This window comes from Puccinia triticina, chromosome 4A (assembly GCF_026914185.1).
Source record: "Puccinia triticina chromosome 4A, complete sequence".
In the NCBI taxonomy this organism is placed as follows: domain Eukaryota; kingdom Fungi; phylum Basidiomycota; class Pucciniomycetes; order Pucciniales; family Pucciniaceae; genus Puccinia; species Puccinia triticina.
The window spans coordinates 5,165,747-5,236,306 of NC_070561.1; the positions used below are offsets into that span (position 1 = coordinate 5,165,747).

Genomic DNA, 70,560 nt, shown 5'->3' on the forward strand with positions numbered 1-70,560 from the left:
GATTTTGAGCTATATACTTGCAGCTTTGATTTAATTTTTAATTTTAACTTTCCTAATGCAAAAATTGTGTAAAAAAAGATTTTCTAGATTTAGTGGTAGCTTTAGCAATTGTTGTGGCAGCTAAAATTAAATAGGAGGGTTCAAAGGTCTATTTCATGGATTTTTCATGGATTTTTTGACTGCTCATGCACCTTGAAGTAAGATTTATTCAAGGAAGCTTCCAACAACAATGTAACCATTACAATACATGTATTTTAGCGGCATATAGATTGTATTGTGAATGGGGCCCGTTACACACTAATTGAAAAGTAATTTAGCACATTGGCGCACCTATGCTGTAAGACTCAAAAGTTGTAATGAAACCCTTTTTCTGAATTTCAAAGGGTATGATGGAGTTGCAAGCTCCGCCCTTCTTTTATCAGTCAACAAGACCCACCAAGCTCAGCTTGGAAAGTTTTATTAAGTGATAGGTCTGGTCTGTTCCAGATGAAATCTGTTTGACTTGCAACATGTAAGTGTTTTAATTACTTTGTTATAAGGGTTGAATTCCTTGATTATAAGGGTTGAATTTCTGTTATAAGGGCTTTAGGGCCCTGTTTGGCACCAATATAATTAGGGTCAGCCTAAATGCACTCCAAAAGTGAGTTGATGGAGCATGCACTCCAAGAAAGTTGGAGTGTGGGCCCCAGCAAGCCAAAGAAATTGGAGTAAGCCACCATGCACTCCATTTGCCACCAAATTTAATGAGTGTCCCAATAGTTCCCTCCATACAATTGGAGTGCATGGACCCAGCACTCCCTTTCTGATATTTTACTCCCTGAAAAAGGAGTGCCCCCTGCACACTCCAGCATCCAGTGGAGTACACTTGATGCCAGCCATCAATTGTGTATGTACACACCCCAATCAATGACCAACCATCCATTGGAGCACACCCCTCCGCTTGACCAGTCATCTCGTCATGTGAGGTACACACACCACTCTATGGTTAGTCGTGGAGTGGGATGTGCACTCCTAGAGTGACCATACTGCTCAATGGCTGGCCATCAACAGACACATTCCACTCAATGGCCGGTCATTGGGCAGAGCACACGCTTGATGACCAGTCATTGAGTGGGATGTGTACCCCAATGACCGGTCATCAAGCGGAGTACACACCTTGTTTGCTGACCGGCCATTGAGTGATGTTCACACTTGATGGCCGGTCATCGAGCAAGATGTGTATTCCGCTCAATTGCCGGTCATTGAGCCAAGAACACACCTCACTCTCACCAACCTCAATTGATGATCGCCAATCAAGTGCACATCACACTTGCCGGTCAACCAGCGGGGTGTGCTCCGCTCGATGACCGGTCAACCAGCGGGATGGGTACCCCACTCGATGGCCGGTCATTGAGCGGAGCACACACCCTGCTGGTTGACCGGTCATTGACTGGGATGGGTTGACCGGTCATTGAGTGGGATGTGCACTTGATGACCGGCCATTGAGAGGAGTGCACACCTTGCTCAATGACCAGCCATCTAGTGGGGTACACATCCCGCTGGTTGACCGGTCATCAGATTCGAGTGGGATGTGCACTTGATGGGCGGTCATCGAGCAAGGCGTGCACTCCGCTCAATGGCCGGTCATCGAGTGGGGTAAACATCCCGCTGGTTGACTGGTCATTGAGTGGGATGTGCACTTGATGGCCGGTCATCAAGCAAGGCGTGCACTCCGCTTGATGGCCGGTCATCAAGCGGAGCACACACCCGGCTGGTTGACCGGTCATCAAGTGGGATGTGCACTTGATGGCCAGTCATTGAGGGATGTGTACCCCACCCAATGACCGGTCAACCAGCAGGATGTGTCCTCCGCTTGATGACTGGTCATCAAGTGGGGTCTCTAGTACTACTCCTCTTGATGGCCAGTCTGGGGCCAGGTGGGCACTCCAAAAAAGAGTGGAATGGAGTGTACTCCAATGCACTCCAGTTGAAATTGTGCCAACTGGAGTGCAGAGCCAAAACCCTTTGCTCAAAAAGTGAGTGCTTGGGTGTATACTCCATTTTTTTTGGAGTGTATCTAGCTGCACTCCCTTATTTTGGTAAGTTTTGGCTTACCCTGGCCTGTAATTCAACATAAATGGAGTGCCCATATGGAGACTCCATGAATTTGGAGTGCAAAATCACAGCACTCCAATATTTTTGGAGTACCCATTCCCCAAAGCCAAAAATGTGGAGTGCATGAAGTAAATTTTTGGAGTGCATTTAGGCTGACCCTATAATTATAGGTAATATAATCAACCAATATGAAGTGATATAATGGTATTATGGTGCTGAAGATGGCTGAATCAGTTGAATATGATTTCAAAGTTGAATAGAGCAGCACTGTAGGTTTCCTACAAGAAAGATTTGGAGGCTTCATGTTGAATTTTGTACATTTTATTGAATTAATCAGTGATTATATTACCTATACTTATATCGGTGCCAAACAGGGCCTAGGATTAGAGTGTGGATGAGTGTTGGGTGACTTGTGAGTTCTGGGTGAGGAACTGGGGAGCAGGCCACTGGGGGTGGAGAGAGCTCCTTTTATAGACAAAAGGGGAGCCCCAGAGGGGGCTTGTGGGTTAGGTTTCAGCTAATCTAGACAACAGGGTGAGGGATTTTAGCTGGTGGGAGTAGATACAAATGATGTCATAACCCCCCAGGGGTGCATGAATGGTGTCAGAATATACAACAGAACATTCTAAACATGCCAGGGGTGCAAACGTGATGTCAGAATATACAACAGAACATTCTAACACATGCATAAGGTGACAGTAGACTGCATGAGCTTTCATACAGGGGTAATTAGTGTATACACAAAGTCTGAGGCTGCAGAAACAGTGTAAATGATGTCATACTATGTATATAGAGGAGTGTATTTAGCTAATATGTAATGAGTGTAGCCTGACAGGGAGATGCATTTTTTTATCCTGTGATATGTATGGTGAGGAACTCTGGCCGGTGCTAGGCCGGCAGCAGTTCGTGGAGGGGAAAAGGAAAATGAAAGTCTGAGATATGTATGCCCTCCGGTTATGATTGGCCGTAAAAGAGCGCGGTGAGTCGTGTAGCGTTGAGTAGGGATTGATTTTACGACGGCTGGAGTTGCGCGTCGGCGGTGTTTGTGTTGAGAAGGGGGCCGGGGATACTGCCGGCGGGATGAGGGATGTGATCTAAACCAGTAATGTGGAGGAGATCGGCGTTTTGCGGGGTAAAGAACTTAAAGACGTGAGATTCGGGCAGACAAGTGCCAAGACGTGAACTTTGAATTTTGATGGTTAACTGAGAATTTTATGGTTCAGAGTGGGTCCATGCCGCTCCAAAGCCTGAGTTCAAACTGAACTCAAACCTTGGAGTTGGTGACATGTAGCAGACATCTCATCACAACCTAGCGCGCACGCGCGCGCTACAACAAACAAAACAGCAGACACAAAACAAAACAAAAGGAAACAAGACAAAAACCAACCCTCCTCATCCAAACCCTATCCAACGCGCGCAGAATGAAAGAGGAAAATAACAAAACATGATGAAAGTGAAATAGAAAGGGAACAAAGACATAAAAACAGAAACAAAAAGAAAGAAGGAAAAGAAAACCTGAAACGTCTTGAGGATGCGCGCCACGCCGCGCCATTGAATCTTGAGGAAGCCTTGAGGGCCGGAAAATTGAAGTCTTGATGTCTTGAATCCTGACGTCCTCTGGCGCGCGCCATGCGCGGAAAAAAGCTTGATCCTACGCGTGTACCAGATTGTCCACCACATCCACCCACGACTTGCAGTCTGTCCCTAGACTGCTTGTCCAATGCCCGTGCCTAAAGAAAATCCAAGCCCTGAAAAGGAAAGAGAAAGAAACCAGGCGCGCCCGCGGTGCTCACGAGCGTGGCAAGAAGTAGAGTTTTCAAGAATTGCGGTAGTAACTACCCAGGAGATGCATACTTGGAGGGGAACTTACTTCTGGTCAAGAATGTCCCCGCGAGAAAAGAACCTCTTCATCTGATCCGCCGTGAAACCAACAACTAAGAACAGCGCCGTCGCTCTCTTGAAGCATGTAGAGATTGTCCAAAGCTTGATGATCGATGTTATTGATATTCTGGAGACTCTTTGGGTTAAGAACGAAATGACTGCTAGCGTTGGTCTGAGCGATTCGACGGACAGGAAGCTTGATTTCTACTTTCTCAAACTCCGCAAGGACAAAGAATTCCAACCAGATCGGATGACAATCAACAGCATAAAAAGTCGAGAAGCTCCACCCGTCGTTCCTTTGACCGCACGCCAACTGGAAAGAATCTAGTTTACCCTCGTTGCGGAGACGATGGTGAAATGAAAGATCTTGAATGAATTGAGCAGCTGAGGAGAGACGTGTTTGATGAAATAGACCCTTGTTCTGAAATTTGGTCCAATCTGATGAGAGAGATTGTTCCAGAAGAATAGAGCTGAATAGTCCAAGTAGGTTGTCACCGATAACGCGTGGATGAGATCCCAAAAGGAGAGATTGTGATTGGGAACCGGGCACAAAGCCTGCAGTGTTGAATCCTTCGCCTAGACCACCGGACGGCTCCTTCAACACTTCCAGCTTGTTTCCAACTCGCCGATGAGAAAACCGCGCCCTCCTTCGACCAATGACAAAAGGAATGGCTGCCAATGCATCCAAGCCACTCTCCCAAAACGAATTCGCAACCTTCTGTAGATGATACAACGGTCCTTGTATCTCGCTATGACAATCAAGAACGGTCGGCCGTAATAGAGCCAAACTAAACAAAAAGAAGGGCGACCAGGCGTCGCTCACAAAAGTGGCAGAACGTAGGGTTTTGACAAGATGATGGGTATCTACCCAGAGGTGCATACTAAGGAGGGGACTTACTTCTAGTCTTTCCACCTCCGCAAGAAAACAGGATTCTGACCTGATCAGATAAAAACCAGCAGCTAAGAGAGGCGCTGTCGAGATCCTAGAGTCCGTGAGATCCGCGCTGAATTTGACGATTGATCCAATAGATCCGGAGATTTTCCTGCAGTTTCCTCGCCCTAGCTCCAATTGAATACATAGTAGTTTACCCTCATTGCGGAGACGACCTTTGGATGTGAGAAGTCGATCGGGGCCTACTCCTGTTCGCCTCTGCGCATAACTTAGATTCACCTTGCCGGTTGTGATCAAAAAGCAAAACGATTTGCTGGTATTGATGTGCGGGACCGAACCCTCACAAGTGTTGATAAAGTCGTAAGAAGAGAGAAGGTCGAGGGGGATTAAAGCCCTGTTTCCGCCTCGAGTGACATTCAAAAGCTTTGGATGGTTGGGCAGTTGAACGAAAACCGTTGTAAGACGTTGCGGAACCTCAATTAGGGGCTCGGAAAGATCCAGGCGGAGGACTTTCTCTCCTACATCAGCAGGGCGACTTTCCTTCTTGACCAAAGGCGCCATCGTCGACGGCTTGAAATCTAACATCTGAGTGATTTCGAGTTCCATGCTAGATCGAAGGCCTCCATCCAAAGAATCCATCTGATTATTTGGGGCCTGTCCTGCTAAGCAAGATTCCAAAGGAAAAGAGGAAGGACTGGACGACGACGTCGATTCTGACTGGACGACTTCTGGATGACTGAACTCTTCAGTCAATTGCTTGAAGATCTCGGAATTAGCGCTCCTATCTTCCTCCATATCAGGGATTGTACACGCGGACACCTCAACAAAACCAAGGCCTGGAGGAAAGGCCAAAGGAAGAAATTCCATATAATGCAGCTTCTTAGCTGATTCGGTAGCCATACGCGTAAACTCCTTTAAGGGACCGAGACCTGGAGGGAAGGACGCAGAGAGAACCTTGGATGACTTGAAATTTTCATATTGTTCTCGAGCGGGATTGTGTTGATTGACTCGAGCAAAAGGATCGAATGCGACTACGGCGGGAGGATCAATGACAAAGGGTTGCCAGCTTCCGCAACTCACATTCAACCTGACCGGCGGCTGTGAGAGCTGGGAGAAAGTGTGATTTGACTCTGCATGTGCCTGATCAGAAGGCTCCGATTCGACGTCCCAATCTTCTTTATTTAATTCAAGAAATTCTTCGGGTAAGACGTCCCCAAACCGAGTTGCAGATGGCTCCAAACGAGTAGTAATAGTCGCTGGTGGTGGTCGATCGGTCTCTTCCAACGAACTAGATGAGCTGAGCAATGAACATCGATAAGCCAGACAGAACGCTTTGTGTGCAAGGGTTTGAATTCCTTCTTCATCAATGTTTTCATCCTTGAGCAAATAGCAGGCAATTGATTCGAACGATTGACAAAAACTTGGGTAATCTTCAACGGGAGAGATCCCTTCCCTCGCCGACCAGTGCAAAAGCAAGTCTTCCAAGTCCTGAACCGTGAACTGAGCAACATCCTCTCGTCCCCAGTACAAAAGCATTGAGGCCTTGAGCCTCTCCCAATCATGATCCTCGAATCCATCCAGCGCCTCGACAACGTCCATCAACTCGTCCGTACGCATGAAGAAACAAATTTGATGGGCCATGTCGTAGTCGGACGCTCCATCCAGCTCTGCTGCGAGCTGATAGGAATCCAAGAACCGTTCAACATTCGTGCCATCGAAACCAAAGTCCTGATCCTGTGGTTGGATCTTGACCATCACGTGCCGTCGAACAAGCTCCTAAAAAAAACCACGATTCCGAGAGGCTCACAGCAGTGGCAACGTAATGCTTTCGACTATGTAGTAGGAGCCCTCGGAGGTGCACGATTGGAGGAACTTACTTTTATCCTCTTCTGCCTCCGCTGCTGAACACAAAAAGAAACTTTAAATGAAGACAAAGACCGCCAAGCGTCTCGAAACCGTTCAAATCGGCGAGACTGTAAATCTTGAGGTCGCTGGTTCGATCCCGGCTCGGGGGACCAAATGAGGAACTCTGGCCGGTGCTAGGCCGGCAGCAGTTCGTGGAGGGGAAAAGGAAAATGAAAGTCTGAGATATGTATGCCCTCCGGTTATGATTGGCCGTAAAAGAGCGCAGTGAGTCGTGTAGCGTTGAGTAGGGATTGATTTTACGAGGCTGGAGTTGCGCGTCGGCGGTGTTTGTGTTGAGAAGGGGGCCGGGGATACTGCCGGCGGGATGAGGGATGTGATCTAAACCAGTAATGTGGAGGAGATCGGCGTTTTGCGGGGTAAAGAACTTAAAGACGTGAGATTCGGGCAGACAAGTGCCAAGACGTGAACTTTGAATTTTGATGGTTAACTGAGAATTTTATGGTTCAGAGTGGGTCCATGCCGCTCCAAAGCCTGAGTTCAAACTGAACTCAAACCTTGGAGTTGGTGACATGTAGCAGACATCTCATCACAACCTAGCGCGCACGCGCGCGCTACAACAAACAAAACAGCAGACACAAAACAAAACAAAAGGAAACAAGACAAAAACCAACCCTCCTCATCCAAACCCTATCCAACGCGCGCAGAATGAAAGAGGAAAATAACAAAACATGATGAAAGTGAAATAGAAAGGGAACAAAGACATAAAAACAGAAACAAAAAGAAAGAAGGAAAAGAAAACCTGAAACGTCTTGAGGATGCGCGCCACACCGCGCCATTGAATCTTGAGGAAGCCTTGAGGGCCGGAAAATTGAAGTCTTGATGTCTTGAATCCTGACGTCCTCTGGCGCGCGCCATGCGCGGAAAAAAGCTTGATCCTACGCGTGTACCAGATTGTCCACCACAATGGGTGTACTACGGTGAAACTTGGGTTGAGGCAGGTGACAGCTGGGTTACTGGGGCTGGCCGTGTGATAGGTGTCCATGAGGTGTAACTTCCACACCAGAGGGGGCCCAGGGGTGCTTCCAGTGGTGTCTAGGGGTGAGATTGGCCGTAGAATCCATTTCTGGGGTCCATTTGGTGGTATCTTGAGGCCTAGTATGTATGAGTAATTATGTGGCATAGAAAAAATGTTTTATTTTTCCACTTTTCCGTCTACCACAATGCACTACCAATACAATGTATCAAAGGCACCAATACATCATTTCAAAGCTCAATGTAGCACATTGGCCCCTCAATAAATAAATTCCAAAAAAAACTGTAGTGCATTGGCGTGCTGTTATACAAAACAAAACTTCCTGTGTAACGGAGCGGGTGCATGTTACAATACTGTTACAGTGTAGCTTTGATACATTAAGATACACTACACACCGCTACAAATAAATTTAATTGTAATGGTTAAATCATTGCTTCCCAAGAGGAGCCTCCCACCAAGCCTAAATGTTCTTTCAGCATAAGGAAACAATAGTTTTAGGAAGGTATCACAACCCATTTTGAAATGGGTTGGCCTAAAGGCACGCCAAAAAATTACTCAAAGCACGCCATGTTTTTGGCGTGCGGGGTTGGGTGCGCCAAGAAAATTGGTGTGAACTTCCAAAAAAAGCCAATTTATTGGCGCTCTGGGCCGTGTACGCCAACATTTGTGGCGTTTGGGTCCCAGCTCAGGGTGTAAATGGGTCGGGCTGACCCAAAACCAACCCAAGACCCGTCGGGTTTTGGGTCGGGTTCAGGCACGTTCTTAAAGAAAATGGCATGACCCAAACCCAACCCGACCCGTCTTGTAAAATCATCGGGTTGGGTCCGGGCAGCCTATTTCCTAATTGGGTCAGCCTGCAACCCAAATATAGCGCCTCCAACAGTCAAGTTGGGGGGTTTTGGCGCCTAATAGGTTGGGTTGACCCAAGACCCAAGCAGACCCAACCCAAAAAAGTATGACATCGGGTTGGGTTTGGGCAGCATATTTTAAAATCTGCCCCGGCCCAACCCAACCCGCGCTAAACGTTGGGTTGGGTTTGGGTGCTGTTTTTTGAACCGAACCCGACCATTTTACACCCTGAGTCCCAGCACACCAATTGTGCAGGTAAAATTGGTGTGCTGGCCTCAGGACGCCAAGAATTGGGGCATAGAAAATTGGCACGCCCACCCTTTTGGTGTGTGACCAATCTACAAGCCCAATAAAATGGGGTGCTCACAACATTTTGCGAAGAGGGAAGTTCCTCCCTGCGAGCTGGTATGTGTATACCAACTCACCAAGAGGGACTCTCCTTCTGGCGAGCTGGTATGCGTATACCAGCTCGCCAAGAGGAAATCCCCTCCCGGCGAGCTGGTATGCACATACCAGCTCTCCAAGAGGGGAATCTCCTCCCGGTGAACTCCTCTCTTGGTGAGCTGTTTGTGTATACCAGCTCTCCTAGAGGGACTCTCCCCCCGGCAAGCTGGTATACATATACCAGCTTTCCGGGATGGGATAGTTCTTGGAGGGACTCTCCTCCCAAAGATTTCTCTTGGAGAGCTGGTAAAAATCCATCTCCAGGCGATCTAGCAAACTAGAAGAACACCCTTCCTTTGGGCTGGCTCTCCGGGAGGAATATGTACCTCTTGGCAAGCTAGACCTTTGAACGGCCCACCAAGGGTGTTAATCCCAGCGAGCTGGTCAAAGTTCAGCTCTCCATGAGGTAAGTATTCCTCTTGAAGAGCTGGATTTGTACCAGCTCTCCAGGAGTTTATGTACCTCTCCAGCTTGCCAAGAGCTCTCCAGGCAAGGAAAAATTACCTCCACCTCACTGAGAGCTCTTGACAATCTGGAATTTTAATGGAGTGCCAGAATTGGTGTGCTAAGCCTGGGGACGCCAAAAATGCTGGCGTGCCCAGCTGGTATACGCCAACATTTTTTGGGGGATTGGCGTCTCCAGTCCCGTATGCCTGCAGACTTGGCGTATGAGAGTTCTCACACCATTCTTTTTGGCGTAGTTGAGCCACACACCATTCAAATATGGTGTGGCTTCCCTGAGCATGCCTTTTTGGCGTGCTCCAAGTAAAGTTTTGGTGTGCCTTCAGGCTGACCCTTTTGAAATCCACATAACATGAAACCCTCTAATAGGTTAATTAGGTTAATCTTGGCTATACTCATTTTGAGTCCTAGTTTGGGAGCTGCAGCACCTTTTAGCAAGGGATCCTACAGGATGCTTTGCCTCTCCAGTAGGCCTGCACAAAAACAGTTTGATGAAATGGACATCTTAAAACCAGGCAAACTCTGGTTGAGGTTTCTCAGCTTGGCCTGTATTTTATGACTTTCAATATACTATTATACATGTGAATAATTTGTCAATTTTGGCCAATCCACCAAACCCTGAACACTAATGATCAATGAAATAATGGTGTTTGGAGATATTAGGATTGACAGATTTAGAAATTGGGAAATCCAAAACAAAACTGCAGAAAAAAACTAGAGATCGCCAAGTGGACCCGTGCTCGGGTACCCGGGACCCGCGGGTGGGTACCCGCCACATGGCGTTGGGTACCTGCGCGCGGGTGCCGTGTACGGGTCCGGGTGCGGGATTTTGGGCAAAAAAGCACCAGGTACCCAGATACCCGCCAAAAATACCCGCGGCAGGCGGGTCTTCCAGGTACCCGGGTACCTGCTGTTACAGTCACCGAGGGGGTTGATTCCTCAAGATGACCGGGACAGATCCTGGTCATCAAGGGGAATCAGCCCTCTCGATGACCGGGCCAGATCCCGGTCATCGAGAGGAAACAACCCTCTCGATGACCGGGACAGAACCTGGTCATCGAGAGAAAACAATACTCTCAATGACCGGGACAGGACCCGGTCATCAAGAGGAAACAACCCTCCCAATGACTGGGACAGAGCCCGGTCATTGAGAGGAACCATCACTCCTGATGAACAGTCTGTAGCTGTCATTGAGTGAGGGTGTTGGATAAAAAAAAGCACAAGTACCCGCGGTACCCGCAAAAAGTACCGCCGGTACCCGCCCGCGGGTGCCATGTACGGGTACGGGTGTCTGAATATCACGAAAAACACCGCGGGTACCCGGGTCCACTTGGCAATCTCCAAAAAAAACAGTCACACTGTGTCTGGGGAGGGTAAATATCTCCCAAAGTTCCCCAATAAAAGAGTTGAATTTTATATTCTTGATAGTTTGGGCTGAAGCTTGAGCTAAAAGGATGAATGTCAGCCTCAGAGTCAGCACAGCTGACCTAAAGTCTGCCTTTTCTACACTCTTACATATGAATCACTTCATTTTTTTTAATCTTAAGAGTTACACTTATTTTGACTTCATATTCTGTTTTTGCTTGCAATTTTAACCCTAGTTACAATGTCAGGGTGCGTCTCTTATGTGATGGTACCCTGAATGAAATCGGCTACTCAGTTGATGAGACTTGCGCTGGCGAGGCAAACTAAACTTAAACTTCAGACCGGATTCTGTCTCAATTCTACCGTCGATGCGGGAAGAGGAGCCACACCTCTATAAGAGGGGCCCAGTAGAGCGGACTCTTACTGGAATCTAGAGGATTCTGGCGCCGAGGATAACAGAGAGAAGGAGAGGAGGAAACCTTTCTGGCTTACCTTGTCAGTGACTTACACAGACCAAGTGGTAGGCTAGAAAGGATGAACGCAAGGAGGTTGGGAGGAAAAGTGGGATAGAGATATGAGGGGAGGTTGTAGGAAGCAGATAAGTAGGATTTGAAGTGGTAGTTTAGTTGGAAAGGCCCCAATCGTTGGCAAACAACAATGTCGGCGGGCTTGGTACCAAATGAACTCTGGGGAAAACTCTCCTTGACTGAGAGCCCCGTACTATATGTGAGAAGTGATGGTTGGTTCTTCGACCTCCACTTCTCCAATCTTCTTGCCCGCTGTTAAGCGGGCATAATTCAACTCAACTAGACAACAGTTTCTGGGTGAGTCACCGCAGTGATCACTGCTTTATGGCTGACTTGCCCAGCCTTTGTAATCTAATTTCCGCGCTTCTTGCCGGAGGGCTGCCTGCGCGGCTTCTTTGTTGGCTCTCCATGCCGTCTGAACTAGCGGAGGGCTGACATACCACTTACCAATTTTTTGTAACTCCATTCCTTCCCTCAGTTCTTGAGTTGTGGCGCGCATGCGCAGTTGTGATGTGTAAGCGCTATCAGGCGCGCCAAATTACATGTACATATGTAATTACATAAGCAAACTGTGAAAATTTTTGGAGTCAGGATCCCCCCTTACCTGAGGAGGATCTACAGACTTCAGACACCCAGAACCACACCCCCAGATAACCCAGGATCACCACCAAAGAGGATACCACACTCCCAGTACACCTACCGTCACAGGCACCTAGGATATTGACAGTAAGTATCACTCTTTCACTGAATCTCAGAGGTACAACTCTGTGTCTCTTTGATTGCTCTCTATTTTTCTTGCTTCTGCCCAATCTTTGATCACAGGTCTTCTTAAATCTTGACCTCATAACCAAATGATTCTGCTGCTTCACATCCTTCTTTTTCTGTGGTTTTTGTAAGAAACAAACCACATAGGTTTCACTTTAAAGAACCTTGGCTATCCAGAGAGAAGTCCAAAAACTTGTGGCTGGATTAAACTTGTCTAATCCAGGAGCCCTCCACATTTCTTTGGTGAGAGGAGCAACAGTGGGCCAGCTACGCTAACCGTAGCGTTAGCGTGGCGTAGCGTAGCGGAATTCCGCTAAATTTTAGTGTAGCATTAGCGGATTGCGCCTTCTCTGCGCTAACGCTACGCGCAAAGGGTGCGTAGCTAATTTAGCTGTTAGCGTAGCGTTAGCGCAGATGCGCGCAATTGCGCTAACGCTACACACGCAGGGCGCAAAAGAGCGCGCGCTACGGTGCACCACAGTGTTTTTAGCTGAAAAAAGGCCTTTTTTCTCCGCTAAAAGCGCTGTAGCGTAGCGTAGCGTAGTGACTGTAGCGGCGCGCTAACACTAAAAAACAATTGGCGCCCTGTTAGCGCCGCTGAAACATAGCGCAGCGTAGCGGCGCTAACAGCGCGCTAACACTACTCAAAATGGGCGGGCGCTTTTTGCCGCTACGCTAACACCAAGTGGCCCTGTGGCGTAGTGTAGTGTAGCGGCCCACCGTTGAGAGGAGGCTGTTGCACTCTCTAGCACAGCTTGGCAGCACTCCCTTAAGGAGGTAGCATTGCCAGTGGAAGTTAGTACCCACCAGAATAATCTTGAATATCTTCTCATCTTGAATCTGTTCAGTTTCTCTCTCTCTCTAATATTTGTATTTTATTCATCCAAAGAAATCCAAACATTGCCCCCCATTTTCTTGTGTCCTGCTGTCACTATAGAGACTCAGGCTCACAAATACATGTCTCCTGGAGAGCTGGACTTTGACCAGCTTCCAAGAGGGATAATTGGACTCCAGAATTGTTCTGGAGTGGATGTGCCAAACAAACAAATGATAAATTTGATGGTGGCATAATTAGTTGTATGACACTCAAAATTCATTTTGAGTGTTATGTAATTTATTATGCAATTTACAATATCATACCAGGCGCCCAAGCAGGGCCTTATTAGAGATGGCCACTTTGAACTCACTGCAAGTATCCACTATCCGCTGGTGGGTATCCCCTCAGGCAAGCAGGTATCTGCCAGCGGATGTGAACGTCTGAAATTGTGGGAAAATCAAGTTGGTATCTGGATATTGGTCAGCCACATCTGCTTGCTTCCGCAGGTTCTTTGTGACCACCAGCTGTGCAGCACACAATTCCCGGCTGGTACATATCCTTTGAAAGGCATCACATATCCTCCAACAGCCACCACATATCCCCCAACAGCCACCCCATATCCTCATAGCTACATCACGAACCAACATACAAGGCTCTGCCAACAGCTCTCAGAAGAAAAATCTGAAAGGCAGCTGTGGAATCAAACAATGAACAGGACAATGACAACTCAACAACCCCAAGCCCTACAACTGGGGGAACTGATTTGACCAATTAGCAGTGTCTTGGTCAGTTTTGAATAAATTTATCTTACATCCCTGAATGTAGAAAATGCAGAGAGACTCACACATAATCAAGTCAGTTCAGAGTAATCTTATAATTATCATCTGCCAGAGCTTTCCAACCAACAGGATAAATTCAGATGTTATATGATCCCTTGGAAATTTAATGTGTAAGGCCCCGTTTGGCACCAATACAAATACAGGTGATATAATTGCTGATTAATTCAATAAAAAATACAAAATTCATATGAAGCAATATAATGGTATTATGGTGCTCAAGATGGCTGAATCAGTTGAATCCAAGTTATCATTTGAAGAGACCAGCAATGTAGGTTGCCTACAAAAAGAATTGGAGGCTTTATGTTGAATTTTGTATTTTTTATTGAATTAATCAGCAATTATATCACCTATATTTATATGGGTGCCAAACGGGGCCTAAAAGTGTTTCTTCTTTTAATTTCAGAGAAGTAAAAAATCTAAGGAGGTGAATCTCAGGTGTGGTAGAACTATTAATTAACCCAATTGTGCAGTAATTTCCTTGCTCATGCTGGCCAATGTCTGAGGAAGAAGCAAATACCCTTTCATAACAAGACACTTGCACTGCAGAGGTTGGGTTGTCTGGCACAGGGGTGTAAATGTTCAATGAAGTGAAAAGAATTGTGTGTTATGGGATTTGAACCCATGACCTTCTACATTCATGAGAGCTGCTCTAATACCACTGAGCTAAACACACATTGGTCTTACAGGTAACTGTTGGATGATACAATGATAAGGCTCAGCCACAAATATTGGGCATGAAGCACATATTCCATCAATTCCAACAGGGGGAAATTGAACCGGGGGAGGTAGCTGTTATTTTTGTTTGATTTTTCTTACTCATCTGACCAGTTGTGTCTCCTTAGGTTTTGCAACAATGTGCTATTTGGTGTGCCAAGGAAGTAAAACTGTTTTCAGCCTTGGAAGAACCCAGCTTGATTAATATACTTCATCCAACAATCCTCCAGCATCTCCCCAATTGAAAGATGGTTTCACAGGACATTCACATGTTATACTTGTCCGTTCAGGATGAATTATACCGCAAATTAAAGGTGTGCCTATTTCTTTTTCTAAGGATTACCAAGTGAACCCGGGTGCGGGTACTGCCTGGTTTTTTTGCCCAAAACAGATGTGCCTTCTCAATGACCGGTGTGTTCCGGTCATTGAGAGGGAGGTGTGCCTTCTTGATGACTGGTGTGGGCCGGTCATCAAGAGGGATGTGTGCTGGTCATCGAGGGGGTTGTGTACATACCCTCTGGATGACCAGCACGGACCATCAAGAGGGGTGCTGCGGCACCTTTGTTATCTTACCCCCGCAGATGTTGGTTTAGACCCAAAAAGTCTAGATTTTTGCAGGGAAATCTAGCTTTTTTGGGCTCTTGAATGAGCCTCCCAGAAGGGATCAAGACTTGATCCCTTCTGGGAGGCTCGCAGATCTTGACGGAAATTCATCCAATGGCTAGCAGGAGATCTAGGATGCTTCAGACCTTTGAATATTTCTAGAGCTCGGGTTCCCCCGTGGACCTACCAAAAATCTGAAATCTGGGGGGTCAGATCTGACTTTCCAGATCAACAGGAGGTCCTCCAGATAATTAAAATTTTATCTTTGCGTGCTTCAACTGGCTTCAAGGGGGATGTATTTATTAACGGAATTCTGAAGGTTCTCAAGTCACAGCAAATCGATAGAAATTATTGCTTGATACCAGTCAATTTGTTAAGGAAAGTCTGGGGGACATAATCCAAGCGTTACTGGTCAAGAGATATCACCTATACATCGGTCCAACTTCCAAGGCTCACCTCAACGCTGTGCATATGTAACTACCGGAAGGAAAACCTGACGAACTGGAGGATGTGCGAGGTAAAGCGCTGTGTCATTGTCGTTTTCGCGGCAATAAGTCTCACTTATATGCTTGTGCTGATTTGATCTTGGCAAAAGGGTTTCCGGTGAGGTGCAGTGTAGAACACCTGACATCCACCAAGCTCCTCTAGGGGCTCATGAGTCATATCCACGGCCCGTTTTAAATTTCCTGCTGTGTGCATATGAACAGAAGTTTTTTACACCGGTGGTGGTCGAATTTGAAGGTCAGGTTGGCTGGGAATGCACAGGCTTGGCTTTCATCATGGAATCTGTGTCTGTGGAATATGAAGCATGGCTCACAATTCCGCTGGAATGGTTCGTGTCCCGTTCCGCTGGCAGGCATTTGGGATAAATAGCAGCTGGTTCTTGCTATCATCCACCTCACTCTTCATCCGCCTTCAGTGAGCTGAAAAACAATTGACACTTCAGAAAAAAAGCTTCTTACTTCACCGACTCAATTTTTATCCAACTCTACAATGAAGCAAGCTTTTGTGTTCATCGCTCAGCTGTTCTTAGCTTCCAGTATCGCCGCAAGAACATTCACCATAAAAAATAACTGCCCTTTCACCATTTGTTGAGTCCCCTTTCAAGGTATCCTTGATTTGATCCGCGTCTCAATCTTATGATATCTTAAATTGCTCTCACATGAATGCATAATAGGGCCAGCTCATTTTACCAACCCGGACTCGCCTGGTGAGTTTTGCTGGCAAGATTTGTCAATGGCAGCATCGAAGTTTTTCCTGATTTTTTTTTTGTATTCTCTCATCGAACAGCCAGACTTACCAGTCAACCCGCCGGTTGGGAAGCTCAACAGTCCAGCCAAAAGAGCTTTCAAGTCCCCGATGGTTGGGCCGGAAGATTCTGGGGAAGAAGAAACTGTGACTTCTCCAAACCCGGTCCCACCTCTTGTGCGGTAAGATATCGCGCTTCAACCCACACGTTGATGTAGATGTCTAATGGGTTTCTGATTCTTTTGTCGATTTTCTACTTAAGACTGGAGGTTGTAACGGAGGACTGGTGTGCGATTCAAACACTGGTTCGGGAGTTCGTAAGTGATAGTTATAGGCTCAGCGGCGTCTTGAAGATTACGTTGGTACTCAAATTTGTTTTTCTTCAGCCCCGGCAACTCTTGCGGAGTTCAAGTTGAATGGTGATGGCGGAAAAGACTACTATGATGTTTCGAACGTCGATGGCAGCAACCTTCCAGTGCTCATCAGCAACAACAAGGGTTGTCCGAGCCCCTCCTGTGGAAAGGACTTGAATCCTGGCTGTCCCGATGATCGATTGAAAGTGAGAGATGGTAACGGGGTGACCATCGGCTGTCTTTCAGCGTGTCAGGTTTGTCAAATGAACATCGCCACATCAACCGCTTGCCTCTTCGAAAGACAAATATATAACTGTTTGTTGAATTTTCTGAGGAAACAGGCAAACTTGGATGGAAACCACGGTGATTCAGCAAACTGCTGCACTGGCAGTCACAACACACCGGCCACCTGTCCCAAGGATGGAGTCCAATACTACAACTTTTTTAAGGGGTCAGTAGCATTTTTTTCCCTTTGGGCCGAGTGGAAGCTGATCAACTTTGACAATGGCACTTACAGCAACTGCCCAGACGCTTATGCTTATGCCTACGATGTACGGATCACATTTTCTCAACAAAAATACTTGATGTGAGGAGCTCACGCAAAGACAATACTTCCATTTCGTTTTCCAAACTTCACTAAAACAGGAAAGCAGCCAAAGTGCGCTCTGGACTTGCAATCAACCTGCAGACGTAAGTGTTTAAATTGATTAAGTTACCCTTTGATTTGTACATTAACTGATGATTTGCTATTTTCTATAAATCCAGTACACCGTCACATTCTGCCCCTAAATGGAGCCGTACTCACGTACCAGAGCCAATCGCCTCCGTCAAACCCAAAAGGGGGTAGTGTTACTTTTGGTGCATGTTTCTCAAAGAGTAGCCTTTTCCTTTTCCTATCTGTCTCGAATCGCCTCCAAGGACGCCGAAAATATGTTATAGCTGTGTACTATTATTAGTCTCCTCGACTCAAGTGAAATGCAAATGGTACTTTCTTTCGAAAACAGTGGCCTTAAGATTGAGGATGCCGGGAGCCCAATAACATGAGAGTCAAAAGACGCCCAATCCCAATTGTGTTTCTTGGTACGTGCCACGAGTCGAAGGGACTTTTAAATCTCCAAGCCGTGTCATGCTTTCAGAGTATAAGACACTCAGGGGAGTGAATGCAGATCTGACGGAAAGAAATGTGTCACGGGTAAGCTCATGTACGCTCGGTATCGGTCCAATCTCGGTGATTGATTACGCTTACCTGACGGAAAGAAATGCGTCACGGGTAAGCTCATGTACGCTCGGTATCGGTCCAATCTCGGTGATTGATTACGCTTACCTGACGGAAAGAAATGCGTCACGGGTAAGCTCATGTACGCTCGGTATCGGTCCAATCTCGGTGAGGAAAAGAGAGGACCGGTACCGGGTGCAATGATTAGACTAAGTACAAGAGCTGCACAGCCGCAGTTATGCATGTATGTACAATGGTTGATATATGCATAACTCTAGCCTAAGATGATTAAAGTTTACCACCTTGGTCATCCCGGCCTCCAACACAGAGCATCTCCAACGGACTCGCTAAAGCGGGACTCGCGACCCCAATTTAGCGAGTCGGGCGAGTTTTCGGGGTCCAACGGACTCGCTACACGACTCGCCAAACGCCTCCCGAGTCGCCTCAACTCGCCACAGCCCTCCACTTGTGGCGAGTCTGCTCCAACCCGACACTCGGCCCTCGTGGGCCGCACCTCGCACCAGCTCGCACCCCACGCACACTATACCGCACGCTACCTCACCTACCGGCCGATCCTCTTTTCATTCAATTGGATCTCGCTGCCGATGACCGATCATCAATAGGATGACCGGGCATCGATGCCCATGACCGGTCATCAATAGGATGACCGGTCATCAAGACCGATGACCGAGCATCAAGACTGATGACCGGTCATCGAAACCGATGCCCGGGCATCAAGACTGATGGCCGGTCATCAAGACCGGAGACCGGGAATCGAGACTGATGACCGGTCATCAAGACCGATGACCGGGCATCGAGAATGATGACCATGACTGGATATCCTATCGATGACCGGGCATGATGCACATGGCCGGTCATTGAAAGGATGACCGGCGGGTGTTCGAGAATCGGAAGGATGACCAGAAGGTGGTCATCTGTCTGTGTGGCTCGACGGGCGAGTTGTGGTATTGCCGACGATAAGTTGGTCCCGAGCTTAACAAAGCCTCACTGTGAGAGCCCCGAAGGGGCAGCCCCGCAGGGTCTCCGTCTCACAGAGACGGGAGGTCGCACTTCGTGCGAGGCGCTTCGCGCCCCTGCCCCCCGGCAGGCGAGGGACTTGTGCTAAGTTCGAGTTGGTCCAGCCTCTTGTCGGGTCTCTATTGCTGGCGAGTCCGCTGTGGACCAAGCCTGGGATACCCCGTTTACATGTGGTCCAGGGCCGCGACCCAGGGTCTGCGCGATCCAGGGACCGTTGGAGATGCTCTCAGACATCAGTGCAGCCTTCACAAGTAGCAAGTTCCGGGACATTTGAGGCGAGTCAAGGGTATACCATACCCTCACCGCCACGCACTCACGGCTGACAAGGACCTCTCAAGTAGAGAAAATTTTGCAGCTGTCCTTCACCTTCCACCTCTCAGTGGCTCTTGGCCACAAAACCTCTGCAACCCTATCTGCACACGAAGAATTCTACTACGTGAGAGACCGTGGATTTCAGATCTTTTGGACTACAAAGGAACGTTACCAAACGGTATTTTTGAAGGTTATTTCCGCAACCTTCTTTTTGATACAAAGAACCGAAACTGTATCTTGAGGGTCTCACGACATCCCAGCTCCCTGGTAGTTCATCCACGCCGCAAGGATGTTGTACAGAAAGACTTTGGCACTTTTCCATCCCGCGGATGGGGCTGTGCCCTTTTCCGAGTTCTTCTTACAGCATTGGGTATAGTGAGAAAAGCTGATGGATGATTGCGGCTAGATGATGATAGTGTACAACAAGCAGGAAAAAAAGAATGATCCGAGAGGTTGAAGGTTTGGAGTGACTAGGAAGAGGTAGATGATTAAGATGGAGTGACGGCTCATCCTAGCCCTGCTAATGATTGAATGCGGGTAGCTTCTTCGTCGCTGAGCAGGCATTGGAGGTAGGTTTTGTGGATGTTCTTGGCCAAGGCACTGTACAGTTGCTTTTGACGTTTCTGCCATGCGTTGATCTGCTCTTGTACGACATAACATTTCACGACGATTAACGTTAAAGGACTGCCACCACGTTCGGTTTCGCAAGTACAGGCAATCCGCTCGCGAGTGATTTGTTTCTCCAAGTGGGTTCGTTTTGCTTGGACTTTCCGGAAACGACCCACACGTTGGGAATTCGTTCGCAGGAATTTGTTGAGCTCGCCACAGTCTGGACATCCACAATGCACTTGAGGGTTTTGGGCCAATACACTTCCTGGTCCGCAAGGGATTGCTCCGACAGTTTTATCATCCAAGTGTTTGATAAAGTGACGTGTCAGCTGCTGATAAACCGGTGCGTTGAGCGAGACGGAGCGAGAGACTAGAGCGGGGATGAGTTGATAGAGAAAGGGCATCCAAAAGTCGCGCATGTGTTCCGTGGAGTAAGTTTTACATTGCGCAATGATTGCTTGAATAAATGAACTCGCTCCATCGGTTCCCATCTCAAAGAGATCGCAGGCGAACTGCACCAGATCCTGCGGAGTGATCAAGAGGCCGGTGCAATGTGACCAAGTAGATCCGTTCGGGGTAATGATCTCGGAGAGCTTCCTCTGGCGGTTGAAAACATGCAAGCTAAGGTTTCGGTAGAGTTCCACGGTGTTCGGGTTTGGGCGATATGTCCCTATCCCTTGAGTTTTGAGCCGAGAAAGCAATCCGAGTAGGAATGCGATAGAATGGGCATGTGTAAAGTGCTCGAATATGGAGGTAAGACTGGGTAGGTCGGAGAAAAATAGACGTCTCAGACATTTCAGATCATCAAAGATATGAGTATCATGGATTGAATACTTACAGCACAGGTGCGGATGCTTCATTGACATGAAAGAGGGCAGACATAACCAAGTCTACATCGCTTCTCTCGGGTCTCTGGGTGGTCTTGAGGAAGGTTTGGATGCAGCGATGTATCTGGTCTTGCGCCCAGCTAGAGCTTGCGAGTGTTGCGGCGTCGCCCGCTGAATTTATTGAAAGCTTCGCAATAATGTCGATCCGATCCGCCACCGATGGGTAGCCCTCAATAACTGATGGTAACCTACGAGACATCCAAACAAGACACGCGTTAGCTGCTGATTTGATCAATGATGATGACCCAGTTAGGTTTCATAGCTACTTACCATCCCTGGTACTTCTCAATGCGCTCTGATTCTGGAAGTGTGGCGAACCATTCCTGGACCCAGTCAAAAAAATCAATTGGCAGGGCGCCATTGTGGCGGGATCCGACCGCCCGAAATAGTTTGAGGTGATTGCATTGAAGGGCAGTCTTCAGGATATCGGTTGGTGTACCTCGACAGATGGCACCGTCGGGCGCCGATTCGTAGAGTGCGGACATTGCATCAAGCAGTGCGTTGCGATCTGAAGGGTGGGAAAGAACTTTTTGGATGTAGTCTAAGGCTGCGTCCAAGTTGTTTCTGGATTTGGACGATGTGCTTTGGGCTAGAAACTCTCCTAGTTTTGCACGTGGAACAATAAGCAACGCTGAGCGGCGATACCAATGGGTGGCAGAGGGACCCTGGAAGAGTGAGTGGGCTTTCGATTAGTTGCTCTCTTTCTTGAAGGTTAGCCAGAAAGACAACTCTTAAGGAAGGTAGACATACCGAATTTCCCATGTAAGGTTCGTATTCCTCCTGGTCAATCTTCGCTGACTCGAAAGGATCGGCGACTAGACAGCAGCCGGTATCAAAGGGGAACTCGCTGGCGAGGGTGGCGCCATCGAGCGTACAAAGTGACAGCACAGTGTATTCAGTATCGAATATATCGGTCATTTTGTGATGGCCGGTCTCCTCTCGCTCATCCTCCTCGTCCGTGTCATTAGAGTCGGAGTAGTAATCTTCTTCGACGCATCCCCAGCCGCGGTAGCCGCGGCGATGTTCGGGCCCGGTGAACTCAACACCTCCATTTAGTTCTTTCTCCAATAACACCAGGAAGATTTCGAAGGGAAGTTCGCGTGTCAATTGTTGTAAGGCGTGTACGCGCGCCGAGTCCTTGGCCTTGAGCGCGTTGAGAGACACGGAAGCTTCGGTGTATTCGTGATCGAGAGTATGATAGAGGTGACTTGGCGCGTTGTTGTTAGACAAGTCTCGCAGCCAGCGTTGGAGTGCGTTTTTGAGTGGTTCCTTTTGCAAGCCAAGTGCACCAGCTGCTGGGCGGGTTTGATCGGGCCAGGTGGCGAGGTTGTAAGTCAAGACGCACCGATAGCCGGACTGAACTGGCAAAACCTCATGGGACACATCCGAATACCAGCACGCGAATGACTGAGGTGCGTCTGATGTGCTCAAAACCATCACTTCGCCGTTATGTCTCGCGACGACTTCACCGCCGGTATGCGCTGATGGCAAACAGATTATCATCGTCCCAAACATGCCCGGAGTCTTTTCAGTGCTATGCATTCCCGTTATAACTAAAACCTGTGTGTGTCAGTTGCCGGGTTGACAATCAGGTATGCAGCAGAATGAGTTTATTTTTTTTATTTGTAAAAAGTGCCTCTTACTCGGTATGGGGCTTGAACATGGCCCCCGTTTGTAGTCGGGCAGGCTACAAGGCTATGAAAATGGGCCTGCGGCGGAGCAAAGCTACACGCGGCTAAATGACAAAGAAGAGGTGTCTGGATTTCCAACGACAGGGGATGCATGCGGGAAACAGACATACAAGAGAGGCCCTTTTATAAGGGCCGACAATGGAAAAGAGAACCAAACAACAAGAAGAAAACGATGAATGATAATTCAACGGTACAGACAATATGGGCGTGTACAGGTCACGCCTTGTCTGAGAAAAGAAAGAAGAAACGAAACCAACAACCCCTTGCGTGCAGTACGCAGGGGCTTCGGCACCTCTAACTCCTGGCTCGTGCGGAGCCGGAGCCGGAGCCGGAAAAACCTAACACGCGTACAGCGCGCCCCTAGTATGGGCGCCTGTCGCGTAGCCAATTGTAGCACGGCTACACGTTTCATATATAAGCATCTTGTATAGTTCGACTCGAATTGGCCCGTTGATGCCTAGTTTGCTTGCGACGACCTTACTCAAGTCGAGCAGATAACCTTGCCATGTGGGGTCGAGGAAGAACAGCTGATCACCGTTGATTTCCCATGTGTTACGGACGGATAAGTCAACGAGTGTCTCGCTTCTGCGGCCGTATGGAGCCTGGTGTGCTTTCTTGATAAGGTTCCGAATCTGCCCTTCGCCGAGAGGCATGGTGATCTGCCCGACTCCATCAACAAATAGGCCGGCAGGTGGGGTTGTCGGAAGCGCCTCCCATGCCGCAAACGATCCAGGAGCGGTGATGGCTTCGAAAGACTGGAGCAAGCGAGCTTTTAAATCGACGTGCTGAGGTGGTTGGGGGGCTCTTCCATGGACGAAGAAGGAATAATCGACCATGCTGGGTAATGAAGGTAGAGTGAAGGAAGCTTAAAATAAAAGTGCTTGCCGCCATCTGGAGACAGCCGAGCTGGGCTTGTGGGTCACTTCAGCATGCCCAGCGGGGGCTCTAAACTGCGGCTGTATCAAAACTTGACCCCCACCCGGGGGGCTAAAATTGGGCGCTATTAAAGCTGGTCGCAATCACTGCAAAAAAACGGTGTCAACTGTGAGCAGTTGACATGCGGAAACGCCAAGGAAGCTTGTGGTGTTACTCCAACCTTCCTCAAAGTTCAACTCAACCCAAGCTTCAATGCCCAGTCACTGTGCACATTGCACGGTGACTGTGCTTCTGTAATCAGCCAGAGTTACAATGGCAGCATGGCTGGAGTATCCTGCATGTCAACTGTGAGCAGTTGACCCAGCTTCTTTTGCAGTGAATCACATTGCGTTGACTGGAGGGAGGGACTTGACCAACTCAACGGACGTACAGGCTGACAGCATTTTGTTTTTTGGTGGGGATTTTTTTTAAAACTGCTCTCACCCACCCATCCTTTTCTGGACCAATTTCATTCTTGTTTGGATTTCTTCTTCACAAATTTTACACATTTTCCAGGTTCTCTCTTGACTCCAAGTTTCCCAAAAGCTTAATGAGAAAACAAAAAAGCAATAAAAATACAGGGCTTTGGCGGGGTGCGCTTGATGGACTTTTCCTTTGTGATCCACTCTATTTCTTCAAAGATGCAACTTTTCAAAAAATAAAAGAGGGATGGAGATGGAGGCCAGGGGGTCTGAAATTATAGCAGAGAACTGATACTCATTGTCTCTGAGTCAGGGAAGCTCCTTTCCTTTTATTCCTGCTGTCTTTCCTCTGCTTCTTCTCTCAGACAGAACAGATACTCATTCTCTCTGAGCCAGCCTTGCAATCCAAAGTCCCCCTGTTTGGTCCTAGAAGCTCTTTCCTGGCCTTGCCGCTCCGTCTCCGTCTCCGTCTCCAGTGACTGCAAACATTCTTACGCCGTAGCGTGTCCCACCCCATGCTTATCCTTGTTTTTGTTCTGATGCGTATAAGTATGTATGTATATTATAAATTTTACAATGGTGAAAACAACAGCTTACAAGACCCAAGATCTTAAGTTTCGCAGAAAAAAAAACGGAGTTGAGGACTGGTATCTATATATAAACAAATCGTTCAGGACGTCTATCTTTATCTTTCGACCGACTCCACTAGGGCAAGAGATGGACGCCCAATGCGAGGGAGATTTTGGCGAATTGGATGAGGTTCAGTTGCTCTTTGATCGCCGAGAGTTCGTTGGAGATCTCGCGGTTGAAGAGGGCGAATTTCTCGAACTTGAGTGCAGAAGGCGGAGGCTGTTGGTCGTTGGAAGCGGCGAGAGTGGAGGGGCGAGGGGCAGAAGACGCCGAGAGGCGGGCACAGTCGTCCTGCAGCGTGGCCACTCTAGTGCGCGATTCGGCGGCCTCGAAGCGGGCCGAATCGAGGGCGTTTTCGAGCTCGATGTTGGTCTCTTTGAGGTCGTCGAGCTCGGCCTCCAACCTGCGGATCTCGTCGACGAGCGCCGCTTCGCGCTCGGCGTCTGCGAGCGTCTTCTTTCCCCCCGGGTCCTGGGGGTCCGAGAGCGCGGCGAGTTGGGTCTGCAGGTCGCGTTCGCGTTGGTGGGATTGTTCGAGCGAGGCGGAGAGCATTGCGAGCTGCGATTCGTGTGCAACTAGTTGGCCCATTTGGGTCGTTGAGGTGCTGGTGGACAGCCGGGACCTTGAGAGAGGAGTCGCGGGGGGGAGGAAGCCGAAGGAGGGCCGCTTCTTGACCCTGGTCACCGTCTTGGGCATGTGGGAGTCCATATTGTTGTCGTTGTTCTGCGCTTCGTTTTCCTGGACGATGTTGAGGAAGTTCGCGCGGGCAGAGGCGAGGGCGATCGCGGCGTTCTGGACGGCGGGCTTGAGCGGGGTGAGCTTGCTCATGGAGATGTCGGCGACCATAGCCTCCGTCGAGTCCGGGTCCGTCAACAGCCCCTCCTCCCCGTCTGCCCCGTCCTCCCAATGCAGTCCGCCCAGGGAAGACATGGTCGAGTAGCGTAACATGTCCGTCACTGACGAGCGCGCCCGACTCAGTCTGTCCCGTTGCACGTTTTGCTTGCTCAGCGAGGCCGCCAGGGCGGAGATGTTGGGCGAGTTGCCGATGAAAGAGCCCGCGGGGGAGACGAGCGAGGTGTTGGAGGCACTGCTCGGACGGCGTTGCGGGGTGACCCCGAGCATGTTGTTCTTGCTGCTGGAGTGGCTGTCGCTCAGCAGAGCGTCCTGTTGGAACGCTTGTGCGAGCTGCATCACCCGCGACGGCCGCCGCTTGATCTGGGGGATCCCGCTGGGGTCCGGCGGCGAGACGCCGAGCGAGGAGGTGGAGCGGTCGAGGATCTGCTTCGAGCGTGCTCGGGTCATCGGCCGGCGGGGCGTTTGGTCCTCAACGATCGACGGGAACGCGATGCTGGTCTGTTTCTGGGTGGCCCGGGGGATAGGCGGAGGCACAGGGAGCTTGGAGCTGAGCGGATTGGCCGCGGCGCTGGTCAGTTGTCCGGGCGCTTGGGACGGCTTCTTTCGCGGGGTCGTGTCCGGATCGATGTGCCCACTGGAGGAGCTCGGTTTGGATCCTGCTGGAGGGATCGAAGATCCGGGCGTGCGCGCAAGACTGGAGGAGGATGACAAAGGAGGGGCTGGGGTAGAGGCAGTCTGAGCCTGCAGGGTCAAGACTTTCTTCGCTCGTAATCTCTTGGTGCCCGCATTGGAGATCCCGGGCGTTGGGGCTGTGGGGGTGGGTGCGGCTCTAGGCAGACGACTCTTGCCATCACGCTTGACGGTCAGAAGGGGCGTTTGGGCGGGGGAGTTGAGGCCGGAGACGAGGTTGATGGTCGGATTGCCGCCCCGACGCATCAAGGTGGCTGGCGTGCGTGGCTCGGCGGGTAGGTTCTTGGTTTGGGCTGGCAGCCTTGAGCGTGATGGTTTGAGCTGTGAGAGGGATGCGTTGGTTTTCAGCAGGATGGATCGTGAGGGGTCATGAGGAGTGGCGGCTGGGGTTTGGGTGGGCCTCCGTCCGAGTGTCTGTGCATTCGAGCGAGAAGTGTTGAGGGTGGTGGTTGATCGGCTCATCTTGTCTGAGAATCTACTGTCCAGCTGCGCTATCCCACAGAGTTTACGACCAGCAAGCGCAAAGCGTGAGGCGTACGAGAGTTGTATGTCCTGGATTGGGGAGAATATGGTTAGTGAACACTGGGCATGGATGAGGAAGATAGGGAAGTGCATACTTTACTGGCGAGTCAGACCATCGTCTTTCTTGGATGTTCGGTGGATTTGTGCTGCTGGTGATCACCCTTGATGACCTCGGTTGGCAGTGGGACTGATTATGTCATCATCCCCCGCACACAGCGCGCAGAGCACAAAACCAAAAACAAAACTACCCAAAACAAACACCGTCAGTTTAAGCCCATACTCCTCTCGATCACCAGAAAAAACTGGTCATCAAGGGGAGTGACTACACACTGCAAAGAACGGGTCATCAAGGGGAGTGCTCCTCTCGACAACCGAAACGGAACCGGTCATCGAGGGGAGTGTTTACTCCTCCCGATGACCGGAACGGACTCGGTCATCGGAGGAATCTCCGCTTGATAACCGCCCGGTGCCGGCCACCAGCATGGCGTCTTGCCGCCGGAGCTTCCGCCCCTCGAGCTTTGTTTTCGAGGGGCTGTGCACCCGACCAGTTGACGTTTGGCAGGTTAAAAATACCCGGGGGAGCCCGAGCGTCATTCAGCTCAGAGTATTATTATTTTTTGCCCTGAGTCGTGTCTCAAACAAAGGTTCCAAAAATTCCGAGAAATCAATGGAGGGGGTAGAAAAATACCCTCTGCTGGCTGAAGGCAAAAAGAAAAAAAAATTCAAGTTTTTTGTACTGCAGTGCGCGACGAGTTTTTTGCAGTGCGCAAAGTGCATCTGTTTTTTTTTATGAATTTGACTATTTCTTTGTGAATTGAGATTTTTCTGATAGAACAATCCAATGTAAAAATCTGTAAACAAAACTATGGAAAATGATCCGGAAGTTTGATGAATTTCAATTGTGCCGTGCTAATAAAGATTTAAAGAGAACCTTCTATATGCAGCTCCCTTCCTTGTAAAGTTTGGTCTGGATAAAACATATTCTCAAAATCCTTGGGATGATTGACTTGATACCAACTTGCCAGAACAAATGCAGCAGTATATACGACTTGAGGAAAATGGTTTTCTGTGGAGGTGGAGTAGTAGTGAATCAATGACAACTGAACAGCCCCAAACACCATATTTCCAGCACGCATCTGTCCCACCAGAGTCAAATATTTGGTATCACTTGGGATTTGTCCAAACACAGGGTAGCCTTCCTTCGGGTTGGTCATTTCTTGACCAATCCAATTTATCACATTGATTCTTCTCCTTATCTCCTCATCAAGATTCAATTCCAACTGCTTCAAAATTTTCGCATGAAGAACCTCAACCACCCGAACTAACTGTTTATAAGTCTTCAGAAATGGGCGAGTGCTGTACGGGAATTCGTGTGGATTTGGAGGAGCTTTCAAAACTTGCATACGATCTAGAGTTTCACTGTTCTTTTCCAAAAGCAAAATGATTGGCAAAAATTTATGCTTTAATTTAACTGTGCCTTGGTGTCTCTTTCGTTTTTTTGATATGAATTGGCTCTCAAAAACTTGAACGGTTTCTTTGAATATATTGTAGCTGACTTTGTCTGCAGGCCTTGATCCACCTTGATTAATGATCATTCTTTCTAGTGTCGTGTCACCAGCTGATAGATCAAAAATATAGTCATATCTTGGTTGGAAATACGGGTCCATAAGGGTTTCAATGTATGCATCTGTTTTCTGGGTTGCTTCGACCTGGTTTATCAATGCTGATCGATCATCTATGTGTGGTTAGAACGCGACCAAGGGTTTCCAAAGGGAACAAGCAAGAGATTTCAGGATGTGCAGGAAAATATATCAGTCCATCAGGAATACCACATGTTTTCTTTCTTTGAGAATATTACTTACTTTCCTGGAATCCGCAGTAAGATCTTATCAAAAAAGATGCCAAACTCTCAACTTGAATCGGGTCCTCTGGATTGTCCGAGAAATATATTGCCAGAATTCCCTGTATTTCTCCCCACTGGTGTTTTGAAAAGTCTTCATGGAAAGATTTCCTTGTCTTACCCCAGAGCGGAACACCGCTACTAGGGTAGAAGATTTCCTGATTCAGCTGGTCGATTATTTGTCTTACATCCATTTCGTGCTCAGCTGGCGTCTTATTCTGTCCTGAGCGGGAGATATATATCTGCAAAATCAACTTTCTATAAAGTGATTTCATAGTTTTGGGGCGCTGAGGTTGTTTTCCGGTTTTGTCGGCAATTTTTATGGCAGTGGGCCCGTTTGTATCTTCCTTGAGCTTGCAAAGAATAGGGAATGGTGGATGTAGCCTTTTCCATTCTATTTTCCAATGAGGGCCTTTCATGTAGTTCATTTCAAGCTTCTCCCCCACTGCCTGGACATACTCGTCTATGATTGGTTTTGCGATTTCATTACCCATTCGAAGAGAACCAGTGGGTGGACTAGATGGTAGCGCGAGACGAATGTGATTTCTTTCTAATTCATTCAAAGTTTGGCTCACATGAGGTTTCTTATTGTTCGTGGAAGTCGGCATTTCTGCCACAGTTTGAGCATTCAATATATTATGCCACATAAATATTTCGTTCTGAGTTGGGATAAGGCCTTCATTCATTTCGCTCCTGCCGCTTGAGCTGGGACCGTTTCGAACTAGAGACTTTCCATGAGCAAGGGGTATACTTATTGCTTGATTAAAGAGGGTCGGTTGCTTACCTGACTGAAATTTGCCACCATGATCATGCAACGAGCCTGACTTGAATATTGAATAAGATGGCGTTTCTTGGGGTGGATGTCCGTGACTATATTTTATGCGCTTTCGCGGGGGTAGTTCGTCGACAGTCGCAAAGGTCTGAGATGATTGATGAGTCTCCTGCCCGGTTAGTGTTGGCTTCCACATGGAATGCCCGGTGTAGATTGGAATCTCCGCTGTCATCCTTGACTCATTGGGCTCAAAAGCCCAGTTGGAAAGAGGCCCGGCATTCAGAAAGAGTCCAGTGTTTGGATTGTTTGGTTCAGCGGAAGGCCCTAGCACCCATCGATTGTCTTCGAAGTCACGAAGATAGGTCGAAATCGAAAATGGTGCCCCCAAAGTGAGTAACAAAGGAAAAAATTTCAGAGAGATCATACCGTAGAGAGACCGAATTTTTGGGCAACAAAGGCTGATGCCGTGACACATGCAAACAACCATTTGCTCACAAACCCCTTGACTTTTTTTTTGCAAGTGCAGTTCATTCTGCACTTATAAACCCCTTTGACATGGAACCACCTCCGTCTGCTGTACGGCTTCTCCTACTTGATACTGTGGGCTAATGGATTTCCTGTTTCAGGAGAAGGAAATGGATAAGAACCGACCTGGATATGTTGCATGTCATGATGTAGGGAGACATTTAAGACCGCGTTCCAGAGATCGCACCTGATCGCGCACCATTTCTTAGGATCCGTGTTGTCCTCCGCTATAGCCCGAACTTATACAGTCCCTCTCTTGCCTGGGGCTTCGTACACCTTATCAAAGAAAATACACAGTAAAGTTCCGAGCGCGCTCACCCACAGCGCTGTGGTTTTACCATATTTTCTCCAAATGAAAGGTTTCAAAACCTTCGAGTCAAGAAAAAAACAATCTGGAAGACTTGTAAAACACGTAAAGAAGCGGACAATGTAGGAAAAGTTTGTCTGGTGGATGAGACCATGTGAGTCGTGAGGGATGGAGCCAAATGAGGAGAGAAGTATTTGGTTCTCTAACGGAAAAATTCCCATAACCACTAAAGGCCACAAGAACAAAAAACCAACTACCACCAGTGGACATTGGGTCGCAGGGTCACTCGGCTGCGGCTCACTGCTGCGGAGAAGACGCCGTCTCCTCCGCCAGAGGCTTGGTCGAGCATGTTCATCATTTTAGACAAGTGAGATAAGTGATCCAACTTATGAGGAGCACACGAGCAAGACACACAACAACCAACCTGAGACACAAGATGCGTGGATCAGTTGAGGAGAAATGCCGAGTTGAATGAATCATATTTCAAGCACACCTTTTAGATGAGTGAGATAAGTGATCCGACTTATGAGGAGCACACGAGCAAGACACACAACAACCAACCTAAGAGAAAACAATGGTGAGAACCTGGTGATGATAGGAGATGGTGAAAGAACAATACCTGAGACACGAGATGCGTGGATCAGTTGAGGAGAAATGCCAAGTTGAATGAATGTAGAAAAAGAGAACCGGTACAATGTGCCCGCGGGCTCTTGACTACATACAACTACACCACGGGTTGCGGTCGATTGGGTGCCAACGTAATGAATTGCGTCGGCCCGACCCCCCCGACCCCCACCCAAAAATTTGGGTGGCGGACCTAATGTTTCATAGCGGGATGTATCGGGGTTTTTTGTTGGCGGATCTTCTGACGGCGGGCCTACAGCATGCCGGCTGTCGGCTGATCTTCCGACGGCGGGCCCACGGAAGGACAGCTGTCGGTGTATCTTCCGGCAGTGGGCCCACGGAAGGGCAGCTGTTGGCGTATCTTCCGACAGCGGCCGCACAAAACAGTGGGTGTTGGCTGGTCATCGAGCTTGCCCATCAAAAAGTTCACTCATTGGGACTCAGACGTCAGCCACGACCCTCGGCCAGGCCGTAACGTCACCACTAACCACTACGGCACAAAGCATTGCTCCTTACTTCCCTGTTTGTCGTATATACACAGCAAAACATGTATTCCTGTAAAGTTTGGAGGCTTTTCTTCTTGACATGTTTGTTTGTTTTACTTTTTTTTTTTGTAAAATTTTGAACTGTGTAGCCTCTTTCTTACAGCGAAAGAGGCGCATCCAGGTGACTTGATTAAAAAAAAAAAAGAAAAAGAAGCCCAACCAATTGTTTAGCTAACCCGGACGGCGAGCCGATCATGACTGAGGATCGACACAGGTCCAACCAGCTGGCGGTGTTGGCTTGCTCAATGAGACAAGCCTTCGTCCGCTGCGGAGTCCTGTTGGACTTGGATTTGACAGGTGATCAAGCTGACGGAGCCAATCAGGCATGTCCAACCTGATGACACCGTCGGTCTGCTCGCCAGGGCTGGATGGGGTTGGCTGGGCAATCCATGACCCCTGATTGACCCACGTGTCATGCCGACACAATGTGTTGGCGGTGTTGGCTTGACATGCGGGTCGGATGGGTCAGACCCACGTAGTTCTGACCCATTGCCGGTGTCGAACCGTCTCCGTCGTGAAAAGCAGGGAGAAGAGGTCATGCCAGACCTGTTCCTGACCCCGCAGCCGAGCCCACGCGCTGATTCAAAATTTATTGAGCGGTGGTGTTGGTCTTTGACTACTGCGGCAAAGCTACTTGAAACCTATGGTATTCAAAATTGCATAAGATTTTTTTACATAAAATCATAAACTGCAATTTTAGCTGGGAGATGTCACTTTAAGTTTTATGCACGCTGACATCTCCCAGCTAAAATTGGCTTCATGATTTTATGTAAACAGTGACATATGCAATTTTGAATACCATAACTATAACAAGATGACTAACAGGAAAACCGCGGATAGTTCAATACATCATCAATTACCATCATACTTCACCACACCTCTGTGTCCCTCAAGCCCAAGTCTCAACAGACATGTGGACAAGTGTGAGCCCTGGGTGAGACTGGAGTGCATTCCTTGTTGGTACCCTGAGGTTGGGTATTCAATTTCCTTCTCCCAAGCAGTATCCACTGGATATTGGGATTTGGGTGCATGTATGTAACCACTTCGCTGCAAAACACGTAGCAAGCGGCGAGCGTATATAGCACTTTTTGAGATCACTTTGCTGCGCTGTAAATTGGCGGATAAGGTCGCTGCGCTAGGCACTTTTTCATCTCACAGGAGAAAAACCTTGAATTTTAGTGCGCAAAATAAACAGCCAAGCAGCAGAAACTGAAAAACACTGATTTTCAGTGGCAGTGTAAAGGTTGAAAAGCGCCAATGTGCCTACAACGGCGGGGCAAAACCCGCTGACAACATTGTTTAATTATTCTGTGTTAGCCATACTGCAAGATGAGGTTGAACGGGGAAATTGTTTATAGCAATGCCAGGATGTAAAAACAATCAAGTTAAACGCAAGTGGTCCAGTTGACGCAACATTGAAAAAAGCTTATGTGTGTTTGGGTGGAGCTAGAACAGCAGTTCCACAGCAGTAAACTACATTTCAACTGCTAAAAGTTGCTTGACTTCTTTCAGTGATACATAAATAGTACTCCATTTGTTTCTTTATAGATTTCCCTGCAATAATCTAGACTTTTGGGGTCTAAAAACAACATCTGCAGGGGTCACAGATTGCACAGGAAGTCTTCCAGTAAATTCAAGGTTATTTGAGCATGTTTCTCTTCACACAGCCCCTGTAAAATTCTTCTACATTAAAATGTTCATGTACTTTGAGGGATACAGCTTGATAGCTTTTGAAATTTGTCTGGATGAGGTTTGTTTTTCAATTTAAATTTAAGTAGCAAAAAAAAGAATTTATAGAAAAATTTTTTTCTGAAAAAATAAGATATCTTCTGAGAGTGACTAGCAGCAAGGCAAGGTATTTTTTATGTTACAAATAATGATAAAGTGGCAGATTTTAAGCTGCTATTGTTACAGTTAATTGCAACAGTGGTCTGATATGTTATTGCAACATTGCTCTTATTTTTCAAGCAGCCTGTTATTGTAATGTAACGGGGAGCTTTGGATAAAGCGGGTAGTTATGTTGCACAAATAACATGGTTAACACAAAATAACATAAATAATCTGTGTTGCTAGCAGTATTTAATTCTCAGAGCTTGTGAAAAGATTAAATTATCATATGTTCCTTTTGTGATCTTATATTTGAAGGGCTGGATCCCTTCACTGCAACATGGGGGAAATTTCAGAGAGAAAACAAGCTGCGGGACAGGGCCAGAAGCCTGCGTGAGTTCAAAGGCCAAACAAATGGGACTTGTATTTCAATCTGCCTCAGAGAGAATGAAGCCAGTTCTCTCTGAGAGGAAAGACAAAGGAAATATAATATAGCAAAGAGGAGAAGAGCTTTCCTGGCTCATAGAGAATGAAGTCAGCTCTCTGCTGAGCCAGGGAAAGAAAGAAGCTTTACTATTTACATATCTGAGTATGAAATGACTTGTTTCAACTAGTGAAATCTTGTGAAACCCAAAGTAGGAGGAGAGTTTACACCTATTCAAATATTTCAGTGATGCAGATGACATAAGTGTTTTCTTTTTTTTGAATTTTTGGTTCTTTCAAAGATGCATGATTTGATCATTGAAACAAATGAATTCATGGAGTTCTTTATTGAGTTGAAAGCTTCCTAGAGAAAATTTAATTTTGTTTTTTCTCTTTTTTTCAGAAAATTGTGAGTTTCTACATAAAATAGGTTGCTTATCAAAAATCAGTAAGCTAATTCAATCAAAAGCTCTGTATATAAAAACTTTGAAATGGATCTTGAAGGTTTATGAATCTCAATTGTGAACCCAGCTGCTTAAAATTTGATGTGGATGAAACATATCATGAAACTCCTTTGGATGATTGAATTGGTACCAACTTGTCAGAACAAATGCAGCAGTATGTGCAACATTTGGAAAAGGATTTGTGGGTGAAGTAGAGTAGTAATGAATCAACAACAATTGAACCACCCCAAAAAGCGGACTTCCAGCAAGCATGTGTCCCACCAGAGTTGAATAATCAGTATTCTTTGGGACTTTTCCAAACAAAGGGTAGCCTTCCTCTGGGTTTCTTAACTCTTTGCCAATCCAATTTATCACATCAGTTCTCCTCTTTTGCTGCTCATTTCTTGGTAATTTCAAAGGCTCCAGAATCTTCACGTGGAGCATCTCAACCACCTTAAATAAATTTTTATAAGCCACCAGAAATGGTCGAATTTGGTATGGGCAGTTATTTTCATTTGGAGGAGGTTGCAAAATTTGCAAATATTCTAAAGTTTCACTTTCCTTTTCCAAAAGCAAAATAATTGGTAAGTATTTATGCTTTAGTTTCACATTTGCTTGGTGTCTCTTTTGTTCTTTTGATCTGAATGCGACCTCAAAAGCTAAAACAGTATCTTGAAAGATTGTGTAGCTGAGGTCATCTACCATCCATTTTTTTCCATCTTGATTGATTATTCTTTCCACTAGTGCATCACCGGATGATAGGTTCAAAACATATTTATATCTTTGCTGGAAATAAGGCTCCACAAGAGCTTGAAAAAATGCATCTGTTTGCTGAGTTGTTTTGGGCTGGCTTCTCAATGCTGATGGATCATATGTGAAAACAAGAAACAGTTTCCAAATGAAACAAGCAAGAGATCACGTGATTTATAGGGAAATGAATCAGTTCATCAGAAATCCCACACTGTTTCTTTCTTAAATAAAATCACCTACTTTCATGAGATCCGCCATAAGATTTTATCAAGAAAGATGCCAAACTTGCAAGTTGAATCTGGTCATCTGGATTGTGGGAGAAATACCTCGCCAAAAATCCCTGTGTCTCTGCCCACTGATGTTTTGAAAATTCTTCTTGCCAAACTATGGTTGTATGTCCCCAGAGTGGAACAGCCTCAGGTTTACCAGGGTAGAAGATTTCTTGGTCCAGCTGGTTGAGTATTCCTCTTACATCCACTTCCTGCTCACCTGTAATCTGGAACTGTTCTGAGTGGGAAAGATATATCTGCAAGATCAACTTTTTATACAGTGATTTCATCATTTTTAAGTCCTGAGTTTTCTTTCCGGTTTTGTCAGCAATTCGTATGGCAGTGAACCCATTTTCTTCCTTCCTGGTCCTACAAAGAATTGGTAATGTTGGATGTAAATTTTTCCATTCTGTTTTCCAGTGGCGGCCTCTCAAATAATCCATCGGAAGCTTCATCTCCACTGCCTTGATGTATTCGTCTATGATTGGTTTTGCAATTTCATCCCCCATTTGAAGAGGACTAGTGGTTAGACTGGATGGTATTGTCAACCCAATATGATTTCTTTCTACTTTATTCAAAGGTTGGCTGATATGAGGTTTGTTGTTAGCCAGTAGTTCTGCCATAGTTTGGTCATTTTGAGGGGGGTGACCTGTCGTGCTGATTCCCAATTCATCAAGCAGCATGAATATTTCGTCTTGAGTTGGGATGTGGCCTTCATCAACTTCACCCTCACCGCTTGAGCTAGGGCCATTAGGAACTAGAGGATTTCCGTGAGCAAGGGTTATGCTTCTTGCTCGCTTAAAGAGGATAGGTTGCTTACCTGACTGAAAGTTGCCATCATATTTACGATCATGCAACGAGCCTGACTTCAATTTTGAATCAGATGCCATTTCTTGGGGCGAAGACGGATGCCCTTGACTATGTTTTACGCGCTTTCGAGAGCCTACCTCTTCATCGATCCTCCGAATCCGAGGATCAACTTGAAAATCAGGCCGGAATAGTTCGTCAATAGTGGCAGAGGCTTGGGACGAGTCGCGAATATCCTGTCCTGTTAGCGTTGACTGTAACATGGAATGCCCAGGGCAGATTGTAAACCCCGCTGTCATCCTTGACTCGTTGGGCTCCGAAGCCCAGTTGAATAGGGGACCGTCATGCCAGCTGGAAACAAGTTCAGTGTTTAGATTGTTTGGCTCAGCGGAAGGCCCTCGCACCCACCGATGGTCTTCAAAGTCGCGAAGGTAGGCCGAAATTGCACTTCGTGCCCGTAAAGTGAGGAACAAAGGATACAATCGCAGAGAGATCATGTCGTAGAGAAAAAAACGGCTGAGACCGTGACACAAGCAAACCACCAATTTATTTCTTCAAGACGAAGCCGCTTCTGTCCGCTGAGATAAGCTTATCCTACAAGAAACTGAATGAATTTCCTGTTTCAAGAACTACAAGAAGGAAATGGATGACAATCAATGACAATCGACCTACGTTACACGTATGGAGACATTTGAGGCAAACTTTAAGAGATCGCACACCATTGGTTGGCATCCATCCTGCCCACTTGATCCTTCCCCAAACTCAGCCAAGTCGCTCTTTTGCCTGCCTGCAGCTTTACCAAAGGTATGTATGAGAGCAACTCCACCGTGGGCGCCAAACTGGTTGCTATCCCAGGTTTAGTGGATGACTTCCTGTTGCCTAAATGGCTAGATTTAGCGGGAGCCGCTAAACCTTGTTTGCTAACTCAATCTTGGTCAATTTTCACCAGAGTAAGGTTTAACCTTGCCTTCTAGATATAGCTTTTTGGCCCCCGGGAAATCATCCAGTGCCCCGCCGCAAGTCATTTGGGTTGCCATTGACCTCGGGCTGAAGCTGGGGGAGGAGTGGATACTCCTGTAGGCTGTAGCCTCAATCCCGCCCGCAACACCTCACCCTCCCATGGCAACAATGGTTAGTTGCAATATGTTACAGTATTTGGCATATTTTGAATTGTAACTTGTCAGCCTTAGGCCTTAATTATGAACAATAATTGGGACTTAACCAGTGCTAAGTATAAAACAGCTGCACACCCAGACAATTTTTGCCCAGCTGTAATGAAATAATGGCCAACTGAACTAAAGTATCCAGTGCTAGGGGGCCACCAGATGCCAGGACAGCCGCTACCATCAAGAAACACATCTGGGATGCTTCGGATGGGTCGGCATGGCGGCTTCTGCAAGGTTAGGCATGCTAGTAGCCTTGCCCCGGCTGCATTGCACCAACCGCAGAGAGCGACTTGGGCCCAATCACCCTAATTTGGTGTGGATCCTGATGGTGGCAATTCACCATTTTTGGTGGTGCAAATCTTTGGACCTGTTTCATCTCAGCATTCTTTCACCCAAAAACGCTGCCCTTGGGTTATTTTGAAGCCCTCCATCTGACCTTCAATCCTACATATTTTTATTTTCATCATCCATCACATCACAAAGATACGGGGGATTAAAAACCCCCTGTTGGCCAACTGTGAGCCTGAGTCTCTATAGTGACAGCAGGACACAAGAAAGAAGAGGGGAATATTTGGATTTCTTTGGATAAAGAAGATACAAATATGAGAGAGAGAGAGAGAGAAAGAGAGAGAGATAGAGAGAAAGAGAGAGAGAGAGAAAGAGAGAGAGAGAGAAAGAAACTGAGCAGATTCAAGATTAAGCAGATTTTCAAGATTATTCTGGTGGGAATGCACATCCACTGGCAATGCTACCTCTTTAGAAGAGTGCTGCCAAGCTGTGCTAGAGAGTGCAACAGCCTCCTCTCACCAAAGAAACGTGGAGGGCTTCTGGATTAGACAAGTTTAATCCAGCCACAATTTTTTAGCTTCCTTCTGGATAGTCAAGGTTCTTTAAAGGGAAACCTATGTGGTTTGTTTCTTACAAAAACCACAGAAAAAGAATGATGTTAAGCAGGGGCAGCCCTGTGATCAAGGATAAGGCAAAGGCCAGCAAAGAAGAGCAGATCAAGCAGACACAGAGTTGTACCTCTGAGATAAACAAGGTTCAGTGAAAGAGGTTACTTACTGTCAATATCCTAGGCGCCTGTGACGGTAGGTATACTGGGAGCGTGGTAATCTCTTTGGTGGTGATCCTGGGGTTATCTGGGGTGTGGTTCTGGTGTGCTGGAGTCTGTAGATCCGCCTCAGGCAAGGGGAATCCTGAATACAAAAATTTTCACAGTTTGCTTATTCAATTTAAATATGTACATGTGGTTTGGCGCGCCTGGTAGCGCTGACACGTCATGACTGCGCATGCGCGCTACAACTCAATAACTCAGGGAAGGAGTAGAGTTACAAAGAATTGGTAAGGTGTAACTAGGGTTAAAATTGCATGAGGAAACAGAATATGAAGTCAAAACAAGTTTATCTCTTAAGATAAAAAAGATATAAATTAATTCATATGTAAAAAGTAGAAAAAGGCAGACTTTAGGTCAGCTGAGTTGACTCTAAGGCTGACACCAACCTTCACCAGCATGGGGCTACAGGAGACCTGTCAACCTCTCCAATACATAGGGAATAGTTCACCAGGCCATCCTCAGATCTTTGATGTTTTCATCAGATTTGGAAGTGGCCAGTTTTTCAAAGGAAGAGATGATAAATAGATGGCTAAATAAACAGCATGCAAAGTAGCAAGACCCTCAAACCTCCAGAGAGCTACACTTCAGTACACATTTCCATAGGTCATGTAGTGAAAAAACCAGTCTTTTTGGGTCAAAATCCCACAGGATCCACACCCAATCTGGAGCTTTGGGGGCAAGCCTCTCTGCGAGACAGAGACCCCATGGGGCAGGCCTCTGGTGAGCTTGTGGAAGTCTCTACTGCTACAGGAGCCGGACAGCCCTGGTTGCTAAGCAACCCCCCCGAAGGAGGGAATTGAGTCTAATAGAGACTTACTAAGTTACAAGGGCGTCACAGTTGGCCAGGTGGACAGCCCTGGTTACTGAGAAACCCCCCCAAAGGAGGGAATTGAGTCGAATAGAGACTTACTAAGTTACAACCATGTCACAGTTGGCCAGTTAGCCAACTTTTGGTTGGCTGCTACGCCTTTGTATCCATCTCCGGAGAGGTAAAAAGTTTGGCAGGGAGCATCATGCAGGACTCTTCAAAGAAAAACCTTCAAAATTGCATCAGCAGGAATTTTTGTGAGATCACAAAAATCCAAAAATCTTACTCTTCAAGATTGAAATAAAGTTGATTCTTGGCCTCTCAAACAGGGTCCCTCCTTCAAAAAATTCCTCAAAGTTTTATCTATTTCCTATCCTGGGATGGCATTCTTGTCCTCTATTGATTAAACTAAAGCTTAGGGCGGCTGCGCCGCTGAACTTTCAGGGGAACAGTTAGATGATCAGATGAGTTCCTCTTGTGATTTGGAGCCCACAAAGCTAAATTACAATGCAAAAATCCACAATTTTTGGGCTAAATTTCCCTGCAAAAAACTGTAATTTTTGGGACCAAAAAAAACATGTGGGGGTCCAAGATTAGTCTAACCCACAATATCTGTGGATCCCAGATTTCACAGGGAGTCCTCCATCAGCCTCATTATCTGACAATTCCAACTTTTCCAACCCCTTGCCATATGTTCAGTCTGGTGTGTATGGTGTGTGTACACACAAAGGTGATGATGATTGTGAAGGTCATGAGAGAAGACAAGAGGGAATACATAAAAAACATATTTATGTAGATAGTGGAGGACTTCCGGACAATCTGGGACCCCTTTCCAGACCAGATCTGAGCCAAAAAATTTCAGATTTTGCAGGGAAATTTAGGCATTAGGACTCTGGGAGCCTCACAGATTGCAACAGGAAGTCCTACAGTGTATCCAAAAAACAAAACTAAAGGCAACCTAAGTAGAAACAGATAATATGCCACTGCCAGATGAAATCATATATGATCATGAAAAAGAAAGGAGAAGGGTGATAACAAGCAGGTGATCACACTCCTCATCTGAAATAGCAACCACAAAAAAAAGGGCAAGAGGTGAAGACAGAAGAGAGAGAGTGTGGTAACAGAGAGAGGCAATAGAGAGAGGAATGGGGAAAGAAAGCCACACACAAAAACAGAAAACAGAGACAGCCAATTATATAGGAAGATGAGGAGTGTGCAAGTAAAGGCTCAAGGCCATGAAATTCTCTCAGATAGAGGAGTGTGGTCCCATCACTCAACCATGTCTCGGAAATAAGACACAATCCTTGTCCTTACAGCCTCCACAGGTCCTTGCAGACAACCCTTGAAGTCAGGCTCCGCAACACCAGCAACCTTGAAGACCAGTTCCTAGCTAGGAAAGAAAAAAAAGGAGCTGGTTGACAGTCACTCCACCAACTCAATCACCGGGCCAAATCCCTTCATTATGGTTTCCCTATTGATAAGCATCCAGCCTGTTTTGATCTCCTTTTTCACTGTCAGCCCTTCATACTTTTCCTCCACCTTGACCTGGACATTCTCCCTCTTGAGGACCAGTCACTCAAAGAGTATGATAGCAAGGCAGATGTTTTCCTTTTTCTTCTTGACACTTTTCTCAACAGTTGCGGCGATTAGTTGGGGATGCCGGGAGGGAGAGACCTTGTTGAAGGAGGAAAACGCTTTGGCAACCAAGCATGAAATAACTGAACAACTGGGACTATCACAGCTCTCTGTACAGAGTCGTCTGACACCTCATCCGGCCTGTGCGCGCCTTCTTCTCCTTTCCTCTTGCCCGTTGTTGTGGTGAACATTGTAGTGGTTTCGCAGGGCAGAGGTAGAGTACGGTGGGATTACTTAAACTGTGAAACCTCTGCGCCCAACGACCAGCAGTGGAAAATCAACCTAAGCAAGCACAGCGTGGGGGACAGCACAACCTCGTAAGTGCACATTGAATTAACAAGAATTCTGGTTTTTAACCCCATCAAACTGAACAGTGGCTGGTGGTTTGCTGTGGTCTCAATAAACAAGAGCGTATTCCGAGATGAAGGGGAACTGTTAAATTTTGTTATCCAATCATATTTTGCTTATTCTAGACTGTTGTCTCCGCGCCTAAGCTGGAGTGACACCAAACAGCTGTGATCTCCTCAGACAGCACTCAAATCCACCCAGAAAATTGCTTGGAAATGTTGTTGCCCAGAAAATGTTGCATCATCTTGGCTTCAGGACACCTGCTTGGGTTGACTCATCAGTATTTCAACTCTACCAGGTGGAGGTGAAGGGGAAAATGAAGTTCCAACTGTTGATTTAATCTGGTGAGAAGACCAACGAGTTGCATGGTGTGAGCGCTGAGGGTGCGGGCCGTGGTTAGCGGCTTGGAATTGAAGAGCATGCGTCTGCGGCAATTGAGACTGTGGGGAGTACGTATGGGCCCGCAACGGTTGCGGCGAAGGCAGCAAAGCGCCTGCAGCCAAGACAGTCATTGTCCTGGGCTGTTGATGGGGTTTCTGGATGGGTGTACTGGCCGTTGCGCTGGATGGGCGGAGTTACTGGGCTTGGGCAGGGGCTGGGGCGGTGATATTGGCGATGGCCTGGTGGTAGTGGGTGGCGGCGTGAGCGCGAATAGAGTGGAGACGGTGTTTGAGTACCTGGGACATGGCCGAACTTAACACAAGCGTACCCTCCTTGGGGGAGTGTAGCGACCTCCAAAGGAGGGACTTGCCTCTAAAGTCGCATGTCTCGCCCTACAGGATTGAGACAAATGGCAGGGAGCAACAATGGGAAGTTACGTTATCCAGTTTGCTTAGGTGTGATTTAGTTATCCAGTCCTCTGGGGTGTGAAATCCAACATAAATTCAATCTGTGGGTGTCAAAAGAAAGGCTGAATATTGATTAACAGTATGGTCCCACTTTTTTTCCAAGATACTCCTATTTTTGATGTTGAAATATCACTTTTGTGACCAAAAATCAGTTATCTGGGTAACTTAGACCAGATAACTGATATTTGGTCACAAAAGCGTTATTTTAACATCAAAAATAGGATTTCCTTGAAATGAATTGGGATCCATATTGTTAATCAACATTAAACCTTTCTCTTGACACCCACAGATTCAATTTATGTTGGATTTCACACCACATAGGACTGGATAACTAAATCACACTGAGGCAAACTGTATAACGTAACTTCCCATTGTTGCAGGGAGGACCCTACGCTCCCCCATTTTCCCCAATATCTCCCTGTTTCCTTTTGATTCATCCCACGCCCTTTGCACCATTGGAATGGCAAGCTTCTTAGCTTATTTTCCCCCACTTCAAACTCCCCCGTATCCATCCCCCCTTGTAAGAAATGTCCTGTAAATGTTGTTACATGGTGGATTTCTGTACCCAATCCCCACCTTCGAGCCCGCGCGGGCTCAGGGAATTTCAAATTTTGAGCTCAAAAACCGCTGGATCACCTCTCCAGAACCACTTCACAGTAGGTGGAGTGGGTTAGTAATTATGTGTGTCAGCTAGGTAAAAAAATGTGAAATGGAAGCTGAGATTGCAGGCTACAAGTCTGTCTACTCAGATTTTTTTTAAACTAAAAACTACATTTTTAAAAAAAAATTTGAAAATAAAATATGTGTTTTTTTGCCAAAAATTCTCAAGTCTGTGGGGCCAATGGTGTGACTTTAGAGGTAAGCCTCTCCTTCGGAGACGCTTTGCGCCTCCTCGGAGGCTTTGTTAAGCTTGGGACATGGCAAGTGTCTTCCGCAGAGAACCAGCCTGTGAAAGATTGATGAGGATTAAAGCTGTGACCCAGGGTTCGGGACGGGGGGTGAGACTCATCCCGACGCCCGTATCCGAGTTTACCCGGGAAACACCTGGGTGTTCTTCTTTTTTTTTGTCTGTGTGTCACCAGCGCCCACCAGCGCCAGATACTGCTTCTTGAAAAACCCTCAGAACATCTCCCTGAAGCTGCAACGTCATGAAGAGGAAGCAAAACCCAGCTCAACCTAGCCCCAAGCCAGAAACACCAGATCCTACTCCGAAAACTGTGATTGAAGTCAACGGATATAGCAACTCAGACCAAGGTAACATTTCTAAAATGCAGAATTTGCACCGTAGTGGTAGTAAAATCCTTGCTTACTGGAGCGGTCAACAGCAAACTTTTCCAATCTTGTTGAGAATGGCTTGATGCTATCTAGCCATACAAGCTACAAGTGCTGCATTGGAACGTGTTTTCTCAAACGGACATTGGGTCTGCTCGTGGTCCCGCTCTTCACTCAATCCGGGTAACATCGAACAGCATCTCTGTTTCAAAGGCTGGAACAAATTCTTTGACGGCCCTGTTCTTTTTTTTTTTTTTTCTTTTCTTCCCTATTGATTGTTGTCTCTCGGCTTCCGCCAAAAAACCTGCAAAAAAAAGTTAAATGAAACTTAAGGCCCTAGGCTCAAAAAACAAGCACCCAAGCTCAAAAAACAAGGGCAATCTGCCCTTCCCCCCCAATTATTTGTTTCAACAAACACCCGGGTGTTCGGGTGTTTCCAGGGACCCATCCCGTAGACCAACACCCGGGTGGTACCACCCGTGAAAACACCCGAGGCTTGGGGTTCGGGTCACAGCTTTAATGAGGATCTGGTGTTGCTTCCGTGGCGGTGGAGTTTTTGTTGTGGCGGTAGAAATGTTTTTGTGGCAGTGGTGTTGGTGTTGTTGGTGCCGAGTGAAAGGTCAAACTGTACGGCCAGCACGCGGATATATAAATGTGACCTCTGGCCAGTCTGTTTTCCCCCCGGCCCATCCGTTTTTGCTGTAATTATGGTATTAAAAATTGCATATGTCACTATTTACATAAAATCATAAAGGCAATTTTGGCTGGGAGATGTCAGTGTGCATAAAAATTAAAGTGACATCTCCCAGCCAAAATTGCAGTTTATGATTTCATGTAAAAAAATCTTATGCAATTTTGAATACCATAAATTCCAGCTGGTGGTGCGTCTCACGCTCTCCCGCTGTGGAATATGCATTTGCACAGCCTGGGGGGTTAAAGATCTGACCCCCCATTATGCATTCTGCCATTGGCGCTGCAGGGGGCCTTCCCCTAAATGTTGTTTGTCCCTCCCGGTGAGTTGGGCGGCAATGTGGGCCTGGGTGCAGCAGCTTTGGCTGGTGTTGGGCTAGGTTGCTGTCTGCGATTTTTTGTCCATTTTCAATCTTAAAAGGTTTCAAGCAACTAAGAGTGTATTGCTGATGAGATGACAATCTCTAACTATAATGATAATTGAAGAAAATGTGGCCGAAGGCCTGAGACTGAAGAAGGGTGAGCTGAAGAAGATCAGGAGCACAGAATGCTCAGGGACTCAGAACAGCAGATCAGAAGTCTCCAGAGGAGCAAGTCTGACTACTATGGGCTCGGAACTAAGTGAGGGTTGTATTTCATGAGGGGAAAAATGAAATACATGGAGAAAAAGGGGCCTAGGGGGCTAAAGGACCCTGATGGAAAGAAAAGGAACAAAAAGGAAATAAGCCCTCTTCTGGGCATGGGGCATAATTCTAACAATAATATGATAAAGCAGTAGAGAGAGATTTGGTTTTACCAAAGAGCGGTTCGTTGTCCGGCTCTAGTTAAGAAGAGATAGTTGATAAGAAGGAAAGGGGCTGCGGTCAAGCAGCTGGACACAGTCGATGATTGGATAGGTGCTGATAGCACTGAAAGATAAGCTGTGCCAGGTGCGGCTATGCGCCTTCACAATCGGCAATGCGGTGGGAAAGATGGTTGGGTGCGCTAGGATCTGCAGTAAGTCACACAGTCCAGCGACCTCAGTACCGTCTACCTAGGGAGAAACCAAGGGCTCTGCAGGAGCTACTCACCTTCAGTTGGTACCGAGGTGGTTCGCTCTCTGAGGCTGGAACCGTTAAGGTCTAGGTGTGTGTCGGTGCCTTTGGGTCTGTAGGAGAATGTCACTATCAGCTCTTGGCCCTAGCTACACTGGAACCAGCCCGCGATACTTACCTTGCGGATAGTTCGCGGTGCTTGGTCTGGAAAGGCTCTTTGTTGGATGACATGGCTGTTGGGATCAGATGAATTATCTTAAGCTTACATTTGCGCGCGGCATTCTAATGTACAAGGTTTGGGGCCGGTCCCAAATGTTGGGGCCCAAAACCTGGAAAAAATACAGTTTTTTCACATATTTTTGGGCGGCTGGGACACGGCATGGTGTCCCAGCTATGGCATTAGACCCACCAGGCAATCCTGAAAGTACTGCATGACAGTTTCTGCCTTCATTTGTGGGTTTTTTGCCCAACCAGGAGGCATAAGTATGGTTTTAGGACCCCATACATATGTACTTATGCCCGTATTTGGAGGTGGGTCCCAAAATATGGGCTGTGAACAAAAATAAAATAAAAATTGGCTGGACCAAATTGGTTGCCACTTTAGATTTGGAATCTACACACTCTGTAGACTCCAAAAATGTCCTCTTTTAGAGTGCTGGACCCCCGACCCAGTCAGGGTTTTCCCCCGCGTAGCCCAACAAGTTTTGCGGGCAGCTCTGTACAGTAGAATGCCGCGCGCAACTGTAGTTCATCTGTCTGGGAGCAACATGCATATGCATGCGCCTAGGGAGTGGTCACTGACCTTTCTCCTTGGTTGGGTTAGGTTTAGAACCCAGGCCCCTTGTCCTCTTGCGCGCGGGTTTGGAGCCCAAAACCTCACAAATCTAATTTAGGCTGTTACCAACGTTGTAACCGCTGCGCTAGAAAAAGCGGTCATTTAGCGCAGCGCAGCGCTTACACCGCTACGTCCCATGGGCATTTAGCGGAAGCGGTTGAAAAACCGCTTCCGCTAGCGCTAAATTTAGCGGGGTACTGCTTCATCCTGAGGGGTGGCAGCGTTAGCGCAGCGGAAGCGCAAATCCGCTATGCTATCTGCTAATTTAGCGGATAGCACAATTTTATTGTGTTTTGAATGGCTTTTAAAATGATTTAAAACTGTTTTTGGAAACCACTGCACTACCGCTGAAGCACAGTGGTTCAGCGCTACGTGGGCGCTTTTTTTAGCGCGCTACAAATCACCGTTTTTTCCTGGGAAAACAAAAAGCAGTTAGCGCAGCGGCACAAAAACTGCTGCGCTAACCGCTTCGCTACGCTAAACGCAGCGCAGCGGTTACAAAGTTGCTGTTACTTGAGTGGGGAAACCCTTTCAATTTTTTCGTACTTTGTAGCCTTGTGGGGAAAACCCTGTCATTTTTTTTGTAAATTTTGTCTATGGTAGGGGGAACCCTTGATTTTTTCCCCCAAAAAACTGTGGTTTTAATAGAATTGGATAAGGAATGATTTGGTTTGAAGAAAAAAAAGTCATGTTGGACTAACATTGGCTTGTAAAAAATTCTACACATACAATTTTCGAAAAATTCAAAATCCTTCTTGATGGCAATGAAGGCCCCTATCTTGGGCACACCCTCCCCAAAATTATTCTCCATTGGTTCATGAAGTTTATTTTATATTTTTTTTTTACAACAAAAAGTCCCCAACTGTGACACACAAGTGTGCATAAAATTAAGGGCCTGTACCGTGGGCCTCAATTTTGAGAAATTTCAACTTTTTTTGCCCTGTAGACAAAAATTGAAAACTAGCGGAGGGTTCAAATGTTGAGTTTCTTCACATTTGGGATCAAGCCTACATTTTGGCCAGGCTCAGTAATTTTTGTCCCAAGAAATTTTGAGACAAATAAATTTGGAAAATTTCAATTTTCATGCCCCATGGTACAGGCCCTAAAAATAACTAAAAACACTCTCTTTGATGCCTTTTGGCACAGTTGTAGCTGCCCATCTTGTATTGGTTGCTCGCCGGCTGACCTGCATAGATTGAAAAGACAGGCATAAAGTAACTGGGCTGGAGTAGAGCGGCTCGATGCGAGCCATCGATGATCGGGAGTTTTGGCGGGGGGGCTGTGCTTCTGGAAGCTCTGGATACGAGCGGAGAGACAGCGAATGAGCCGAAGGGGACCCCGCCGCAGGGATTTGCCGAGAACAGGGCTTACAATCGGGAGAGGCGGGGCCAGCTGCGCCGATCAAAAACCGGGCCACCTGGTCGCGTAGGCCGGGGTGCTCGGGCTCGCAGGCAAAGTATCTAGCCAAGAGCAGCTGGGCGCTGTTCCAGCGATGATTGGCGAAGCCGCCGCGGAGGAATCTGGATGTCTTTCCCCAGAGCGGGACGCCGGTGTCGTCTGAGGGGGCGAAGAGGTCCTGGTTGAGCCGGGCGACGACGGCGCGGACGGCCGGCATGGCGCGCGCCCCGGGTGGACGCGTCGTCTGGTCTGCCGCGTGGCACTGGTAGATCCGGGCAACCAGCTTCCGGTAGCGCGATTCTACAGCGCCCAGCCGCTGCGGCTCTGTCCCGGTGCGGTTGGCAATCTTGATGGCGGTGAACCCGTCCTCGCCGCCCCTGGTCTTGGAAAGAATCGGCAACGGATCATGCTGTCGCTCCCATCCGGATTTCCAGCCTTTCATATACTCCATTCGCAGCTTCGACTGCACTGCGCGGAAGTGCTCGTCGACGACTGTTTTGGGGATTCTGTTCCTCATTCGAGGAGGAGGAGCGGGGGGGCTGGACGGTTGCGGGGGCTGGATATGATTGCTTTCAGTCTGCTGCAAAGGTCGACTCCTTTGAGGCTGGTTGCGGCTGATGGGAGCCGGTAGTTGTGGGAAAGTGTGCGGGTTCAATTCGTCAAGCAACATGAATATTTCGTCTTGAGTTGGCACATGGTCTTCATCGACTTCGCCCTCGCCGCCTGAGCTGGGGCCGTTCGGAACTAGAGGCTTTCGATGAGCAAGGGGTATACTTATTGGGTGCTTAGGTAGAGAGGATCGGATGCTTACCGGGCAGAAAGGTGCCATCATGAGCATGCGGAGCCTCGAGCCTCCGGTTTTCAGCTTGGAAGTCCGGCCAGAATGGGGCGTTGATAGTGGCAGAGTGGCCGGAGTAGACAGAGTCGAGCCAGCCAGGAAAGAGCTCGTCTTCGGCGTCCCGAAGATAGGCCGAGCTGGAGCAGTGAGCCCCTACCAAAGTGAGGATCACAGGAAGCCATCGCCGGGAGGTGGGGCCGCAGAGAACGCGCATTGTTGGGGGACAACGGCCGAGGAGCCACCCACTCACTAACGAATCCCCCAGACATCGAGCCGCTTCCGTTCGCCGTACTGTTCCTGGAAACTGTGGAAGCGGTCTCGGATCAAGTTATGAGACACGGAGGCGGTCCGAACAGGGCGAGTACAGGGAAGCAGGGCTGTACTGAGGTGTAACGAATATCTTGTTGATTTATGGTGTTCAAAATTGCATAAGATGTGTTTACATAACAGCATAACATGTGATTTTGGCTGGGAGATGTCAGCGTACATAAAACTTAAAGTGACATCTCCCAGCCAAAATTGCAGCTTATGCTGTTATGTAGAAAAATCTTATGCAATTTTGAACACCATAATTATGGATTAACACGTGCTTTATTTGTTATTCGTTAAGCTGACTAACAGGATGATCGGTGATGGATCTCCTTGGCTTTTGTAATCAGATAAGATTGCTCATGATTGATGACGTCTTTCTTAAACATTTATGTCGTCATTGTATGCTTCCGCGAACCTTGTCTTTATCTCTTTCTCTTCAAAAACCAGTTGTTCCTCCTTTCCTCTCTTTCTCCATTAGAATATTCTTTATCATCACTTCCTCAGAAATCTAAGGCCCCGTTTGGAGCCAGTATAAATGTAGGTGATACAATCACTTGTAAATTCAATAAAAAATACAAAACTCAACATAAAGAATCCAATTTTTTTTGTAGTAAACCTACAGTACTGGTCTCATCAACTATGAAGTCAGATTTAACTGATTCAGCCATCTTCAGCACCATAATACCATTATATTGCTTTGTTCTGGTCAAAAGCAATATAATGGTACTACAGTGCTGAATATGGCTGAATCAGTTGAATCTGAATTCATAATTGAAGACACCAGTATTGTAGGTTGCCTAGAAAAAATGTTTGGAGGCTTTATGTTGAATTTTGTAGTTTTCATTGAATTAACCAATGATTATATCACCTATATTTATATTGGGTCCAAACAAAGCCTAAGTTATCATTATCAACAAAAACAAAACCACGATCTGAGTTATCCTTATAAGTTTTCTATTTGTGTATTGCTTAGAACCTTAAGTCTAGTTACTATCCAAGCATTGGCGAGTTTTCCTCTTGGATTAAACTTCATAGCCTATATATAGCAAATTGGGTAGTAGCCTGATCCTCACAGTTATATTCCAATCTTTCAAAGATACTATTATCATAACTTTACATTTCCAATTTTTTTTACCCTCCAAACAATGTCTGAAGTCTCCAATATCGCTCCCATCACTCCTCTTTGGAACTCTCCTGCTTTTACTCCTTCTCCACCTCCGGTTACCAATCTTCCAATCCCTAATACAACACACCAATTTTTTTTGGTCAACACCCCATCTCCTTTCAACCATAATTCCCCTTTGTTCATGTTGTTTTCCCCTCAATACATCCCAGCTACCTCTCCACAGCCGCAGGCTCAACAACAAGCACAACAGGGGCCTTCAACCACCCGTCCTAACGTTAACGCACAAGAATTTTTGAATTCCAGTCATCAACCGCAAGACCTTTTGGGTTCCGGTAAACAACGTGAAGCGTTGGACGACAACATGTTGGCTCTTCTTTCCAACTTACGGGTCAACAATTTGACTCATTCAACTTTAATCCAAGAGCAGGCCGCTTTGATTGCGCTTTTGAATGCGCAGGCTCGACAGGACAAGACAGCAATCTCTAATCTGCAGGCCAAGACTAAAAACATCAAGGATATTTTCGATTCCAAATTGATGAAAACTCAGGCCACCCATGATCAGTCAATCGCTCATCTTTGAGGTCATTTTGAGGGTTCCACAAATTTGTTGGAAGGATGGTTGGGTCGGTTGTAGGTTGCTAGCGCTCAACCTGCGGTTTCCCGCATGTTTGTAGAGCCCCCTCATCAATCCCATATTTTTTTCACCAAAGCTCCTTGTGAAACTAATAACTTTTGTTTCACAATGAGAAACTCTTTTGAGCAAATCAGGGAGCAGTTCAATACCAAGAAGCAAAAGATCTTGTGGATCTCCGGTTACTTTTGCGCAGGTCCAGGCCGTATGGACGGCGAGGTTCCATCTTATACATGGTGGCAAGGTTAACTTTCCAACAATGCGGCGGCTTTCAAGGCGTCTTCAAGGATGGAGTATTTAATCCCTGAGCTCCATGCGACTCCGGCTCATCATCCGCAGGCTAGAGTTCCTGATGGGGATGCCATGAACTTGGATGAGGTGGCTGCCGCAATGAAGGATGCAAATTTTTTGTATGCCGACTTTCAACAAGAATGTGTTGATTGGAATATCTGTATTTGTTGTGGTGGATCCTTTGATGACGCTCATTACCAAAAACGGGGTTGTACGTTGGGGTCGGAAATGAAGATGGATATTTCTGATATGTTACAGTTGCGGAAGGATTGGGGAGGTTTGGTTTGAAAGAAGAAAACGGGAAGATGAAGCGATTCAAAGTGGGCTCCAGAAAATCTCTCTTGTCGAGTGCCATTGGGTTATTGTTGCAAGAAACAGCGTGCTCAGGTGGAAGACTCTTTCTCATCTACTCCCGTGGAGCGTCCCGACAAAGGGAAGAAGCGGCAGTTGTTGGCAAAGGTTGATGGATTGCCATTCAAAAAGCAATTATCTGACCAATCAAGTCATAAAAAACCGGATGATCCCGCCTTATCTACTGATGCTATCAACATGGATGATATGTTGGCAGGCAAAGTTTTCTTTAACCCTTGTATGTCGCAAAAGATGAGTGCAACAGACTGTAAGCAGACTCATTTTGTCAAGAAAGCCCCTCGGATGGATAACCACCCTTTCTTTAATGGTTCCTTGCTAATTCATAATAATATTAAGGCTGATGTTTATGTTTTGGTTGATTCTGGTGCTTCGGCATCCTTCATTGACATTAACTTTGCTAAAGAAACAAAAATAAAAACAATCAATATGCCAATCAAGGTTCAGTGTAAATCCTTTGACGGATTGGCGGTGACTTCTGGCGAGATAGTATCCTATGCAAAAGGAGATGTTTTAATCCCCACCGTTTGCAGTTCTTTTCTATGTTCTCAAGTTACTCTTTATTTGACCACGCTAGCCTCTGCTAATATTATACGGACTTACTTCGCGCACTGCGGAAAACTCTTCGCGCACTGTGGGGGTCGTCGTCTCGACGTCCAGCCCCCAGTGCGCGCTTCTGCCACGGCTCTTCGCGCACTGTGCATTCCCCCAAAAAAACGGCTTGCATTTCTTGAGATATTTTTTGATGAATCAATAGAATGACATTTTATGATCCCCCTAAAAAATAACCAAGTCATTTAGGGGTCTCCTTGAGCCTACAGAAAATTGACATGAAAAAATCATATTTTAACGCGGCAGGGACCTGTAATATCGCTTCCTGTGCCCCAGTAGCCCCAAAAATTTCACAGTATCATGTTACATGTGCAAATTCATGACCTGATAATTTTCAGAATTTCTCCCAGAGATATAAGGGGTGCGCGGCAGGCTTAGTAGGAAAATTACTGCTAACTGTATAGCTTTTTTGTTACACACTCAAACAGTCCCAAAATTTCAGAAATGTTTTCATTTAGGGTGTTCAAAGTTGACTTGCATAAAATCATAACACCATAAAATCATAAAATTCTAAGCTGAAAAAATATGTTGCACCCAAGCACTCAAATTAGAGCAACATTTCTAGAATGGTACATATGAAATCATCACTTGAAAGTTTTATGATTTTATGCATTGAAGATTTTATGATTTCAACTTTGAACACCCTTATTGTGGATATTCTCCGCGCAATAAATTTCTTGGCAATAGTGTGTCATGATAACATGAGATGTAGTGCGGCGGGCTTAGTTGGAAAATGACTGCTAACTTATCTCATGTTTTAATAGGGGGGTTCACAATAGGATAAAAATAAAACTTTAGAACCAATTTTAAGGCCTTTACAGACAATTTTTTAAAAAATGAAGAAGTTCCTCTGATTGCCAGGGGAAACCTAATCCTGTACATCCTGCCATATTTTTGAAAAGTTGTTGATAAAGGCCTTAAAATTGACTCTAAAGTTTTATTTTTATCCTATTGTGAACCCCCCCAATAACACACTATTGCTAAGAGCTTTATGGCGCGGAGAATATGCAAAACCAAAACATTCCTGAAAATTTCAGACTGTTTCAGCGTGTAAAAAAAATCTATACATGTAGCAGTCATTTTCCTACTAAGCCCTCTGCGCACCCCTTATATCTCATGTTATCATGACACACTATTGCCAAGAAATTTATGGCGCGGAGAATATCCACAATGAAAACATTTCTGAAATTTTTGGACTGTTTGGGTGTGTAACAAAAAAGCTATACAGTTAGCAGTAATTTTCCTACTAAGCCTGCTGCGCACCCCTTATATCTCATTTTATAATGACACACTATTGCTAGGAATTTCAGGGAATTAATTTGAAGCATATTTCTCTGTGCTCTCAAAATTTTGTGCCTTTGGTGTGTGTAACAAAAAAGTTATACATATACGCAAAATAATAAACGCAATACCTATTTGGGCTGCAGGAAAGCTGGTGAAAATTCTGAAAATTATCCCACTTTCTTAAATCCACACAATCCTAGACCTCTGGATCTAAGTTTTGGGGTGTTTTTTTCTCACAAAATGGCACAAACAGCCCACATCTCACAATACATGTTGAAATCCCCAAAGGCCCGAAGGCCCTATGGATGACCCTCCAGCTGTGCGGCAGCAACGAGCAAAAGTGGGCCGGTTGTTAGAGTAGTCCAGGAAGGCCCTAATCAAGTGATTAGTGGGCTCCCAGGGAGGGGGTAGGACGAAACCGGAGCCCCTGGGGGGACAATCTGCTGCCAACCCCTCCCCCTTTTAAATAAGCACAGTCATGTTTGTCGCCCAACAATATCCTGACCGTTGCCCCACACCACCCGCCACGGGCTCGTCGCCATCTGCCACAAACTCTTTACCATCCGCCACAAGCTTGTTGCCATCCGCCACAAGCTCGTCGCCACCCGCCACGGGCTCGTCGCCATCCGCCACAGACTCGTCGCCATCCGCCACGAGCTTGTTGCCATCCGCCACGCTCTTCTTGCCATCCGCACTGTGGCCACTCAGCAATTACCGGAACTAACTCAAGTGTGTCACATTCACCGCCTGCCCTCTGCACCCCACACATAGCACTGCTCCTCATCACTCCACGCCCCTATCCCCGCTATCAGGTACAAACAGCTTCACCTTGGCTGTTATCCCCATCCATTTCTCGGGCACGTGTCCAGAAAGCAAGACTGGCGGCCAACCCGGACGTCTTGTCAGAGAAAGACGCGGCTGTGTTGATGGGCTTGCAGTCCCCCGCTCATCGGCTCGCCCCCACCGCCAAGAGCCCCAATGGGTCCCCGGGCAATCATAACCTCAACGATCTTCAGCTCGGAGCCGAGTAGAGGCCTTGACAAAGCACGCAGCGCCCGTCGCCCTCCAAAGCGGGCGCCGAGTCTCGTAAGTCTCTCTCTCTCTCTCTTGCTGGTTATGTTAGGCCCACCTAACGTCGTGCTGGTGTGTGCAGCCAAAGAGCTCTCGGCATCCGACCGGGACCTGCTCCGCTGGATCAACAACAAGATCCGGGCCCGCACGTCGGCCACCGCCTCGGACTTCTCGGGCTCCATCAGCTGAGGCCTTGACAAAGCACGCAGCGCCTGTTGCCCTCCAAAGCGGGCGCCAAGTCTCGTAAGTCTCGCTCTCTCTCTCTTGCTGGTTATGTTAGGCCCACCTAATGTCGTGCTGGTGTGTGCAGCCGAAGAGACCTCGGCATCTGACCGGGACCTGCTCAGCTGGATCAACAACAAGATCCGGGCCCGGCCACCGCCTTGGACTTCTCGGGCTCCATCAGCTGAGGCCTTGACGAAGCACACAGCGTCAGTCGCCCTCCAAAGCGGGCGCCGAGTCTTGTAAGTCTCTCTCTCTCTCTCTTGCTGTTTATGTTAGGCCCACCTAACGTCGTGGTGGTGTGTGCAGCCAAAGAGCTCTCGGAATCCGACCGGGACCTGCTCGGCTGGATCAACAACAAGATCAGGGCCCGCAAGTCGGCCACTGCCTCGGACTTCTCAGGCTCCATCCGCAACGGCCACGCGCTCGTCCGGCTCATCGAGGCCCTCACTATGGCCGACTCCGGCCTCTCCATCAGGGACTTCCTTGGCGCCTCCCATCTCACTCAGCTCGACCTCCATCGCCCTGCTGGCCCGGATACGCCAGGTGCCTCTGGTATACATTCCAAAACAAATTGTTGTGATGTTCTTCTTTTTCAGAAGGATGGTTAGATTTGAATTTCCACTGTTGTTTCCCTTGCTTCCTGGATAAGCAAAGGGTATATTTCCTACCCAATTTCAAAAACATATTGCACTTGCTCATAATGTCCTGAACAATTTATTGGTCTCAAGATAGCAAGCAAGGCTTGTTGAACTTCTTCTTCAGCCACAAACCTGCCAACCAATGAGAGCAAAAAAACCCAGTCCATGACATTGAGAGGTTAACTGTTAACAATAATCAAAATATAATGAATTGAATGTACATACAGAGTTTGAAAATTGAAACAACACATCAGTTTTGATAATTCAATTGCCATTCTAAAGCACAGCCCACATGAGGATATTCTAAGTAGCATATCTCAACAGAATGGGAGATTTTGAGAGAAGAGTCGTATTATCCAGACCCTCTGCATCAGAAATAACCCATATTAATACTGTAATACCACACGGAATCACCAATTGTAGTCAACAAGAGGACAGGAGCTTATTTCGGCACTTCATAGATGCTTAGTTTTCCTGTTTGCTTCATTCCTCAGCCCCATCATTCAGACCTTTGCTCACCACCAGTCTTCTGAAATTTCATGAAAGGGCCCACACAAATTGAGTGGGATACTTGCTGCCTGTGGGGGAAGGCGGGGCCGGGGGCTTGCCAGGGTAAATGGAGTGGGGGGGGGGGCTTACACCCTGCAGCGGCGTAGCCGCTTTGGCCTCTAGTCAGGTCATGAATTTGCACATGTACCATGATACTGTGAAATTTTTGGGGCTACTGGGGCACAGGAAGCGATATTACAGGTCCCTGCCGCGTTAAAATATGATTTTTTCATGTCAATTTTCTGTAGGCTCAAGGAGACCCCTAAATGACTTGATTATTTTTTAGGGGGATCATAAAAAGTCATTCTATTGATTCATCAAAAAATATCTCAAGAAATGCAAGCCGTTTTTTTGGGGGAATGCACAGTGCGCAAAGAACCGTGGCGAAAGCACGCACTGGGGGCGGGACGTTGTGGTGGACAATCTGGTGCACGCGGAGGATCAATCTTTTTTTTTGCCGCGCATGGCGCGCGCCAGAGGACATCAAGACTCAAGACATCAAGATTCAGCTTTCAGCCCTCAAGGCTTCCTCAAGTTCAGCGGCGCAGCGTGGCGCATCCTCAAGGCGTTTCAGGTTTTCTTTCTTTCCCCCCTTCTTTTCCTTTGTTCCTGTGTTGATGTTTTGGTTCTCCTGTCAGTTTTCCTTTCATTATGTTTGTTATTTTTCTCTTTCACTTTGCGCGCGTTGGTTAGGTTTTGGATGAGGAGGGTTGGTTGGTTTTTGTCTCGTTTCCTTTTGTTTTGTTTTGTGTCTGCTGTTTTGTTTGTTGTAGCGCGCGCGTGCGCGCTAGGTTGTGATGAGATGTCTGCTACATGTCACCAACTCCAAGGTTTGAGTTCAGTTTGAACTCAGGCTTTGGAGCGGCAGGGACCTACTCTGAACCATAATTTTCAGTTTCTCCATCAAAAATTCAAAGTTATAAGTCTTGGCAACTGTCTGCCCGAAGTATCAGCTCGTTAAAGTTCAATTTCCCCGCAACGCCGATCTCTTCCAACTCTCTGGTTTAGATCACAACCCCGCCGGCAGTATCCCCGGCTCCTCTCTCAAACAAAATCGCCGACGCGCATCTCTAGCCGTCGTAAAATCAAACCCCCCCCCAACGCTACACAAATCTCAGCGCTCTTTATCGGCCAAACACCCGGAGGGCATATTCCTTAGTCTTCTTTTCTTTTCTTTCTTTCCCCTCCCCGAACTGCTGCCGGCCTAGCACCGGCCAGAGTTCCATATTTGGTCCCCCAAGCCGGGATCAAACCAGCGACCTCAAGATTTACAGTCTCGCCAATTTGGACGGTTTCGAGACGCTTGGCGGTCTTTGTTTGTTATTTTTCAGTTTTTTTTTAGGTTTCAGCGGCAGAGGCACAGGAGACTAGAAGTAAGTCCTCCCAATTGTGCACCTCCGCGGGTCATCTACTACGAAGTTTTCGCAACATTAAGTCGCCACATTTGTGAGCCCTTGGAAAGCTTTCGTCTTATTTCTCAGCTCGACGGTTGATTTTCTTTGAAATGGCCGACCCAGTGGCAGGCGCATCGGATGGAAGGATGGTCAAGATTAAGCCGCAGGACAAGTCCTTATGCTTCGACGGTACCAATGTGGAGCGGTTTTTGGCCAACTATCAACTGGCAGCCAGGCTTGATGGAGCATCCGAGTTCGATATGGCTCAGCAACTTTGTTTTTTCCTCCGCACGGCTGAAGTTAAGGATGTCGTCGAGACTTTGGACGGATTCGACCCCCCAAGTTGGTCCGCTCTCAAGGCCGCTATGCTCTCGCATTGGGGCAAGATAGATACGGCTCGCTTCACGACGCGGCATCTGGAAGACCTAGTTCAAGGATGGAAGGATAAAGGCGGCATCAGATCAGTCGTAGACTTCCAAGAGTTCCGCAAATCGTGGCAGCCTATTCAGTCGTACCTTCTGCGGAAGGATCACATCGACTCCGTCAAAGAAATCAAGCGGTTGTACTACCAGTCTTTTTCGCTCGGCCTTCAGGAGCGGATTCGCGAGCAGTTAATCCGGGACAAGACCATGATCACCACTCAAGATAATCGCTTCAAGTTGCCGAAGTTCGAGGTCCTGAAGAAGGCTGTTGAGGAAGTGATGAAGAATCAGACGGCGCTTACATTCGAAGGTTCTCGCGTGGAGGTTCCGGTTCCGGTTGGTCAGTTCAAACAAGCAAACGACGTGATGCAGAAGATGGAGGCCGACCGCCGTCCCAAGGAAGGCTCGAGTCAGACTAGAGCACCGGCTACAGTGGACGAGATTGAACGGATGTTGCAGTCGTTCGAGCAACGCTTGGAGCAGAAATTTGCTAATCAGGCGCGACCGTCTACGCCGCGAGGTCCCATGGTGTGTTATTACTGTCACAGGGAAGGGCACGGGTTGGGACGGTACGCAGAGCTCCAAAAGGACAAGGACGCGAGGCTGGTGGAGCAAAGGGGTGGAAGCTTCTTCCTACCTAATGGAGCGCTCATCCCCGTCGACAACTCTCGACCTATCCGACATGTGGTTGCATCCTATCAGCCCAAGGCGGCGGTGGTGAACACTGAAGAGCCTGAGCTGCGTGCGGCGTGCGGATCGTTGGACCCCTGGCAACCCCCAGCCGTTTCGTCTCAGTCTTTCTCTGGGACATATCAGTCAGACCCGGCCCGCAAGAAGCACGAGCCCCCAAAACCGTTTAAGGCCCCTGTGTTGCCGCCTTCGGTCGTGAGGAGGCCAGCTCAAAAGAAGGCGACGCCGAAGTCGGGGTCGGACACAGAAGATATGGGCGCGGAACCCGAACTGTTCGAACGTGTACCAGGGACGACTCGTGTTCCTAGTTCAGAAGGAGAGCCGTCGAAGGAAAACCCTGTAGAGACAGCAGCCCCTAAGTCTACGTCTCCGTCCCCTAAGGTGCGCTTTGAGCGCGGTATTGCCAAGGACCACCCCAACGCGGTCGACGGAATGCTTAAGAAGATGTTCGATCTCCCGGTGCCGAACGTTACGGTAGCCGAGTTGTTGGCGGTGGCGCCGTCAGTAGCTGAAGGGATGAAGAAATGGGTATCTCGGAGGCGCGTCGAGGTTGGAGTAGACGAGATGAGGGTGTCTTCTGGGACTTTGGCGGAGGATTCGGAAGGCGACAGTCAGATCAGCGGCATGAGGCTGTATTCCTGTCCGCTGGGCCATATGCCGTGCTTTATAGGTGACGAGGAGGGTTTATCTCATCCGTTGATCGATTCTGGGTCTCAGTTGAATTTAATATCTGATTCTGTGGCCAACAAGCTTAATATCAGCCCGCGAGTGAATTTTAGCTCCGCCGTTTATGGGATCGGCAATCAAGCCTGCGAACTTGTGGGGGTGGCTGAAGACGTCCCTATTCGAGTTGGCAAGACCATCATTGGATTGTGTCATTTCTGGATCACTCGAATGGATGGTCCCATCATTTTTGGACGTCCATTTCTCATGGATTTCAACGCCACTTTGAATTTCGACGGGCGGGTAGGAGAGCGCATCCTGCTACCGGATTCGACGGGTGTCCTCTGTCGACACGGGGCGTTGGGAGCGCGAGTTTCCTGGCCATGGAAGGAAGGCGGTGTTGTCTCACAAGGGGAAGGCGCGAGACGATCCAGTGGAGGGTCGGCATTTTTTGTAGGATCGGTTGGTTCAGGGGGCGGTAGATTTAATATAGAGTCTCACGATCTAGCCGCGGAATCAACTGTGTATTCGGAGACTCAAGGGCGCTATCTCTCTTTTCCTCTTTCTCTTCATTGTCATCAAGAAAGTCAACAGTCAAAATCCAAAAAAAATTCGGAAAACACTCAAAACTCAGAAAAAACATTTCCTTTGGTCAGCTCGGTTCTTCCCGTCATCTCCCATCAGTTTCCTCAAGATACTCGCAAGTCTTTCCAAGTTTTCGGTCCTCCTGACGAGGGTCTAGGGGTGAAGGGTACAAAGGAGGAAAACGGGTGCTCGCGGAGGCAGGGAGAAACAAAAGTAAGTTCCTCCCAATTGTGCACCTCCGGGCTTGATGCTCTTAAATTGTCGAAAACATTACATGCCACGTATGTGAGCCCTTCTGTCGAGTCTCCGCATCCTTTGCTTTCAGGTGGCTCTCCAGTCTATCAAACACGCCTCCGCAATGAGGGAAAACTAGCGGTATCTTTGGTTCTTACTCGACTCCGTAATGAGAATAAACTAGATACGTCTCTTGACGTCCTCCGCAACGAGATTAAACTAGCTACACTCCGCGATGAGTCTAAACTCCCGAGCCTCCGCAACGAGGGAAAACTAAAGATCCTCTGCGATGAGGTGAAACTAGCGGTATATTGGATGGCGGCAGAAGGAGGGTATGTGTATTTTGGGATGACGGGGGGATTGGGAGAACCAAAAGTAAGTTCCTCCCAATTGTGCACCTCCGGGCAAGATGCCGCATCATTGTTGAAAACCCTACCTCGGGCCACACTCGTGAGCAAAGCGCCGGCGTTTCTTTCTACTCTTGCAGAAAAGGCAGTTTTTGAAGATCCCGTGGAGCACCGGACATGGCGACTGCTGGAATGTGGACTTGGTTTGCATGCTCAAACGGCGCTTGCAGAATTATGGCGCGGTGGAGCTCTCCTGTCTTTCGCGGCAAAATACAAGCCGGTTGCAAGGAAGATCAAGCCGGTGAACCAGCCCATGCCTCAGAATCTCAACCCCCCTCTTTGTCGTCCGCCTCTCTCTCGTGGCCCGTACTGCGGCCTCTCCAGATCATTAGCGGGGCCCTTCGCGCCGCAAGGACGGGTGGCTGAAGACCGGCTTTCCGTGGTAAACTTTGGTCCTGAGGGGTGGCTGTGGCCAGACGAGTTGAATCTCATCAAAAACGTGTTGGCTGAACGCAACCTGTCTATAGCATTTACGGAGAGCGAGCGTGGATTGTTGAAGGAGTCGTATGGGATGCCTTATATCATACCGGTTGTGGAACACGAGCCGTGGCAGAAAAAGAAGATTCCTATTCCCGCGGCTAAGCTAGAGGAGTTCATCCAAGTGGTCCGCGAGCGTGTCGCTACGGGACTTTACAAACAGTCAACGTCGAGTTACACCTCTCCGGTTTTCTGCGTTCTCAAGAGCAACGGCAAAATTCGGGTCGTCCACGATCTGCAGCCTTTGAATAAGGTTACGATTAAGGACGCGGGTGTCCCGCCCGCTACAGAGGAATTTGTTGAGTCCTTTGCTGGCCGCGCATGCTATGGCTTGGGCGATATTATGGGCGGCTACGACGAGCGCGCTCTAGACCCCATCTCTCGCCCACTTACGACTTTCGACACTCCTCTCGGGCGTTTTCAACTCACACGGCTACCTCAGGGAGCGACTAACTCCGTCGCCGTGTACCAGGCCCAAATGGTATGGATACTGCAGGACGAAATCCCGGATCAAGCGGGGATTTTCATCGACGACGGCGGCATTAAGGGCCCTGTCACTGACTATGGAAACGAGAGGGTTCCTTGGCACGCTGGGATCCGCCGCTTTATATGGGAATATGCAACTACTCTCGAGCGGATTCTTTTCCGCATCGAGGAATCTGGATTAACGGTTTCCGCCTCAAAGTTAGCTGCGTGTGTCCCTGCTCTCAAAATTGTCGGACACGTGGTATGCAAAGAAGGTCGAAAAATGGCAAAGTCAAAGGTAAACAAGATTCTCTCCTGGCCCACACCGGCAAATCCTACGGAAGTACGCGGCTTTCTGGGTGTGGTGGTCTATGTACGGATTTTCATACCGCATCTCTCCAAAATTTGCCTCCCTTTGAGACGGTTGACGCGCAAGGACTCGGAATGGATCTGGACCACGGAGTGTGCGGCGGCTTTTGAACGGCTCAAGGTTATCGTGGGAAAAGACATCGTCTTGGTAAAACTTAGGTATGGGTCTGACGCTGGCCTACTTAAACTAGCGGTGGATTCGAGTTTTCACGCCGCTGGAGCGGTGCTCACGCAAGAGGATGCAAACGGCTTTGATCGTCCCGCTCTTTACGAGTCTCTTCTTTTCTCCGACGTCAAATCTTGGTACTCGCAGCCAAAACTCGAACTCTGCGGGGTGGCGCGCATTCTCAAGAAGATGCAGACGGTCTTGTGGGGTCAACACTTCGAATTGCAAGTCGACGCCCACTCTTTGATTGAGATGATCAACGCCCCTAGCCTCCCCAACGCGCCCATGACACGTTGAGTGGCTTTCATTCAGCTTTTTTCTTTTGGTATTGTGCATCGGCCGGGAAAGGGCTTCACTATGCCCGATGGTCTCTCCAGGCGTCCGCAAGGGGACAAGGAATTGGACCCTCCCTCTGATTTTGATGAAGACAAGCCGCACATCAAGCCACGGTAATCTTATGCGCTGGGCGCGGAGGACACGTACTCTGGATTCCAGCAGGGTTATTGGCGGGACTGAGCGTTTTCTAGCTACGATGACTAAGCCAGACGGGATGGACGCGAAGGAATTTCGCGCTTTGAAGCGCAGGTCATCAGATTTCTTCTTACAATCTGGGCGCCTCATGAAGAGAGGGAGCCCTTTACCTCGAATCGTTGTCACAATTCCCGTCAAGCAAGAATCCATTCTCAGTGAGCTTCATGAGGGGCTGGGCCATCGGGGTGCTATAGAAACTTATAGGCGCGTGTCAGAGCGCTTTTGGTGGCCCTCTCTGAAGCGATCTGTGGCGCGTTGGTGCCAGAGCTGTGAGGCCTGTCAGAAAAGAGATCTTCGCCGCCCACACGAATTACGCTACCCGACAGGCGAGTCAACGTTGTTCGGCCGCGTCTCAATGGACGCGGTTCACTTGAAGGCGAGTGGCGCTAAGTATTTGATTGTCGCACGAGATGATTTCTCAGGCTGGGTTGAGGCGAAAATCCTCAACAATCTCACTTCGGAGGCGGTTGCTGGCTTCCTTCAAGAGCATTGGACGATGCGCTATGGGTTGGCGCAGGCATATTCGACTGATGGGGGTTCCGAATTCGGTGGCGCGCTAGCGGAGATGTTGCGGGCTTTACCGGGAAAGCATTGAGTCTCTACGCCCTACTATCCAGAGGGACAAGGAATGGTCAAACGTGGGCATGGTCCTCTCAAAGCCGCACTGGTGAAGCTGGCTGGGGAAAGCGGCAAGAATTGCCGGAAATTCCTCCCCCTAGTCCTTTTTGCCGACCGTATCTCAACCAAGCGCACGACAGGGTATTCACCCTATGAGCTAGTTTTCGGCCAGCGGGCCGTCCTCCCTTTGGATTTGGAAATTGAATCGTATCTCGGCGTCGATTGGGACAACGTGAAGAGCACCACCGACCTCCTTGTCGCGCGGTCCACGCAGTTGGAGCGCAGCGAGAAGACGCGCGGCATCGCGTATCGGAAGATGATGGAAGCGCGCAAGGACTCGATGCGCTACTGGGAAGAGAAGCACCCAGGACGACTGCGCGACGCCCTCAAGCCTGGAGATCGGGTCCTCGCGTACAATCGGTCTCTCAAGACGCAGTGGGGGCAGTTATTTGCGCATCGATGGAACGGCCCCTACCGCGTCGTGAAGCAGGTTGAGGGCGGGTTGTATGTTCTGGAGGATCTCAATGGCACGGAGCTGAAGAGGCGCTTTTCTGCGGATCAGGTCAAACGGTTTTACTCCCGCAAGGACATTGCTGACCACAAGTAAGTTCCTCTCCAAGTGTGCACCTTCTGGGTAGTTACTACCGCAATTTCTCGAAACTCTACTTCTTGCCACGCTCGTGAGCACCGCGGACGTGCCTGGTTGGTTTCTTTTCCCTTTCTTTAGGGACTTGGATTTTCTTTTTTAGGCACGGTACTGGACAAGCAGTCTAGGGACAGACTGCAAGTCGTGGGTGGATGTGGTGGACAATCTGGTGCACGCGGAGGATCAATCTTTTTTTTTGCCGCGCATGGCGCGCGCCAGAGGACATCAAGACTCAAGACATCAAGATTCAGCTTTCAGCCCTCAAGGCTTCCTCAAGTTCAGCGGCGCAGCGTGGCGCATCCTCAAGGCGTTTCAGGTTTTCTTTCTTTCCCCCCTTCTTTTCCTTTGTTCCTGTGTTGATGTTTTGGTTCTCCTGTCAGTTTTCCTTTCATTATGTTTGTTATTTTTCTCTTTCACTTTGCGCGCGTTGGTTAGGTTTTGGATGAGGAGGGTTGGTTGGTTTTTGTCTTGTTTCCTTTTGTTTTGTTTTGTGTCTGCTGTTTTGTTTGTTGTAGCGCGCGCGTGCGCGCTAGGTTGTGATGAGATGTCTGCTACATGTCACCAACTCCAAGGTTTGAGTTCAGTTTGAACTCAGGCTTTGGAGCGGCAGGGACCTACTCTGAACCATAATTTTCAGTTTCTCCATCAAAAATTCAAAGTTATAAGTCTTGGCAACTGTCTGCCCGAAGTATCAGCTCGTTAAAGTTCAATTTCCCCGCAACGCTGATCTCTTCCAACTCTCTGGTTTAGATCACAACCCCGCCGGCAGTATCCCCGGCTCCTCTCTCAAATAAAATCGCCGACGCGCATCTCTAGCCGTCGTAAAATCAAACCCCCCCCAACGCTACACAAATCTCAGCGCTCTTTATCGGCCAAACACCCGGAGGGCATATTCCTTAGTCTTCTTTTCTTTTCTTTCTTTCCCCTCCCTGAACTGCTGCCGGCCTAGCACCGGCCAGAGTTCCATAACGCAACAACCCCCACAGTGCGCGAAGAGTTTCTCGCAGTGCGCGAAGAGTTTCTCGCAGTGCACGAAGTAAGTCCAATATTATATTAGGCAATTCTTGGTTAACAGATTCAGACACATTTGTTGGAGGATCTAACAGCGATGTTGTAATGTATGATAGTGTGCAAGAAATTTATGATTCTTCGTGTAATGAAGCTAAGTTGCTTACCCAAGAGTTTGTCGACGTTTTTGTCACAGAGAGTTTGGCTCGCCTGCCTCCTCACCGGGGGCAATTTGATTGCAAGGTCAATCTGAAGGAGGGAGCGGTCCCTCCGTTTGGTAAAATGTGTAACTTGAGCAAATTGGAGAGAGACGAGTTGAAAACTTACGTTGACAAGAATTTAGCCAAAAGTTTCATTAGGTTGTCATCCTCTTTGGCCGCGGCGCCCATCTTTTACGTGAAAGTGGAAGGGAAAGCCAATCGACCTTGCATTGATTATTGAATCCTCAATAACATGACGGTCCGGGACTCTTATCCTTTGCCGGTTATTGCTCATCTTCTCAACAATCTACAGGGGTGTAAGTTTCTTTTGAACATTGATCTCAAGGCGGCTTTCAACCTTCTAAGGGTGGCGGAAGGACACAAATGGAAAACAGCTTTCAGAACCCCATGGGGGTTGTATGAATATCAAGTCATGCCATTTGGTTTGGCTGATGCTCCCGCAACTTTTCAGCGTTTCATTCAGCATGTCTTGCGTGAGTACCTGGATGTTTTTTGTTTTGTTCATATTGATGATATTCTTATTTATTCAAAGACAAAGGAGCAGCACTTGTCGGATTTGCACCAATTCTTGAAAAAGCTGCGGGAGTTTTCTTTGAAGGCTTCTTTGCGCAAATGTCAGTTCTTCTGTTCGCAGGTAACCTTCCTGGGTTTTGATTTTACTGACAAGGGTTTAAAGATGAATAATCGTAAGCTCAATACTATAAATGACTGGCCTCTGCCGTCAGCAGTTTGAGGTCTTAGGAAGTTTCTAGGATTTACAAACTTCTACAGGCGTTGTATTCCAAGGTTTTCTTTGGTGGCGGGTCCTTTGACCACGCTAACTCAGGATAAGTATAGTGATTCAACCTTACTCAATTCTAAGAATGCCGTGGTTGCTTTTGAGGCGCTGAAATCACTCTTCATAAAGGAGCCTTTACTTCTCCATTTTGACTTCGAAAAGGACAGGGTTGTTCATGTTGATAGTTCCGGATACACAATTGCGGCGGTCCTCAGTCAGCCAAATCTCAAGGGTGATTATCTCCCTGTGAGCTACTTTTCCCAGAAGTGGTCGGACAGAGAGCGCTTGTGGAAGATCTTTGATTTGGAGTTATTGGCAATTGTCTTGGCTTGCCAGGAATGGCGTGCCTGGTTGATGGGAACAATTAATCCCGTTACCATGTACTTGGATCATTCAAACCTCTTATACTTTAAGACTGCTAAGTACTTGTCTCCAAAGCAGGCTCGCTGGGCCTTATTTTCAGATAATTTAAACATGCTAATTTATCACATTAATGGTTCTAAGAATACTGCATACGGGCCAAGCTGTCGCGATGACTACTGCGAAGGGAGGATTGTAAGTGGGGATGCTAATTTAATTACAAAGCGTATGGTTTTGTGCAATGCAATCAGGGTCGGGTTGGCTGGTTCACCTATAACCTCTCACGACTTATTCTTTCAGCAGCCAACGCAAGCGCTTTTGTCTTATTTCTCACAATTCTACACTCCTGAAGAATTAACTAACAAACATGTCTCATTGGCTGACAACATTTGTTGGCACAATAGTAGGGTTTGCGTGCCGGTCTCCTTGCAAGCTGGATTTTAGCAATGTATCATGATACGCCCGTTATGGGCCATCCGGGCATCGCGAAGACATTTTCAACCTTGACCAGAACATTTTCTTGGCTGGGGGTCAGGTCATCTGTTATCCAATATGTCAATAGTTGTGACTCTTGCCAGCGTGTGAAGGCCAGGCAAAGGGCCCCAGACGGGAAGTTAGTTTCCATTGTCGCAACTCCTAAACCCTGGAGCGTGATTGGGATGGATATGATCATGTGATCGTAAAATTGCCTCTGTCTGGGGGTTTAAACTCTATCTTGGTGGTTATTGATTTGCTTAGCAAGCTAACCCATCTTATATCATGCAAAGAGGCTTCCTCTTTGGCGGTCTTGGCGTCATTGTTTAAGAAGCACATTTTCCGTTTGCACGGGCTTCTGGATAAGATTGTATCTGACAGGGGTTCTACCTTTGTTAGCGATTTCTGGAGAGAGCTAATGAAATCACTCAGTATTAGGTCGGCTCTTTCCACGACTTATCACCCGCAAACAGATGGGCAGACTGAACGAATGAATCAAGTGGTCGAAGACTACCTTTGCCATTTTTATTCTTATTATCAAGATAACTGGGACAAATTTCTAGACATGGCGGAGTTCTCCATCAACAATATGGATTCAGAGAGTTTAAAAATTTCACCTTTCTTCTTTTCTTATGGTTTTCACCCCCAATTTAATATCATGACTGAGAATACGGGCCGCAAGAGTCTAGATGATTTTGTAGTTGACTTGCAAGTAACCCAGGAAACTGTGACTGAATGTCTTTGACAAGCGCGGATTAAACAGGCAGAATACTATAATAAAGGGAAAAGAGAGGCTCTGGTATACCGCAAAGGCAAACAGGTTTTGTTGTTGAGAAATTTCATTCAGTTGCGCCGTGTTAGCTCGAAGTTAGACTACAGGTATATTGGTCCATTTAAAGTGATTAAGGGCCTGTACTATAGGGCATGAAAATTGAAATTTTCCAAATTTATTTGCCTCAAAATTTCTTGGGACAAAAAATGAGCCTGGCCAAAATGTGGGCTGGAGCCCAAATGTGAAGAATTTCAACATTTGAATCCTCCGCTAGTTTTCAATTTTTGTGTACAAGGCAAAAAAAGTTGAAATTTTTCAAAATTGAGGCCCATGGTACAGGCCCTAAGATGGTAGGCCTGAACGCGGTAGAGCTGGATTTAGCTGCTGATTATCCTAAACTTCATCCCGTGTTTAACGTTTCCTTGCTGACACGTTATGTTACTCCTTCAAGTGTTGCAGGTTGGTTATCAAATTTGGGCATTAAGGATAAGTATTACACTGATGATCAAATTGTAGACTGGACTAAAATTAAGGCGGTTCTTGATGTCAGGACTGTTTCTAACGGGTAAGTTTGATTATTTGATTTCATGGCATAATTCAACACTGGGAGAAGACACGTGGGTGTCTCAGAATCATATTCCAGTGGCTGCTAATAAATTTTTGGATGATTTTTGACAATTAACGGACATGAAGAAGAAGAAGAATAACAAGAAGGATAAGGTAAATATTACTAAGGTGTAATAGGCAAGGCTTATTTTGTAACAAATATCTTGTTGATTATGGATTAACGCGTGCTTTATTTGTCATTTGTTGAGCTGACTAACAGGATGATCGGCAATGGACCTCCTTGGCTTTTGTAATCAGATAAGATTGCTCATGATTCATGATGTCTTTCTTAAACATTTATGTTGTCATTGTATGCTTCCGCAAACCTTGTCTTTATCTCTTTCTCTTTGAAAACCGGTTGTTCCTCCCTTCCTCTCTTTCCCCATTGGAATATTCTTTATCATCACTTCCTCAGAAATCTAAGTTATCATTATCAACAAAAACAAAACAACGATCTGAGTTATCCTTATAAGGTTTCTATTTGTGTGTCGCTTAGAACCTGAAGTCTAGTTACTATCCAAGCATCGGCGAGTTTTCATCTTGGATTAAACTTCATAGCCTATATATAGCAAATTGGGTAGTAGCCTGATCCTCACATGAGGGCCTGTGTGCTTTGGACAGTGAAGACCGCGACAAAAACTAACTTAACTAAGTCCCTCCTCTGCGTGTGGTTGGGGGGGGGGGGGTAACTTAACAAAGTCCCTCTATTTGAGGGGGGACACTGTCCCGCCGGGACCCTCCAAAGGAGGGACTTACACCCAATGTCCAAGTTTGGGCTGACAGAATCAGAACTATGTCTTTTTTCAAACGTTTCTGGCTTCACCCTTTCCCATTGGGCAGCAAAGGTTTGGGGGAGCAAAAGATTCCCAAGAATCAGATCAAGGAGAACCTCTCCAAATTTTTCTGAATTTTTTGAGGCCTTCAGAACCCCTCAGATCCATTTTTTATGACTATCCGTGGTCTGCTTCATCCTATATTACAAAGTTCACACTGTACAGAATCCAAAACTCATGATGTTACAAGGGACATTGCAGATCAAGAAAACAGGTTGAGGATAGGTGGGTATAGTACATGGATAAAGAAGACTTTGGTCATCATGGAAATCCAAACAATAATGAAATTGGACAGGAAATGGATGGGTGAGAGCAGTTTTAAAAAAGTCCCCACCAAAAAACCAAATGCTGTCAGCCTGTAAGTCCGTTTAGCGCGTAAGTCCCTCCCTCCGGTCGGCGCAATGCAACCAGTGTTTTACCACTCCACCCGTAGGAGGGTGGGACTTAGTTAAGTTAGGGGGGGGGGGGGGGGGGGGGGCGCCGACCGCAGGGAGGGACTTAGGTGCCAATTATAAACGCTTATTGAAATTTTATTCAAAAAAAATCAAAATTCATTCAAAACTTTTTCTTTCTAACTTTTTATTATGTACTTTTTCAAAAATAGCCCAAATGACCTTGAGGAGGTCATTTGGGGCCACTTTTTGATGAGGTCGGAGATTTGCTTCAGTTTGCTTTCTTTTGAGGTGATATTCAAAGTTGATGAAGTGGTATTTTGAGCCATCACTGGTGATCCAATATGAATTGTGAGGTAGTGTTGTTTCACAAAGGGAGGTGATTTGTATGGTGTGATCCGAGTCTAGAAGAGAGATTGGAGAGAGGGACCGTTGAGTGTTAATTGAGTGTGATCGAAAAAAAGAGAGAGAGGAAAAAGGCCAAACAAAAAAAAGAAGATTATACACATACACTCAGCCGGCCCAGAGCTTGTAATTTCTTTGAAACTTGTTTGGAAGGAACCCTGATGCTATCACGATGAGCTGAAGAGCTTAAAAATTCAATGACGTCTATAGCTGCTTAAGTCCCAACAATGGGGGGGGGGGGGAATGTTGAAGCTGCAGGCTGGAAAAATCAAAGTGTGGATTTTCATCCTTTTTTGGTGGGTGCTCTGCCACCCAAACAGTCGCTTTAGGCACAAGTCCCTAACTTATCAAAGTCCCTCCCTATGCGGGAGGATGGAGTTCGGGTGGGGGTACAGGGGGATATCTCATTTGGGTGGAGCTTAAGTTTGGCTGGTGGCGAAGCCACCTCTCCCGCAGGGAGGGACTTAGGCCTAATGTGGGGGTTGTGGCGCGTAGGCCACCCACCAAAAAGTGGCAGAAATGCAGTCTTTGAGTTTTGCAGCCTGTAGTTTCAACGCTGGCCATTCCAGCAACCGGAACTTAGAAGCTCCTCCATGGCGCCGATTTTTAGAGCTCTCCCCCCCATCAATCATCCCACCGGACTATTTTTGGTGGATTTTTGAAATGAGTCAAGGCAAGCCAGAACAACCCTCATCTGGCGCGGTGCTTGAGTCCGGGGGTCCGAGCACATCCAGTTTTTGTTTGGCTTCTTCATCATTTCTTTTTTGTTTGACAAGTTGTATCAGAATTCTGAGCAGACAGAATGATAGCCAAGATGCCAGGGTATCTATTGATGCTCAAGACCTCATATGTAGCTTGCAAACCAAGTGAGCTACAGCCTGTGTAAGTTGAACCACCCATTCCCGCAATGGCCTACGCGCCACAACCCCCACTTTAGTCCGAAGTCCCTCCCTGCGGTCAGCGCTAGCTTAACTAAGCCTCTCAAAAAGAGGGTCCGGGGGACCCCGCCCAGAGGGCTCTCCATAGGAGAGGCTTATGAATAATGTCTGCAGGCTGGCAGACAAAGGAAGGATTTTCAATCCTAAAAACACAAAAACACAATTTGAAATTCACCAAAATATGTACAAGAAAAACTGAATAGACAGTTTTCTTGGCAGTGCTGATGGGCACCCTCCCCTAAGTTTTTGAGGCATAAACTCCAAAACTAATTGAAGGAATCCATTTTGGAGGTCAAAGGAATCCTGGAGGATATTCCATTGCACTGAAGATCCAATTTTGGATTTTCTGATAATATGCACAATTGAATATCCTATCTGCAACAATTGGGTGGCTACAGGTGTAGGATCTGCAGATATCTGCAGGCTTGTGAATCCAATATCCACAAGGCATGATGGTTGTAATTCCTTGGTTTACATTTCTTTGTGTTTTTTTATTTTTAAAACATTAGTACAGCAAAAATGATAAGCATTGGGGAGATGAGACCAGCGCCATTTGAAAGCTGAGATTGAGAAGTGTAATTTGGCTCTGGGGCAGGTCCACAGGAGCTGAGGGGGAGGCTGGGTGATGCTAAGTATTTTTCCTCCAGCCATTGGTGATTTCTTTCTCAGCCAAAATTTTGACTTTGTGCACAAGTCCCTCCCTGCGGGAGGGGCCGCTTCGCGGCCAGCCACAGCGAGCCTCCCACCAGGGGGGACTTGTGTCAAGTTAGGGTCGGCGGCACTTCGTTCACCACTCAGCCCCGCATAGGGGGGACTTTGTTAAGTTAGCGTAAGTCCCGGAGGGGTGGCTTGGCCACCACCCAAACTTAAGCCCCACCCAAATGAGATACCCCCCGTACGACCAGCCGACCTCCGAACTCCGGCCTCCCGGAGAGGGAGTTACTGCGATAAGCTAGCGCCAAATTACATGGCATAGAGACACACATGATATACAACAGCGGAGACGGCGGCGCGGCCGGCAGCCACGGACAAACAAACACAAAAAACACACAGACACCAGGACGAACTACAAACACGCAAAGCGTCCGAAAGAAGAGAAGGGGGAAGGAGTCAGGGGAGTCCCCAGGCCTGGGTGAACCGTTTGGCGGCGGGTGGGGGTGGGGGTGGGAAGCCGAGGGCGGAGGCGGAGCCGGTGGCGGAGCCGGTGGCGGGGCGGGCGCGGGAGTCGGAGCGGCTGCGATGGGGTCTGGAGGCGATGGGGAGGGAGGAAGCGGAGGA

General features: G+C 47.5%; 7 protein-coding genes across 7 annotated transcripts in view; 2 read left to right on the forward strand and 5 right to left on the reverse strand.

Moving 5' to 3' along the window:
- Window positions 1-16,144: 16,144 nt before the first annotated feature.
- Window positions 16,145-17,541, forward strand: PtA15_4A592 (uncharacterized protein; the record flags this gene model as incomplete). The annotated part of the gene is made up of 9 exons (XM_053168492.1): window positions 16,145-16,241; window positions 16,329-16,361; window positions 16,442-16,581; window positions 16,662-16,716; window positions 16,786-17,006; window positions 17,094-17,203; window positions 17,270-17,303; window positions 17,398-17,442; window positions 17,518-17,541. The coding sequence occupies 9 exons, from the start codon at window positions 16,145-16,147 to the stop codon at window positions 17,539-17,541; spliced, it is 759 nt and encodes a 252-aa protein (XP_053019696.1).
- Window positions 17,542-19,824: 2,283 nt separating this feature from the next.
- PtA15_4A593 (uncharacterized protein) lies at window positions 19,825-23,341 on the reverse strand (the record flags this gene model as incomplete). The annotated part of the gene is made up of 5 exons (XM_053168493.1): window positions 19,825-20,686; window positions 20,766-21,002; window positions 21,085-21,479; window positions 21,565-22,374; window positions 22,943-23,341. 5 exons carry the CDS (start codon window positions 23,339-23,341, stop codon window positions 19,825-19,827), a joined length of 2,703 nt encoding a protein of 900 aa, XP_053019697.1.
- A 1,206-nt stretch (window positions 23,342-24,547) lies between these two features.
- PtA15_4A594 (uncharacterized protein) lies at window positions 24,548-26,479 on the reverse strand (the record flags this gene model as incomplete). The annotated part of the gene is made up of 1 exon (XM_053168494.1): window positions 24,548-26,479. The coding sequence occupies one exon, from the start codon at window positions 26,477-26,479 to the stop codon at window positions 24,548-24,550; it is 1,932 nt and encodes a 643-aa protein (XP_053019698.1).
- A 9,019-nt stretch (window positions 26,480-35,498) lies between these two features.
- On the reverse strand, window positions 35,499-35,994 carry PtA15_4A595 (uncharacterized protein; the record flags this gene model as incomplete). The annotated part of the gene is made up of 2 exons (XM_053168495.1): window positions 35,499-35,665; window positions 35,745-35,994. 2 exons carry the CDS (start codon window positions 35,992-35,994, stop codon window positions 35,499-35,501), a joined length of 417 nt encoding a protein of 138 aa, XP_053019699.1.
- An 8,484-nt stretch (window positions 35,995-44,478) lies between these two features.
- Window positions 44,479-47,934, reverse strand: PtA15_4A596 (uncharacterized protein; the record flags this gene model as incomplete). The annotated part of the gene is made up of 3 exons (XM_053168496.1): window positions 44,479-44,514; window positions 46,671-47,626; window positions 47,694-47,934. 3 exons carry the CDS (start codon window positions 47,932-47,934, stop codon window positions 44,479-44,481), a joined length of 1,233 nt encoding a protein of 410 aa, XP_053019700.1.
- A 5,527-nt stretch (window positions 47,935-53,461) lies between these two features.
- PtA15_4A597 (uncharacterized protein) lies at window positions 53,462-54,425 on the forward strand (the record flags this gene model as incomplete). Its single annotated transcript, XM_053168497.1, has 5 exons — window positions 53,462-53,565; window positions 53,619-53,659; window positions 53,727-53,864; window positions 53,948-54,184; window positions 54,370-54,425. The coding sequence occupies 5 exons, from the start codon at window positions 53,462-53,464 to the stop codon at window positions 54,423-54,425; spliced, it is 576 nt and encodes a 191-aa protein (XP_053019701.1).
- Window positions 54,426-70,392: 15,967 nt separating this feature from the next.
- Window positions 70,393-70,560, reverse strand: part of PtA15_4A598 (uncharacterized protein) — a gene marked incomplete at both ends in the record, with an annotated part of 5,332 nt that continues 5,164 nt past the window's right edge. The window contains one exon of the mRNA XM_053168498.1: window positions 70,393-70,560. This exon is cut by the window's right edge and continues 1,608 nt beyond it. Within this exon, the coding sequence (XP_053019702.1) occupies window positions 70,393-70,560 (168 nt within the window).